Here is a 70,601-nt window from a genome sequence, read left to right on the forward strand (position 1 = left end):
ATTATTGTTTTTAATAGTATAAACCTCATAATCAGAATTTAAACCTAACCTTCTAATGATGGTAGTGTTATAAAAAATAACATTTAGAAAAAAACAACCTGTGTGTTTCTACAGTCCATCTCTTTCTGGTGTATCAGAAATGTCTTGCATCCCTCTGGTGTTAAGGATTAATTTGGGCCACTCTTCCTGTCAGAGTTAGTAAATGCAGCTCTCTCTTCCAGCACCAGGTATCAAGCAAGGTTTAAGAACTTAAATCCTGAGCCTACCAAGAGAGAACAAAAAAGGCAAAACCCTTTTAAGTGCCTTTGGAATCCATCACCTTGAACTTCTCAATGCTCTTCAAATATTCTAACACTGAATGACATCAGTCTTTGTAAGAGGTAATTCCTGATGCACTGAGCAAGCTAGAACGACAGACACAGAACCCAGCAATACCAGCAGCACTCGTGGAAGTTGCACAACACACAGATGAGGTCAGTAACAAGGGCTAGAGGAGGGGAGGACAGCACAGGACTGGGGCTGTGTTTGCATTTCTGGCTTTGCAGTTTGTTCTACACCTGCACTGGAGGTCATGGGATTTTACTGATTTCTGTTTCTCATCAAGTTAATGAGACATGCTGCAGGACAGCTTATCTGAAAAACTCCATACCCTGAGGTGGTGAAGTAAAAGCTGCTCCATTGAGTCTGTCATCCAAATTGGTGGTGTGCTTATTTAATGATGACTGGTTTTGCTTATGGCAAGGAGGCTGGGATAATTAAAAGGATCAATTTTCTGAAGAGGATGTTGTAGTAATTTTATATAATTGAACTGTTATTTTTGTCCAGAAATCTTCTCACTTCTTAATGCATTCAGCATCCAACAGCTTGAACTAACATTGCTTCATTTACATTGTAAATGGGAGGGAACGGATTCCTCCCGTAGTTGGAGGGACATTGCTGACAATATATCCAGGCTGGTTTTCTAGTGCATGCAGTCCAGACACAAGTCAAGTTCAGGACGTGAAAATACCAGTCTTAGTTCAAGATTCCCAGTCAAGACTATACCTGGTACTAAATTTTAAAAAGTTAACCCAAACTATTTTATGGAAATAGATTTTGCAGTCTTACCTTTTAACAATTTATGTGTAACACATAAACGGATATTACACAAAATATGAAAGGTGTGATGAGTTGGATTTAAACAGCAGGTCTCCAATCGCAGAGTAATTGTAACACACGCTCTTCTTGAGAGAGGCTGTATTTGAAAGGTTAATTACGAGAAAGCGCTAATTAGTCGATTAACTAGTTGATTTCTTTGGCCCAAGTTGTGGTCAGACGGTGCTCTGTGATTACCGACAGGTCTGTGGCCCTGCTGTGAAGCTGCTGCTGACTGTAACCCTGCGCACGCACCGAGCAGAGGCGAGACGGGCACCAGCGACCCCTCCCGCAGACCCGCCCGGGTCAGGCGCTCTGCGGGGGATGGGACACGGGGCGGGACACGGGGACGGACACGGGGACGGAGCCGCTCCCGCCGCTCGCCGGGGGCGCCCCCCGCGCTCCAGCCCAATTATGGCCGCGCGCGGGGCTCGCGCGCCGCCGGGCCAATCAGGCGGGGCGCCGCGGGCGCGCGCGCTGTCCCGTGACCGCGCCCCCGCAGGCAGGGCGGGCGGCCCCGCGCCCGGCGGGGCACAGCGGCCGCAGCAGCGCGGGCGGGATGGCGCGGAGCGGCGCGGCGCTCGGCAGGGCGATGGCCACGGCGGCCGCCGCCAGGTACGCGGGGCGAGGCGCGGATACCGCGGGCGTGACTGAGAGGGACCGCGTGCGGTTAGAAACTCGCCTCCTGTTTGCCCGAGACAGCGGCAGAGTTGGGAGCAATCCGTCCAAAACTGAGGGAGCGCCCGGATGTTTTCCGCTTCAGATAATGCAACAAGTTTCTTGTCACCTGAGCATGTGTAAGGCTGGCTGCAACAGCTTGAGAAAAACAATATGCTTTGGTGAAGAGTTAACCTTTCATCTGAAAGAAAAAAAAAGCAAGCAGATGAAAGAGTGCGATTTGAAAATCGTAGTGTAAAAGGTTCACCTGTTAGCACAGTTACGGCAGTGCTGCTGTGAGAGGGATTGGGAGAGGGATGGAGTCTCACCGTGGCAGTGCTGCTGTGTTTCTTTATCCAACTCTGTCATCTTCATAAAAACTGTCAAAAAGTGAAACAGAGATTGGGTCATGATGTCAAATTTCATGCAGCCATTTGACAGAACTGTTAACTGTGCAGTGGTAAAATGTAACACGACCACATTTTTTACTGTATATTCTTTTGGTATAATCGTAGTGTTGTGTCTGCAATATTAAATTCGTTCAGTCCTAGCCAACAAAATTGCTGTTTTAAAGAGTAATTTATTAGAGTCGCCAGGGCAAAATCAATTGCTGGGATGGTGTTTGGTATAAGGAAACCCATTAAGGAACTGCTTGCAAATTCAGTTTAAAAATGTTTCTAGTGGAAGCTGCAGGGATCTTGGCAGCTGGCTTTAAGCAAGCACAAGCTGGATCAAAGCCAGTGCTGTGCTACTGAAGCCCTGGAGCTGGGGACGCCTCAGTGCTGCAGTTGTCCCCGGAATGCACTCTGTACCTGCTGCCAGCTCGGCAGGACCTCACTGTGCTCACTAGCAGGCTTCAAGGGCTCAGGTGGGAAATTAGTCTCATGTGCTTATTCAGACTGAGATGCTAGTGAGGACACTTGCTGGTACACTCATTTTTTGGGATACAAGCAGCTGTTGGCAAAGAATTTGAATGGGATCAACTTGTGCCTCACAGACCATAAAGTCAGATATTGCTAACCTGATCAAAGTATCAGCTGGGGTACTGTAAATACATTTACCCAGGCTTAGAAAACTGTGTAGTTACTAAAAAAATAAAATTTAAAAAAATCACAGAATATGGATCGCTTACATGTGCATGTCATACTCCAGAAATGCTTCCTTTTCAGGCCATGGGAGTTGGGTGGTGCTGTGGTCGCTCCTCAGGTGCTCAGGGAGGAAGCAGCGAGTGGCAGGAGTGAGTGGAGATGCTTCTGTCACTGGCAGGAGACAAATACAGAGGTGGCAGGTGTGTCTGAATTCTAGAATGGGCTTGGCTTTTCTTCACTGGCCCAGGTCAGGTTCACAAAAACACGTGACAGTCCATGGAAATCAAGGGATTTCTTAGAGATCTGCTTCCCTGAGCTGGGAGCCAGCCCAGCACATTCTCACAGCATCTGTTCTTCAGATAAAACTGGGAGAGGGACAGACTCTCACCATACTTGTTAGCATTACAGCCTCTTAACCTTGCCTTCCTCGAGTGGCAAGGACACAGTCTTTCAGCAGCTGAGAGATTATTTGGAGGGATTGTTTTTCAACCCTGTGGCTGAAACAAGTTCAGATAAAACTGGATGAAACAACAGACTGGCACGGCAGTACAGTAAAAAACAAACCAAGAGACAAACCCTGGTGACTGGTTTGGACTGTGTCCTGTACATATCCCAGATAATGGAATTGAAATCAGCTGTGCAGAATGAGGTCTGCTCCACACATTTGAACACCTTTGTGAATCTGGTTGAGGCAGCTACAATATTACTGGCACTCTTCCAGCATTCCTGCCAAAGCTTTTCCTTAACAGTCTTGTATGGTCTGTCTGGAAAAAACAGACTTTGTCCACATCCCTTGAGATACTGTTACCAACATTTGCAGAGTCTAAAGGCTTTTAAAGTGGACCTATCCTCTCTTCATTTTGATGCAATACTTCTGTCCCATTTTAGTTTCTTTTCAACTGCAGTGATTACAGTGTATTTTCAGGCATCATGCTTCATATCCCAGTTGCAGAGTTGGTTTTTAAAAAGTTTGTAGATTGTTTCTAACCAGCTGCTAATAATGATTATTTTCCTCTAAACTCTGCCAGTTTGTTATTTACCTGACTCCTAATACAGTGACCATGTAAGCTGATGTGCTCAGTCAAGGGTAACTACTGTATTTCATTAGAATTCTAAATTAGGCTGATTTTAAAGAACATATTGCTAATTTTAATGAAATGTCATTCAAAATTGGTAACTAATTCGCTGATTAATTTGGCGCTTGGTAAAAAAAAAAAAAAAGAAAAAGGGCATCTACCTGTTCATTGTGTCTAAAAAAACAACAAAGCAACCAACCAAATGCCAAGGAAGCCTAGTTCTGAGTAAAAGAGGTTGGCTCCATTTTTAACCACGTGAATCAGAAGTATGGTCCTGATTATATAGTTAGAGGAAGATCAGTAAAAGACCTGAGTTACTTGTTAGCTTATGTTTGTAGAGTCATTGTGGGCAAATAGTGGCATTTTTACTTTCCTGGTGCCAAAATTCAGAGCTCCTCAGGCAGCATTTTGCATCTTGACTGACCTGATCTGAGGAACATCAGTGATTTAGCAGAACTGTTACACACAGTGAATATTTGTTAGATTTTTAGTGTAGATGTTCACAGAGAACACTGAGGTGCAATCTTGGAGTTACTAGTACTTTTAAAGGTAATTTGTTGAGTTTTACTTATGAAAACACTGCATCCAAGGTTCTAGTGATATTTTCTGAAGGAAGTGTTGAAAGCTGGGTAAACAAAGCACCTTCTGAAAGACTTTCAAATGAAATTGTCCTTTTAAGAGAAGGGTGGCAGAGTTCAGCTTTCTGTTTCCAAGTGAACCCTTCTCTAATTAGTGTATTCCAAAAGGGTAAAGCATTGCAAACTGTGCCTCGTTTTTGCTATTTAGAAATCCTCTTCTGCAGGCTAAGTGCATGTGAGACTTGGGCATGAACTCAAGCTGCCAGTGGTTAATGGGGCCCTTTGTCCTGCACTCTGCCAGTTACTGCTGGCATCACTGGGGGCTATTTTTAGCTCCTCTTAGGGAGAAAAAAAAAGGGTGGCCCTTGTGTGTGTGACAGTTTATATTGTTACAAGCCTTTGTTTTTCCATCTGGCTGACATTTTCTATAATGTTATACAAGAGATGGTTTGTCTTACCTGAATGCATTGTTGTTTATTTTGCTGATATGAAACACATCTAAAAGCATTTTCCCTCTTGCAGGCACTTGGCTTCTTGTGGTATTCTGATGACCAGAACTTCTCCTGTAATGAGCCATACTTTTTCAAGGAACTTCTTCAATGTTGCTGCACCACTAATAAATAAAAGAAAAGAATATTCTGAGAGAAGAATTATAGGGTTGGTATAAGACTGTGGAAAGATGCTTTAAATGCTTATTGATTTTGTGTTTGCTGTAATTAATCCAAAACACTAGTAGTTCAAAAGACTGGGTATACCTGAAGTCACATGTAAGACTCTGGAGCATAGAAAGGAGTTTTGACTTTCAGAATTTGTAGAGATTAGGTTTACCAGCCTGAAAGATAATATTAAAAATGTAGGAACCCAAAGCCCTTGGCCCATAGCAAGAAAGAGCAGAAATAACTGTTCCATTCCATGACAAAACAAAGCCAACCTTGAAATGGAGTAATACACTAAGAATTTAGTGTATTACACTTATTATTCACATCTAGTAAAATGTGAATAACTCAACAGGTGTTAAAACCCTGTTCCATTCTCTCCCAAACACATGCTAATGCTTGTACTTACATTGTATTATACTTCTCAAGATTTTCTTATTTCTTTAAAAGAAGAAAAGTAATTAGTTCTGTGATGAACAAACTTCACACAGACAAAGATTTTGAAACCTTGTTTGCCTTAGAGCTAGTGGGAAAATCCCAGTTTATGCAATGATACTGGGATTTTCCCAGTCTCTGGTCCACAACAGTATGAACTGTTTATTAGCTTTTTTTTTACTATACTTAACAATCCTTTTTTTGATAGTTCTTGAACTGCAACAGATCTTGCCTAGTCACTCAAAGAGGGCCTTTGTCCATAGTGCTCACTGCTAAGTGCTGTTGAACATATGCTTCATTTTAAAGGAAATTAGGCACATGCTTAATCCCCTCTGTTTCAGAGTCAGAATGAAAAACTAAAACCCACAGCTATGTAATACTTTGCCATGTTACAGCAGAATCAGCTAAAATGTTGCCCTAATAGTGTTTCATCTGATTTCAATATCCTGCCTGAGCAGGGGTGTTGGACAAATGAGGTCCAGAGGTCCCTTCCAATGTCAGCCATTCTGTGATGCTGGAAGGTTTTCCCATTGCATCTGTTTTTTTAATTAAGCTGTTTTATTTGGGCTCAATTAAGGAACCTAGCAAGCACTAGGTTCATTATTCACTAAAGCTACTGCTGGATGGTGTGTGATATTTTGCTTCTTTATGCAAAAAACAATTACCAGTGTATTACTGTGCTTTCCTCTTAATTAGCAAAGCTGCATTTTCAATTTCCAAAACCAGTGGTAGTGACTATGTCCCCCTTTCAACTGGCTATGCCACATAAACCATCCTTGATTTTTAATAGTAATTTGAAGTTTAAATACCTTGCAACTGTAATGTTCTTGTGTCCATTTCCAGGTATTCCATGCAGGAGATGTATGAAGTTGTTGCTGTTGTGGAGAATTACAAACTCTTTGTTCCTTGGTGTAAAAAGTCCGACATACTCTCGAGGCGCTCTGGGTACTGCAAAGCAGAGCTAGAAATAGGATTCCCTCCTGTAGTAGAGAGATACACATCCATTGTAACCCTAGTGAAACCACATTTAGTTAAGGTAATTGCATTTTTCTTTTCTCCTAACCATAATTTTCCTTAACTTTTGTGTGTTGGAATTTGAACATTCCAGGAGCATCTTGCTTCAAAACAAAATCGATCCTGGAAGTTCTTTGTGTGGCTCAACACTTGTGTTGCTTTTCTTTAAAGACTTTAGATAAACTGGGGAGAATTTGAATGTGTTTTAAAACAACCTGCCACATGAGGGAGGAGAGCAAATCACTCTTTAATGTGTCTTTATTGGCAAAGCTGGCAGCCATTAAATGAAGATATTAACATTTTTGCTTGGTTTTTTTTTTTTTAAATTTATTTTGTCCAAGCATCTCTGAATGCAAAATAAGTACTCAGTTAAAAGTTGTCAGACAACTCTAGCTTCTGATGCCTTAATGAATAATAATGACTTATCTGTCATTACTTTTCTTCTCACAGTTTTAACTAGTTAATATGAAAAGTCTAAAAAAAAGCTAAGCTTCAGTACAATGTGCTGAAGAGATGGTTATTCAATATAGTGATGAGAAGAAGGAAATGTGGATTTAAAGTCAATTTTTTTAAAATAAATTTTCCCAAGAGAAGCAGTTCTATTTTTCCTTTCAGCTTTTTATGAGCAATAATTAAGAAAAAAGTAGAGAAGTGTCAAGTAAAATATTTTAAATGATGCCTGGATGTTCTATTGGTTTGTCTTATATGTTCAAATCTGTTTTGGTAAAGAATGGCTCAGAACAGATTCCTTCTAGCAAAACTGCCTCTCCCTTGGCAGAGCCTGATTGGTTTGGAATAACTAGTGGAAATTATAGCATTTGATTGCTGTTCAAGATAATTGTTTGAAAATTCTATTTCACTATTCTTTTCTAGGCTTCCTAATAAGAGACACTTAACAGAAAATGAGTTTCTGAAGTACAGGGGATATGTAAATTGGAAAAAGGAATATGCAAAATGCCTTTATTCAGTATCCTTACTGATTCTGGAAAGAAAAGAAAAATTCCCTATTAAAAAAAGTTGAGCAGCTATAATGGAAAATCTGTGACTTACATGCTGAGAGCTTTCCTTTTCTACAGTTTCCTGAGAAGACAGGCTTTTTTCTTTCACACAGCTATCAGATTGGCTTACCAACTCTTTTTCCCTCTTAATTCACTCAAAAGTAGAATTCTTGTCTCAGAAAAAAGACTCACAAAAGTGGTGAGGAAAGCCATTTCTTCAGATTGCCTCCCCTGAGGCTCATTAGCCTTTTCTCTGCTGCAATTACTTTTCCTAGAGGTTTACATGATGTCCACAGAAGTGCAGGAACATTTCGAGGGAAGTGATTGTGTGCTTGGACCATTTCACTGTCCTCTCAAATAACTCCAGGCAAAGGAACCTTGTGTGCTGCTCAGGCACAAGATGGGAATGGGTTTGTTGCTTAAGGTTTTCCCCTTTTTAGGGCTTAAACAATGGAAAAATCAGATTGGTAACAGCAGTTTTGCTGAGGGGGAAAGCATGGAGTGAGTTTGCTACTTTAGGACTGGGAGAAAGGGGAACACAGTGGCACTTTTCCCATTTTTCCTGCTGTTTTGATAGCAGTAGGGAACAGCAGGCCCAGCTCATTGTATCTAATCTTCCCTCTACTCCTTCCCTTTCTGATATAGAAGTAGCAAGGCCATGCATTATCTCATTCCTGGAAAGAGCAATGTCGGTGTTTTTGTGCTGGTGATTATTCTGAGATGAGTCACCTCAGCACAGTCTCCAAGCCAAACAACACCTATTCCCTGGGGGCAGTCTCTTGGAGCAGAGCTCCTTGGGCTAACAATGGGAACTTGTACAAAAATTACCCAAAAAAAAGTTACAGAAATTTTCTCTACAAATTCCAAACTAGTTGAGTTTATGTATTTGGATGTTCTGTGCATCATGCCACAGATCTGTGTTATGACACTCAGACACAGCATTTTCCTCTGCCTTGGAAGGACCTCAGTTACTTTGCCATAACTGCCATCTTTGCATATTGGATTTCATGCTGGCTGTGCTGTAAGAACAGGTTTAACTATGCCACAACCATCACTATTTAACAAAATGTAAACACAAGCTTCAGTAATACCTGTTTGTCACATTTGTAAAAGCCTAATTGTAGCTTGATTTTCAAACCTTTATTTTAGGCATCATGCACAGATGGGAAACTCTTTAATCACTTGGAAACAGTGTGGCGTTTGAGCCCTGGTATCCCTGGCTATCCAAGGACATGTACATTGGATTTTTCAGTAAGTATGGTAATTAAAGTGCCACATGCTAGGAGCAGCACATAGAAACACTTATCTTCAACTCTGGGCACTTTTTAAAATGCCTCTACTACTTCTTTAAACACTTAGACACAGAAAACAAGTTGGCTTTAGTCAGTTCTGTCCAAAAATATTTTGCAAACTTTACTGTTGGAAACCACTTCAGTGTTGTTCAGAAGCAGCAGCCTTCTGTGAGGTGTCCCTGTGTCCTGAAACAGTCTGGGACAGGCACCTCTCACCCTGCAGTTCTAAACACATTGAAGTTTTTACACAGTCCAGTGCAGGAGAAATGCTAGATATACTTTGCTATATTATTTAATCACTCTGCAACCTAAATGGTACCAGAAAGTCATTGTCCTGCCATCTGTCCTGTTTGGGCTGCAGTGTGGTCAGTTTAATTTCCTGTCTTTCAGTTTTACTCTTTCACGTATTTTAAGCCCTACTCCTTCCTTCTCTAACACAGTGTAATAGATTTTTGCTGTCTCTAATCTGTGATGGGATATCACTGCAGCCCAAAAGCATTGCTCTTTAAATCCAGTACCTGATTTAGCCTGATTTCACTCCCAGAAAAGCTGTTTCCATTCCAGTTACTGCTTTTCCATGTTCTCTGGTTTGTCTGCCATCACATTTTTTCTTGCATTTTATAACAAAGTGTGTAACAAAGCATTGAGCTGGCTGGAACAGGCTGCTAAAGTACACAGAGCTGGGCTAATCCTGCTGCCATCTGCTGGAATACCCTGCTTTGAAAATTATCTTCAGTGAATAAGAAAAAGCTTTTGGAATATTTTTAAACTAGCACATTAACCTCCTTGGGTTATTAACTTTCAGCTTATTACTGTATTGCAGTTCATGCAGTTCAACAGTAAAAATTAATCTACAGGTGCTCAAAGAACCACAATTTTTAATGGTTTGCATGTTATGTGCTCATGTTATTTGTATTTCTTTAGGCAAAGAAGTGTCAGTTCTTTCTACTAACACATATAAGCTATCTTTTAACCCAAGCCATAAATCAGTTAAAAAACTTTAATTAAACAGCTATTTAAAGCCTACAATCTACATACAGGCTCTGTGAGAAAACAGTACCACACCTCCACAAACCAAAGCCACATTTTGACATTTCAGGTCAAGAACTTCAGTTAAATGGAAGAAAAACAGAACTGGACATGGACATTTTCATTTTCTTGGGGGAACACTCTCAACACATCTTACTGCTTACCCTGTTTGGAGGCAGCAAAGGAAGGCAGTGCAGTTGGCTGAGCTGAACCTCTGCCAGTGCCTGCCCTGCTGCTCCTTGCCTCTGGGCACGTGCAGGCAGGGATGATAAACATTTCCAAACAAACTCCTCAAAACAGGCCCTGCAATTACAGATATTCCAGAGAAAACTTCAAGAATGCTTATTTGCTTTAGAAAACGTTATTTGAGTTTTGAGCTATGCTGGTTCCCACAAGCTGCTGAATCCTGTTTTGCCAGCCTGATTCCAGGAGACATCCACATACAGCAGGGAACTTTTCCTACTTTGGTTTCAGCTCTGAAATGATTTGGTTCATAGACTGAAGCACACCACCCTTTTTACCACCTGCAAACTTCATTAATGTATCCATTCCTTAAGATTGACATAATTGCTGAACACAATGCCAGACTCCACATCCCCACTGTGCAGAACTCTGCATGCCCTCAATGACAGCTCTCAGACTTGCAAGAGGCACGTTAATTTTATTGATGCTTGAGGTCAAACAAATGTAAATGAAGCTACACTTGGCTTATGGGCCAAGCTGTTTAATTACTTCTGTGCTACTGCTTTGCAGTTATATGCATTGCCCATAAGGAGTTGGGGAGAAGCTGTATTTGCTCCTTGTGGCATTAAATCTGACATTTCAGGAATAACAAAAATTAACTAACTCCCAATCCATTTCACTGACTGCTGGTGTCAGGTCAGGAGTGGGAGCTATGACACACAAACAAATCTGTAATTTTAGTCATTAAACTGCTTGTTTGAACCTACCAGAACTACTGCCACCAAAAGGAAAGACTGATTTAAAATACTGGCATTTAACAGGTAACTATTTCAAGTTGCTTTTAAGTTTCTTGGGCATGCTCCAGCTTACCTGTTAGTCTGTTGTCTTGCCACACAGGACTTTCTTCAGACAGCTTTTGTCCCTCAAGTGAATTCTGTGCACAAAATAAGTTATTGTTTGTCAGTAGTTTTTCATTACCCCAAACCTCTTTTGTAATGAACCATTTATAAAAGAAAAGACATTTTAGGTAAATATAAATGACTACTTCAGAGAACTGGATGAGAGGATTCTTTTAATGGAAAAGCCCAGAAGTACAGTCCTTAGACCAAGGAACAAGGGTTTCCTTCTCAGCCACATTCACCTATTCCCCAGTTTTAACTGTTCTACAACTTACCTGCAGCCTTCACTGGAAATTCTCTATTAGAGTTGTCTATTTGTAACAGCATTTTACAACAGTATATATAAGAAAAATAATTATCTTTATTTTCTTAAACAGATTTCTTTTGAATTTCGTTCACTTCTACACTCAAAACTTGCTACACTATTTTTTGATGAAGTTGTAAAGCAGATGGTTGCTGCCTTTGAAAGAAGAGCATCCAAACTCCACGGCCCAGAAACCAGCATTCCTCAGGAGCTGATGCTGCATGAAGTTCATCAGACGTAAAGGGAAACTGTAACAACCCCAGCTATAAACTTGTCTGTACACTTCACTTGTACAAAGTGCCCTGCTCCTCCTTTGGGGCATTCATTTCTTATCTGAGCTTGGGTGTGATCTTACCCTGTGCCCAGCACACCTGCTCAGACAGACATAGAATGTTCAAAAGCTGCAATCAAGTGCAGCTTAAAGCCTTATCAGTACCAGGCACCTGGCAGCTGCTGTAACCCAGGCTATCTCTGCTGCCGTTAACGCCAAACGGCTCCTGGAATCACAGCCCCAGCTCTGCCCTAGCCAAGGGCTCCTGGAATCACAGCCCCAGCTCTGCCCTAGCCAAGCTCCTGCCGTTTTTCAGTGCTGTAACTTATTAACTCAGCTTGCTGGGAATGTAACTTCAGAGCATCAACTCGGCCAGCTCTGCCCAAGCAGAGACAACTAACACACTGGCTTCCCAGAGAATGGCACAGCTTGGCAGCCACTGAGGAGTGGTGCTTTGAATTCAAATGAGTGGCAGAGGTAAGTCAGGGCTCTCCCATTGGCCCTAGAGTGACCAGCAACTGCTTTCTAACTGCCCTTGTTTTCAGGGATGAAATGCATAAGGAGCACTGTAGTCTGAGTGCAGCAGTCTCAGCTACAGCCAGTGGTGCCCAGTGCACCTGTCTTCTGGAGTTTGTAGTACAGTTGGCAAGGTGAAGTTGCTCCCGCTCCTTCCCTGGTACACGCTGCACTTTGGTTACCTCCATCTCACCTGATGCAAACAGAACACTTCAAAGCAAGGTTTACCTCTGAGAACCAGGTACCTGTGCTGTCCTCCTGGAACCAGGTAACAGGAGGCCCTGTGCTTCCTTGCAGACAAGAACAGCCCAGGCCAGCTGTCATCATACATCATGTAAGAAAGCACTAAACCTTCATTCTTTGAGGTTTTTCAGTACCATACTCCCACTGTGATAACATCATCCTGATTACATACATGTTCAGTACTTCTACTCCTGAATGTTCTCTTCCCAGTCTCTGAAAAAACCAAGGGAATAGGTTTGAACAGATTCTAAATCCTTACTTTATGCTGCCTTGCATTACCAAATTTTCTTACTGATATTAGATGAAGCTTCAGGCCAGGTGCTGAAGCTGGTCCTTTCTCTGCAGCACATGTAATCCATATGGTTAATGAAGAACAGCATATTAAATAACATAGAAAGGTATGTTTCAAAATACAGACACCCCTGAAAGAGTTTCAGATAATTTTACTTAAAATTAGAACGTCACACATCCCATCTGTGGAAGGATAGTTCTTATTAAGGGCAGGAAGCTGAGGAAAGCAACAGGTGGATGAAGGTCATTTGTACAGAACTGAGAAGTTGTAAAGCAGTTTTGATTGAGGTAATCAGGTATAAACATACACAAGTTTGGAAACACCATTGTTCTGCAGGCTGGAAAGCAGAAAAGACTGCACATTGTTAGTGGTGGTGCCAGGGCAAAGAACACAAAGAGGCAAAGCAACATTTCTAGTGCAAAATCACTAAATCCTGCACCCCTTACTAGAAAGGAGGAAGGTAAGAATGGAAGGCTCAAGGTGAGGAGGTAATCACATATTACACCTGAGCAAAGGAAGGATCTAAAAACCCCAGAACCCTTTCTTAGCAAAGACTCACCTGTTTGATACCTCAGGGCACTTCTCTTCCCCTGGGACTGTGAAATGTGCACTGGGCCTGTTCCAGCACGTGAAACAACCAGATAGACAGGGCAAAATAAAGTCAGTGCACGTGCCTTGTTTTCAGAGCATTGTTTAATATTTCAAAGAACTGTAGTGCAGTTCAGCTTAGATATTTCTTACCAAAATTAAAGCACTTGCATTTCTGAGAAACATTCTAGACAAAGGAATGTTTCTCGGAGTGAAATGCCCTGTCATTTTTTCAAGCATAAGTGTCAATTTCTACTACATCTTAGAAGCAACAGCAGGCTGTCCAGGCTCTCCCATAACTATGGCTTGGTGTGCAGATGAAGAAGGTGATACATTTTGTAACTTTTGAGCAGTTTATTACATAAAGGTCACATAACTCTATTTGCCTACTTTGTACACAATTGTCTAGTCTCACGCACAGTGGCTTCCAAGTTCTTTCTAGTACTGGCAAGCACCAAGAAATTCTGAAATAGAATATCAAGTGCCTTAATTAAGTTCAAATCAGGACCTTGGTAGATGGATCTTGCAACCCAGTTATCAGGAATGTACAAATGTCTTTATTCAAAAAATACAAAATAAATTATCTGTAGGCATGGACAATGACTGTAAACAATTACACGTGTGTTAAATGAAATCCGGTAACTGATGGTTACAGTGATTCTTTTCAACACCAGCCTCACTTCAGTCACTATCCATCCTCTCACACTGATAGCTCAAGTTTTTGAAGTCAGAACTGTCAGTCTTCAACAGCACAGCTCATGATGCATCCCTACGTCAGGAATTAGAACATGCCACCTCCCATTCCTCCGCCCATCCCACCCATTCCTCCCATTGCTGGCTCCTTTTCTTCTTTAGGAACTTCAGTCACCACTGCCTCTGCTGTTGATAGGAGAGATGCAACACCCGCGGCATCCATCAGAGCAGTTCTCACAACCTAAAAATAAGCAAGAAACTACTTAAAACCCGCTGACCATCACAGGAGGTGGGAGGAAGCAAAGCTGACAATTAAGAGCTTTAGGTTACCTTAGTTGGGTCTATGATTCCTTTTTCTACCATATTTACAAAGTCCCCAAGCATTGCATCGTAGCCAACTTCTGAGGGGCTCTGCAGGATTTTTTCAACTATCAATGATCCTTCAACACCGGCATTCTTTGCGATAGTCATTGCTGGGATTCTCAGTGTTCTCTTGATTATTTCAATGCCTGCAAGAAACAGATAGCTGGAGCTCCTTGTACAAACACCACTCCCACTGCCAAGGAATGCCCTAGTGCTGGAGATCAATACAAAGAGAAAACTCTCCGAGCAAGAACATAAGCTATGTTTGTCAGTTCCAGGAGGAGAAGTTCCCTGCTACTTGACACTTGCCAACAAATGCAATCTCTGCAGGATATTTGTGCACATTTTAGTTTTAATTCTACAAAAAATAGTAAGAAGTATTATTACTCTCTATGTGCAACATGACACAAAGCCTTTTTCCATTTGATTTGCCTCACAGTCTCAAGCATTAGATTTTGTCTGTCTGCAAAGACTTTAACAGCCAACTCCCAACTCTAAACAACTGCCACTCTGTGCTGGGATACTGCTACTGGGTCTTACACAGTCCAGTCAGCAATGCAGTGAAAAAGCTCCTTCCCATTCAAAAGCAGAGACCAGCACACCAAAGAAACGTGATGTTGCTAAGATCAAGTAACTAAAAACTCACTAAAAGCCACCTGATGAAGCCTCAGGACAGGGGAAAGCGTGCTTGTATCACTTCCACACCCATCTCCAAGTCATGTGCTTACCAATTTTCTGATCCTCGTTGGCTGGAGTTAAGGCATCTAAGGCTGGGATGCAGCGCAGCAGGGCACAGCCACCCCCTGGGACGATGCCCTCCTCCACGGCCGCACGGGTGGCGTTCAGGGCGTCGGTGACCCTGTCCTTCTTCTCGTTCACCTCAACATCGCTGGTTCCGCCCACCTGCGAGCACAGCAGCAGGCCACACATCAAGGGCTGCAGGAGGAGCCCAGCTGGGACAGCACTGCTGCCACCTGATTAAGCTGCCAATGCCTAACAAGTGCCAGAAAGCCAACCCACCCTCTCCTACACCTGCAAGTCTTCTTCTGTACCTCAGCAATCAAGAAGCCTGAGCTTTAGTTCATCATGATTTTACCAAGTTCTTCATACCTTCAATACTGCTACTCCATCAGAGAGCTTGGCGAGTCGCTCGTTCAGTTTCTCTTTTTCATATTCACTGGTGGTAACCTCCAGCTGTTCAATTATTTCTTGAATGCGTTTTTCAATCTGACCCTTTTCACCCTTCCCCTTGAGGAGCATGGTGTCATCTTTTGTCACAATGACCTCTCCAACTTTACCAAAGTCATGAGGCTGAATATCTTCCACATTTAGGTTCAAACCCTCTTCTCCAAACACCTGAAAGAAATTATGTGAAAAGCTGCAATCCACAGGTACCTCACACATCAGATATTTTTATCTACAAGTACACGAACACATACAGCAGGCTAATGGTGCAGAATAACCACACTGCTGCAGTTCCACCCTCTGGGTGAAGAGCCTCTTCCTGATACCCAACCTAAACCTCCCCTGACAGTTTCATGGTGCTTCCTTCAGTCCTGTCACCATCATCTCCTTGTATTTTGAGGAGTTGCAGATTTTGACATGTCACTGACTGAAGAACAGTTTGCTGGTTGGTTACTTTGTGCTGCCATTACCTTAAACATGAAGTTTTATTTCAACAGCCTCCTCTGGGTCCCAATATCATGTTACGATTTTGAAGTGCATATTAAAAAAGGGCAGCATAAAGGGACATTAATCAGTGCATCAACTATATGCAAAATTTAGTAGTAAGAAAAATCATTCAGTCAATTCCAAACATTTAAAATAATTCTATTTGCCACATCTGAGTCCAGGCAATTGTTTATGGAGGCAACAATTGCCTTGGAGTTCCTCCTTTCCCTTGAAAACCTAAATCCTGCAAGGAGATCTCATGTGACCTCAGTCAGTTACAAGGACATATAGTTGGCCAGGACTGCATTACACAGCAATTATCAGTGTCTGCATTTTAAAACACAGCAAGTTTCGAACATCAGTTACTGTTACATTTTTGAAAGAACAGAATACAGCCTGCAACCCAGCAAATACAAGCCAAAGATCTAAAAATGCACAGTATTTTCCTCCTTGAAAAGCATTAACACCCCTTGGAGCAAAAAGCCACTGAAAACATCATTACTTACAGCACCACCAGTAGCAATCGCCATGTCCTTAAGTTGGTTTTTCCTGTTATCGCCAAAACCTGGTGCTTTTACAGCAACAACCTGAAGGCCAACCTTCAGTCTAAAGACAAAAATTCAGAGAATGAGTCTAATTAGTACGCCAAATTATTTCAGTGCAGCTCTAGCAGTCAAGCAAACAAAGAGACCATCACAAACTGAGGTGGTTTTTCTCAAAAAGGTAGTTAGCACACAACTGGAGTTCTGCCTGAGTCGATACAAAGCACGGTGGGGTTAAAAGCTGCTGTTTCTTTGGCACAGGTAAGAGAAGAACGAGCCTTACACCATAGAAAAAAATGGATTTTAAGTCTCACCTGTTCAAGACTAGAGTGCTGAGGGCTTCTCCATCAACATCTTCAGCAATGATGACCAAAGGTTTACGGTTGGCATTGGCAATTTCAAGAGCAGGAACTATGGACTGTACACTAGAGATTTTCTTTTCACTGATTAAAACATAAGCGTCCTGGAATTCACATTTCTGCCCTGCAGAAACAACATGCATTATCTGAACAGTTCCATTACAAAAACATATCAAGCATTCTTTTAACTTAACTTAAGCAGGTGCTTTGGTGCAATGGTTGCACTTTCCAACTGCATTAAGAAAAAGACAACTTGTTTTCTCCAAGACTCCACTCTCAAATCTCCATTGTTCTGCTGTTGCAAGGCCAGCCTGATATTCACAGGAACACTTTGCAGAGAAGGAAAAGGAAACCCTGACACTCCACGCTTTTGGCAAGTTCAAGTTTCTGATGGGCAAGAAGCCCCTGCTCTGTTTGTTGTGGTGCACAGCATAAGGGACTGTAAAGCCTTTAACTGGTGCCATTATTTCTGACTGACACAAACCACTGGAGGTGTTTGACATAACTTACTGTAACTCACCTTTAGTTGTGTTAATAAAATACGGAGAGATGTAGCCTCTGTCGAATTTCATACCCTCAATAATTTCCAGTTCATCATTTAGAGTTTTTCCATCCTGTTAAATGCAAGAAAGTCTGCATTAAAATCTCTGGTTTGCTGCAAAAGCACAAGTACAGCTTTAGCATATCATGCACAATAGATTGAAAGGCTCTGGACCCCACATCAGTTTCATGTGCTTCTCTCCAGAACAGGAAGAATGTAAGAGGGAACAGTGATCAAACTCTGATCTAAAGGAGCTGGGGAGGAATTATGGTGGGAATTATGGAATGGGAGCTGCAGCAGCAGCATCACACATGACAGAAGCCAGCCCTAACAGGAGCAGAGACAGTCACTTGGCCAGTTCTTACCTTGACAGTGATCACACCCTTTCGTCCAACCTTTTTCATTGCATCAGAGATTATATTGCCAATTTCCTGATCTCCATTTGCTGATATTGTGGCAACCTGAAAGAATAAGACATTTAATCTCATTTCCCAGTGCAAGGTGCTTCCTCATTATATGAAAAATCAAAACAACCATGTGCAACACTGACATTTCTGCCAAGGCAGGGCAGCAGAGTGCAGCACCCTCACAGCACGAGGGCTCAGGCCCTTGGGCAGCTGCAGCAGAGCCAGACTCCCTGCCTGGACTCACACCCAGGCCACCTCCAGGCACAGGCACAAATAACCCAGGACCACCAACACACCTGGACCCAGCAGATCCACCACACCCTCAGTACCCCGCCATTACTTCCATTCACAACAGAGCTTTGCTCCCATCAATTCTTCCCAAGTACACACATTTATGTTTTAAGACCATACTTTGGAATGAAACTCGAAGATGAAAAAATCTGCCCACTTGTGAACTCACTTCTAGCAGTGCAATTTAAGACTATTTCTGATGTATAAAGAAAAGTACCCAGTGTCAAGATGCACACAACCTAACTTCATCAAACCTAACTTCACAAAACAACTTCTGAGAAACAGCTGCCTAAATTTGGGTTATATTTTATTGTGTTTTTTCTTACCTGTGCAATTTCTTCTGGAGTTGTAACAGGTTTTGACAGCTTCTTCAGTTCAGCTGTGATGGCATCCACTGCCAGCATCACCCCTGAGGATGAACAGGGCACTTGTGAGTGGATAAAGCAAGGTACAAAGCACAGAAAACACAAAGCAAGCACCCACCCACCACAATGAACACATCTGCTTTCTAGCAAAAATCCACACTGCAAAAATCCATTGTGTGCATATTCAAAACCAAATAGCTCTTGTTCCATACTGTCATTTGTATATACAGTGCTGGGTTTTTTGAAATTGGTGCGAAATATTGTCAAGATTGAAATTGCTAATACATTTGTTTACATGGCTATTGTATTAATTAAATGCAGAAATGGCTTTAACTAGAGTTCACTTACAATAAACTAAAAAAGTTGACTGCATATAAACCAGTACAAGTATCAGACAAATTAACGGCTGTTCAGAGTCTGCAGTGTCCACTGTGTTCTCTAAAGATCACATAACCCTTTATGGTGGCTCTTCAAACAGAAACCAAGTCAAATTTAGGATATGAAAAACAAAAGACAGTGATCAAACATTAAAAACAGGAAGAAGTTACCCCTCCTGATTTCTACGGGGTTGGCTCCTTTGCTGATCTTGTCAAAGCCCTCCTTGGCAATGGCTCGTGCCAGGACTGTTGCAGTAGTGGTTCCATCTCCTGCCTCCTCGTTGGTATTGTTGGCAACGTCTTGGACTAACTTGGCGCCGATGTTTTTGTATTTGTCTTTCAGGTCAATTGCCTTTGCTACTGTCACACCATCTTTTGTCACTTTGGGACTTCCCCAGCTTTGTTCAATAATAACTGTTCTTCCCTAGGGGGACAAAAACCAAACTTTAAATCCAAGCCAATCCAAAGCAGGTTACCATCAAGAGCTCAACTGAGAATTTTGAACAGTCACAGCTGACCACCTTACACAGGGCGTTCAGCTGGGACTTCTCAAACACACACTTTAATATCAAGGTTCTCCAAAACCAGAAAAATGGCTCAAAGGCTTTATAGTTCCACAGAATGACTCCATTCTTCAGCCATACTGCTGAAGTCTGCAATTAAGTAACACTGACCTTAGAGAAAAAACTGAAGAGATTCCCTCCAATGCTAATATTTTAGCCCAAAGTTAAAAATATAGCAATTCGAAGAAATTTTCAAAATTTTCATCAGATCACAATAAACATTCTTTGTGATTGAAAAAGAAATAATACAAAGCTCAATTTGTTGCATGTGCTGAAGGAAAAAAAGCAGACTTGCAAACCTCAATAGTCATTAGCAAAGACAACTGAGACTACTTCAAATTTGTATTCATGTGTTACAGTAATTTCTCAAACACTGCAAGTTACCAAGCTTTCCTCATCTCAGCTCACACTAGGATCCAACTGAAAAGCTGGAGTATTGTAACTAATGGACACAGCTAACATGGGCAACTGTGAACCATACAGGGACCACAAGGCAAATCCTGCACAAGGCCATTGCTTGTTCACAGGTGACTCCAACAGCCAATACCTGCCCCAAACAAACACGCTCCAGTCTGAGCTGGAGACAGCAGAAACTCAAGGAAGGAGCCACCTCTGGTCTCCTGCTGCCCTGAAACTCTTGTAGTGTGCTGAGAGCTGGAGCTGCTGGAGAGGGAAGGCAGAGCGAGTGCCCAGCTCAGCACTGGCCCAGGTCTCTCCCTCGGTGTGTCAGGTCCAGCTCCAGCCCCAGCTCTGCCGGCCCCGGGGGGATCCCGCGCCAGGGGAGCCGGGCAAGGATTCCGTGCAGGGCTGTGGCGCCCTGTGCCCTCCCTGCTCAGAGCCCACCCACAGCTGCCTCCGTGGCTGAACCGGCCCTGGCTGCCTGCCAGGCACGAGGCCTCGCTGCTCCTCAGCCACAGCCACCCCAGCAGCCTCAAGGTTCTGCTTCAGTTCCTCAGGCTGAACCTGGGGAATGGCTTATGGAAATTTCCCTCTGTGCCATGGAACAGTTGTGCCAAAATACATTCCCTACTCCTATCTTATTTGACCTGCACCTCTAAATATAAAGGTAAATCAAGAGTAAGAAAACTCCTCCCTGGAGGAGCATGCTACCAGTACGTTTTTCATATAATGTCTCCTAGTTTGCTTAATTCTCTTTTGTACTTTGATATGGTCTTATTCCTAGTGTTTGGTTTGCAGCTCTGAGAAGAGGGGCACAGCAAAACCCACAGATAACAAATCACATGAAGGGGCTTGTTCTCAGCAAAAACACCCGTGCTCCTGAAGAAGGGAACAAACACCACCAGTAACTGCACAGGCATTTAGAATGGTCTGGCGTATTGGGAAGCTGAGCCCCCACACAAACCAGTTCTGTTCAACTTGCTGAACCAATACCACAAGATTGTGTGAGACTGCAAACTGGGCTCCTAAAAAGGCCCAAAGGAGGTTTCCCCACCATACTGATGTTTCTTAAAAATGCCAGAGGCTGACTCAGGCACTGCAGTAATCCCTCCATTTTTACATGAAGCACAGCACAACCAACAAAAATCCCCTAAGGTTGCATGAAGTTGCATCAGCAACTGCCCTTTAGCCAGTGGATTAGAACTGTGCTTCAGCATTCACAAAGCAGCCTGATCCAAAAAAACAGGAGTTAAATTAACCAACTACACTTAAACTTTGTTCCTTTGTGGAAGTAGCCAGAGTTTCCTGACACAAATGTTCCTTAACCTTTATGGCATTTCTGCCTTTGAATGAAGCTGGTAGAGCACTAAAAATGTGCAGAAAATACATGAAATGATGTTACAGAGACCAAGCAGCCCTCAGAAGAACTATCACACACATGCTGTTACAGGGAGCAGATATTCACATAAGCCCCAAGAAAATCAGTGTCTGTTCCTCAAAAAGAGGAATCTCATTTCAAGCCCTACTGCACATTGCATGACTATGCAGAATACCATAGCTGGTTTTCCAAGAGACCCAGATCTCCCTTACAGGACAGAATACAGGGTAACACAAATGAATGCCTCTACCACGAAATTTCATTTAGGCTGGTAATATTCACCAGCCAACTGAGAACTCAACATTACACTTTGGATATTTTTTAAAGCTTGTTAATATTTAAAAGATAAATTAATACAAAATTGTAATTCGTAAAAAAAATTAACAAACAAAACAAGTATCATAAAAAATCCAACCAAGCCACCCACATGCTAATTAACCAACCCCAAGACACAGACAGTTACATTATTTACTGCACTGTTACAGGTTATCAACTGAGCTGGTAACACATTATGCGCATCTCCTTAACCTTCAAACTGTTTAGACGAATATAACGTACCTTTCACAGGAACCCAAGCAATTTTACTTTGTTACTACAAAAAGCACATGCACTACTGTCCCGCTTTTGGTGGACATGAGACTACAGCTGCTGGCAGGAGCCTGTCCATTCCCCAACCCCTTTGCGTTGCAGTTCTGCAAATACAATCGTGCAGCTCCACCGAGAGAAACCCAACAACTGCTCTGTTACAGTATTTTCAGCCAGGTCTGTGCTAACATAAAGGCCGAGTCTTCCATTACCTTTGGCCCCATGGTGACAGCTACAGCATCTGCTAAAAGATCTACTCCTTGTAGCATCAGAGCTCTCGCGTCTGCTCCGAACTTCACATCTTTTGCATAGGCTCGTGTTAGATGGGGGGCGAGGGCTCTGGACACTGGTCTTATCTGACGGAGTACTGTAGGTAAACGGAGCATGTCTAAAATATTAAAAGAAACGTAGAGAAAAACATAAAAAAAAGGCATTATGATTTTGCACAGCTACTTCTACGGGAAAACAGCGGGAACAGATATAGGAAATAAAGCAGGCAGGACGAATCTTTAATTTTTCGACCGGTTGAAATGGAGACACACAGTCAGTTGAGCAAGTACCGGGCCGGGTGTCCCCGATCCTGCCGCCGAGAGCCGCGCAGAGCAGCTCCTCCCTGCGGCCTGCAGCACGGCCGAGCGCCTCCCGCCCGGAGCGGGGCAGGACACGGCGAGGGCACGGCGGAGCGCCCGCGGCTCCATGTGCTCAGCGCGGGGGCCGCGCCCGCCCGCCCGCGGCTGCAGCAGCGGGGCCGTGCCGAGGGGAGCTCGGGTACGGCTCCCACCCCGCTAGGCCACCAAGGGCACAGAGAAGAGAGACAAGGCCGCGGCCGCCACCGCGGGCCCGCCGGAGCCCCCGCGCCGAGCAGGGCCCCGCGGGCACATGGCGCTGCAGCAGGACACGCGCAGCAAGGTCAGCGCCGCCCGCCCCCCGCCGCCGCCCGCCCGGCCCGCCGCGCCACCAGCGGCCCGCAGGGAGGTGCAGGCCCCGCTCCCGCCACCCGGGCGCACCGCCTGCATCACGGCCGCCCCCCGCTCCCGCCGCTCGGGCCCGGCCGCTCCCAGCGCGCGGTAACCGCGGCCAAAGGGGTGAGGGCCCCCACGCCCTCCCCACGCCCTCCCCAGGCCGGGCAGAGCGGCGCGGGCCCAGCGGCCCGGCCGCGTTCCCGCTCACCTGCGGCAGCACGGGAGCAGCACCGCGGCTCTGCGGACTCGCGGGCACGTCTGGCGCGGCGGCGGCGGGCGGCGCTCGGCACTCACCGCCTCGGCTCCGCCCCCGCGCCGCCGCCGGCCCATGTGCGGCTCCGGCCGCCCGGCCCCGGAACCAGCATGGCCTCCGCGCCCGCCCACAGCCCGCCTGCCGCGCTGCGCCGAGGTCTACAAGTGCGCATGCGCCAAGGGCTTGTAGCATGAACCATTCATGTTCCGGGGCCCGGCGATTCCAGAACCTTCTGGAACGCTTATGCCCGCCGCGGGTCAGAGGTGAGCTGACCTCACTTCCGTGCGGGGCCCAGCCTGGGGCGCCGCGGGAGCTGTGCGGCGGGTCCGCGGTGCCGCCGGGGCGCAGCCGTTCCCGGGACTGGGATAGCGCCGCAGAAGTTGAAAAAAAACGGCGGCGCTGCACGTCCCCGGGGCCGGGGGAGGGGGTCGGGGCTGCTCCGCCCCGGGGTGGGGCGCCGATCGCGCATGCGCACGCCGTGACCTTCCTCACGTGTGTGCTGGCGGCGGCGCGGTCACTCGGTGCGGGCGGCGCGGGAGCATCATGGTGAGTGCCGGGGCCGCCGCCATCTCCCCAGCGCTGCCCCGACCCGCGTGCCCGCCGCCGCGGGGACACACAGCCCGCACGGCATGGCGGCGCCCCTGCTCCTCTCCGCGCTTGGGTCGCTGCCGGGCCCCGAGCGGCCGCGCACGGGTGTGCTCGGTCCCTGCCGTGCCCGCGGGCAGCGCTGGGTCGCGGGGGGACGGGAGAAGATGGAGGCAGGGGGTGGCGGCGCCGCAAGGTCACGTAGTCCGCGGGGCAGAGGCGACTCCCCTGCAGGCGCGGGGGCTGCGGGCCGGGCGTGGCGGGCGGTTTGCCGGGGCTGCTTTTGGCTGCGCGCTCACCGGAGCTCAGGGTTCCTCCCGCCGCAGTAACGGGAGCGGCCCCGTGACAGCAGCGCTGCAGGGCAGGGCCGCGCAGGCCACGGCGGGTCTCTGCGGAGATAGGCAAGAAACCTGTGCTACGCTCCGGAGCTCTCTTTTCTATAAGTTTTGTAAATTTTTTTATAGAGAAGAAAGAGAGTTTCACTGAGTTGCCCTTGTTCTCGCAGTGATACTTGATTCTTAGGATAATAATATCGTGAAGAATTAAAACTTAGTGTAAAATATTGATGGTCATAAGTTTGGCAGCTTTATTTCTGATAAACGTAGAACAGCTCTTAAAAAGGAGGGTCAGCAATATTATCTCCCAGAATGGAATCGTACAGAACTGGCAGCCTTTTCTCTTGGTTATCTTCCATCCCTGTGCTGCTGGCAGCAGTCAAATACAGCATCTTCCAAGTGCTCTGCCCGTGACTTTGGGTTCTGCTGCTGCTCAAGTGTGTGTGGGTGCCGATGAGTGCCCGCAAAGGGCACACGGATGCCAGGCCCTTCCAGCTCTTTCTCTGAGCGTGGGCTCTGTACCTGTCCACTGGAGCTCTATCTCCATGTGACTTGGCAACCTGCCATATCTCTCCTTCTAAATCAAAGCAGGTTCCTTCTTCCTGACCCCCGTGCGTTGGGATAAGTGCATTTGCCTGCATTTATCTGGCCTATGGCAGTTAGACTGCTGGTTCTGAAATGCAGAGATAGCAGAAAGTAGTTGCAAAAAAACTCCAAACCTAAACCAATTGTGAGGGAAAAACCCAACAACTTAATAAAAACCCTTCACCTTGACTGGTTAAGCAGAAGAAAATACTAAAGCAGTTGAGCTAGAAGGGTGCCTATCTGCTCATTTTCAGGGCCTTGACTTAAACTTTCTTGTAATTTTTTCTGACTCTGTAGAAGTTGGTGTAAGTACTAGCACTGTGGCTCAGGTTGCAGGTTCTCACTATTTTTTTTTTGTGAAATGGTAATGCTTGAAAGCACCTAAGAAAGACTGATAGTGGGGCACTTGGCTAGACCTGTGCTTCTTTGATGTAAACCTGTTCACAAGTACAGGTGCAGCTCTCCCAGGGAGTCCTTAATCTTCATTAGATCTGGTTGTGAACTGGAGAAATGCAGTTCATATAATCATCGATAATTGTGTTCACCAAGCCATAGCAACTAAGGGGTGCTGTTAAAAGCCTAGAGGCCTTTCCAGGCAGAGTTTGCTCATCCGTGGGTGCTTTATTCCCCAGCTGGAGTACATCTTCCTGCAGCTGAATTGTCAGGATTGCCCAGCATCTGCCTGTGCCCTCAGGAGTTTCTGATGCAATCAGAGCTCGTATTTGCTGCTATTAAATAAGTGCCTTGCAATTGTCTTACACTATTCATCTCTCTCAAAATAAACCATTATGTGTTGGGGTTTTAAAACTCCTTTTAATTGCAGTTTTTGTTGTAATGGCTCTCTTGTTACAATGTACAATTGCTTCCACAGGCAGGAAAAGCATTTAGGAAATTTCTTCCCCTCTTTGATCGTGTACTGGTTGAGCGATGTGCAGCAGAGACAGTAACCAAAGGAGGAATCATGATACCAGAAAAATCCCAAGGGAAGGTACTACAAGCAACAGTAGTAGCAGTTGGATCTGGAGGCAGAGGAAAGGTAATTCCCCAAAGCATTCCCGTTGGGTAGAACCAGTAATGAATGGGGTGGTGGTAGCTGGAATATTGCCATAAGAGTGGGATGCTTATAGTGCAGAAGTGGTGATGGCTCACAAAAATGGATGACTGTGATGGCTGAAATTGCAAGTAGGGATTCAGAAAGCAGGTGGAAATCTCAAGTTGTCCTGAAATAAATTCCAGCATTCCTTTAATCATTTGTAAAATGGAGTGGGGTTTCTTTTGTTTGCTGTTGGTGGTGTTAGTTTATTTTAAACATGTAGACAGTGTTTTGTGTGATACCCTGTTTCATCACATCTCAGCCAAAACCTTGAGGGACCAGCAGACTTCTTTGTTAAAATTATTACATGCTCACATGTCTGTGACTTGTGAGCAGGGTGGAACCCCAGAATGTGGGGGTTCCTCAAAATATAAGATGCCTATTTATTGGCTGCCTTGTGCTGTGCAAAATATCATTGCCCATAAGGATTAGGCTTATTGGATTAAAGAAAGTCAGCAATCAAATAAGTGATGAATAAGTGCTTGTTAATTTTGCACATTGGATATGTATATGGAAATAAGACAGTTCACACCAAGGCCAGTGCCTGGGGGCTTCCACAGCAGAAGGGCTGGTTCCCCACCAGAGCAGTGTCCAGTCAGTAGCAGCTCTGGGAAGCAGGTTAAATTTCAACCTGGGCACAATGCCTTGGCCTTTCTTTACCATGAGTCCCTCTCTGCATCCCAGGCTGGTTTGTGTCAGGATCTGACTTTTAATGGCTTATGTTGTGAAAGGGTGATAATATTTGACTAATGTGTTAATGTTTTGCTTGTAATACAAAAATTTCATTAAACTCTATCAGGTGTTTCTAAATAAGTGAATTGATGGCAACAGTGACAAGTTGGTTAAAGTTACAGAAATGGGAAGGTACTTTTGAAACTGGCACTTAGAGAAATTATCCTTGGTTATAGAATATGGAGATGGACTTTGTGCCTTGATTTTACAAGGGGGTTTCATTGTCCTTAAGTGAAGTCCTATTCAGTGTGTCAAGCAAAGACCTCACACTTGTCTTTACAGTCAAAACTAAATGCAGAGTTGTGATTTCCTGAATGTTTCTGTGCATGGATGGACTGTTGTAGTTTGGAGGAGTTCTATTAGAGAAAAGTAAGGATTTTTTTCTTTTTTCAGAACGGCGAGATTCAGCCAGTGAGTGTAAAAGTTGGTGAAAAGGTTTTGCTTCCAGAATATGGTGGTACTAAGATCGTACTGGAAGATAAGGTAGGTTTCCCAGCTTTGTGAGTGCAAATCAGAGTGGTTCCTGAAACACCAGTGATAAATAGTGTGGGTACTTTGGGCTGTTGGCACCATTCAAGAAGGGGAGCAGCTGGATCCAGCCTCTGACAGCTGTGCTACTGCTGTTTCTGCCTCTGCATAAAGGGAAGCAACCACAGGAACCTCTGACCTGACCTTTGCTGGGTGGGCAAAATGTTCCACACATCAAGTGCATATTAGAGGGAATCCAAAAAGGCTTAGGAGTTCCTGGGGGCATCCTTGTTTTTGGCAGGGACAGCCTGCAGAATTGTTTTCTAGCAGTTCTTGTGCTTTCCCACTGCTAGAAGTAGTAACTTAATATCTTCCAAGGAGTATCTTAGGAACAAAAAGAACTTTTTTCAAGACTAGCTCTACATGTTGATTTCTTGGTTAGCTTGCTTTTGATTTTGTACTTAATGACTGCAATAATGCTGATTCAGAACAAGACAGTATTTGCAAAACAAGAAAAATATTTACATGACTGAAGCTAATGTTTCTTTTCTTTACAGGACTACTACTTGTTTAGAGATGGTGACATTCTTGGGAAATATGTGGACTAAACCTGTTGCAGTATCAGTCATCCATTCCACTAAAAAGCTGAAATTTTTCTTTCATCATGTAAATAATGTCCTTTATTTTATAATAAACAGGCATTGAGTCTTTGAAATAACTCGTGATCTCACTGTAACGATGGAACACAAATAAAAATATGTACAGTCAGAAATCAGTTGCTCTTGCTTGAGTTCCATTGAACAGTGAAATTTGGATGACCACCAACCAGCCTTAATTATCCCAAACAACATCATTTTATATCCTTATCTCTGTACTGAGATTGTAAAGGTCTTTACAATAAACTGCTAAAACTGTTCTGCTTCTGTCTCAGTTTCTGCTGTTGCTCAGTGAAACTGAGTCTCAATTGTGTAATGAGCTCTCTGCACCATTCAATGGTAGTAATATGTTATTTTCACCAAGTTTATATAAAATGAGCTTAAAATGGTTACTAGACAGATGCAATCTTGCTGAGGACTTTTATTCAGCTCCCTTGCACATTGCACTCCTGAGATAGGATGGGTTCTTCTCACTTCTGGCTGCAGACCCTGAAACACTGAAGGTTAAGGCACACAAACAGCCTGACCCCTGCAGTTGGAAGGAGCTTGGTACCAGTCATGTCTGTGCTGGAACAGACTCATCCAGTTCCCAGATGGAGCAGATAAGAATTAGTGGTTACTCTTGCTTATCACTCACTGAACTTTGCCAACAGAAAATAACCACCCCCCAGCAGTTAGCCAGGCAGAAGTGGGGCTGATGCTGATCTTAAATGACGTTTCTTTACTGATTATCACACCCAGACCTTGAGCTTTCCCTTAACTCAGGAGAGACCTGCTTTGACAAACTACATTTCCTTTACCCTTAACAAACTATTCTTAAATAGCAAGACATTGATTTAGGTGATGCTGAAGCAATTAAATTTGCATATTCCTGGCCATCTTCTCTTGCCTTGACAAGGATTCAGGGTTGTAGGTGCAGGAGCACCCAGATCTGTGTTGTTCCTGAGGAGGCTTTCAAAGCTGGGGTGCACAGAGGGATTAGTGCAGCCCAAGAACAGACAGTGCCTTAAGGTGCTTTTGGGGTAGTCCTAGTGAAATCAGTCAACATGGCTTATTGCTGCTGAAACTTCACTGGCAGGAATTAAATTTCGCTTTTCTCTCTAGTCGAGCTGATTGGAACTCAGCCCTGCTAGATACATTATAACCCTTATGCCAGAGGTACCAGTAAAGAACTGCAACAAAATATTTTTCAGATCTCCACTCAGATGCTGCAGTGAGGGACTCAAGCTCTGACCCAGTTTGAACCACAATGTATTTTCTGCCAGCGCAAAGTCCCTGCCATCAGGGGCACAGCACAGAGGTCAGCTGGAGCCATGCCTTTCCCCAGGTGCCATTGGTCACCCAGCCATTCCAGCAGGAGCTGCACTTGCCAGGCATGGCTGCAATGGCTTTTGCTCCCCTTTGCTGGGGGGTGCCTGCTCTTGGCTGCTTCCCTCTGCTTGCTCTGGAGCTGAAAACAGACCAGGCACTGCTCTGGGGCTTAAATTTGCACTGAACTGTGGACAGACAGGGAAGATGCTAAATTAATCAAAATATACTTTTTAGTATAAAAGACCTGCATCTTGAAATCTGCCCTATTGCAGTTTTACTGCAGTAGTTACAGCACTGCACCTTCAAGCTGAAACTTCAGATAATCACACCCCAAGGACCTTGCAAGACAATTGATTGTGCAAGGAAGCACAAACTCCCTGGGAAGCATTATCTCCCACTGCAGCCAGCAGGCCTTTATCTCCCAGGATAAGGCAGGCACTCTGCTGCAGTCACACAGCAAAGAGGAGAAGGTATCTAAAAGATTTACACACAGCTTAGAGACACTATACCCCATCTCAAGGTGCAGTAGGAGTTAACTGCCAACAGAGAAATGTTTAGGCCTAAAATTTCAGTGTTTCTTTCCCTAAAGTCTCTAAAAGACACGAACTGCATAGGATCACTCTGAGCCCTCACCACACAACCTGGCTGCTCCCAGCTCCACTTTCAGCCCAGCAGGTTTTCAGCAGCTTGATACAATGCCTATTTATTAAAATATGAAATGCCTATTCATTATAGAAATAAAATATAAAATGGCTATTTATTGAATTTAGCATGGCTGTATCTAGTACAGTTTACCTAGGTGATTTAAAAACAGAAGTCACACTTCATGGGAAGAAGTAATTGATGGATGTGGGGGAAAAATAGTGTTCCTAGGGTTAATTAAATGGAGGACACAGTGGAACACTTGCTGGAGTGACAGGAATGTTCTATCCTTGCACCACAAGGCTCTCACTGGGAGCAAGGACAAGGCCACTGCCACCCAGCCAAGGGGATCCGTCTGTGTCACTGTCTGTCAGGCCATGACAGTGTGCCAAACCCCACATCCCTCGGGTTCCTCAGGCAAGGACACACAGTCACAAACCCTCTTTCCTTGCTCTGTTCTTCCTGTAGGAAACCAGGCTTCTTTCCACTGTTTTCTACATGGTTTAAAAACTGCAGTTCTGGTGTAAATGCTGCATATTGCCCCACCTGCTTTTCTGAGGGGATACAGTCTGTCTGAGTCCCAAGGAAACCAGGTGGACTCCATCTTTTGTGACATTCTTTTCCTAACACTTCAGAATAGCTTCCATTCTCAGCAGCTGTAGTGTTTTCAGAGAGCTTTTCTCACCCTGGTTATGTCATCCTGCCGCAGTAAGAAAAGGATGGAACATTTATATGCCAATAGAGAAGAAAGGACAGACAGGTCCCTAACAGCACGTGCATGGCTGATTAATTTTTGGCCAAATAGTCAAATTTTCATTAGTGAAGGCCATAAGATGAAGACCAGCTGAAACCCCAAAAGTGATATTACTCTTATTCACATTTTGTTCAAAACCAGCTTGAAATTGAAAGAAATAAAAATAATAAGCATCTTCCAGGAATACAGGGTTAATTATCAAGGAGCAGCACAAGATAACCCTATAGAATTTAAGATCTCAATAAATGAGGCAGATTTCTTTCCTTTTTTCTGCAGACACATGAACCATCTTCAGACTGAACTAACAGAGACATATTTTTCTCTGACTGGTATTTCTTCATGGTCAGATTTGTTTAATGTTAAAAGCAAGATGGCCATGAAATAAAAGTCAGGGACAAATGGAAATATCAAGTCCCCCACTTTTCTGTGCTTTAAGGTTAAACCTTGAATATGGTGATAGGAAAAAAAACCAAACCACAACAATAAAAGAATAATGCAAACAAGCTGCTGAATTTTGAAGAACTCAGGCAGCTAGAACTGCTTGTGTTTCAAAACCGGCTAATAATAATATCAATCTCATAAAAAAATAATGTTGGAATACAGCTGGCCTAAAGAGGTACTAGGACATTTCTACTCCTCATTCCAATGCACCAATTTCTCACAGCATTTTAAACCTTTTAATGGTTCCTTGCACAAGCTGGGTTTCGCCACGCAACCCGAAGAGCTGACATCCCTGACGTGCCTGGGGCAGGAATGCGGGCCAGGAGTAAAAAAGTAACCAGTGCAAGCCGAGCTCAGGCGCCTGCAGGCAGGAATGCCGAGCTCCGCGTTACAGTGTAACGTGAGAGGAGCTGCCCTGCCCGACAGAACCCGCGGGTCGGTCCCTGCTGACCCCGTCCCCCATTTGTGCTGCCCGCGCATGGTCCCGCTCCCGGGCCGAGGCAGGGCCCTGCTCACGGCCTTGCCCAAGCCCAGTCAGCACTCAAAGGGCGCTTCTCTTTCTGACCGGAAAGCCTAGTTAGAGATTTTTCAGTGTTCTCGATCTAGAAATGTTTCACAATTTGTAGTTCTCACTGGGTAGAAGGAAGGGGTTTTAACGTGTTATTTATAGCAAAATAATTGAGTGAAGGGGGAAACTACAAGCAGCACTCACCCCGAATGCGGTGGGAGCAGGGAGCCAGCAGCCTTCTCCACCTTGCAGCAAACCCCCCACAGCTGCCACCATTTATTCCCCGATTGTGTGAGGGAGGCGTCTCACGGTACCTCGCTGCTTCATCGTTCTTGCACACAGAAAGAAGCAATTCACCCCTCCTTACTCTGTATTCATTTCTACCACGTGTTTATAACGTGGTAGAAATATAACAACTTTCAAATAACTTTCTTCTCACCCTACAGAAATACTATAAGTCACTCCAGTCTTTCAAAATGTTTACTTGCTTGTAAGGGAGCCGTATTTATCAGCCAGTTATGAGGTAACAGTGTCTTTTTTGTTTTCTTCGCAAACAGAGTCAACACCCGCCTCAATAACCCTTGAAACCTGGGCTAACTCTGTTTGCCATTAGCGCAGCAGTTTGTGCCCTCTGCACACCGAGCTCACAGGGTCTCAATCCTGCCTCTGGAGACCTAGAAAGGCTTCCTACCTACTTTAAAATTATTTGGCCCCAAACAACCCTAGCTAGGGTGGGGTTTTACTCATTATTTAAAAAATTAATCTTGAATATTAAACTCTGAATAATTTTAAATCCACACCCTTATAGTTTGTATTGCACAGAGCATCAGGGGCTCGGTTGCACAGACCCAAGCGAGGACTAACCTTGCGTGAGCGCACGCACAGCCGGGGCTGGTGGGGGATGCTGATGAAACGGGATGAAATACGATGGATTTCCCAATAATCACTCAATCTCTGTGCGAGGCTTTGCCTCACAACCCGGGTCACTCGCTGCGACACCGGCCCCGCCGCGCAGCACCGAGCGGCCACCCCAAACCTCCCCACTCCCGGGTCTGTGGGTGTGGGGGTGCGCGGGTGTCAGTGTTGTCTCTCCGGAATACAAAGCTCTGCTCTGACAGAGGGACCTGCAGGGCACCGCGCTCACAGGGAAGCATCCGTGGCCTCCAGCGCCGCGCAGAGGAGAGCGCGATAGCGCTGCCGGCCGGGAAGGGGCAGGGACGGTACCGGGGCGGCGCCATCACCGCCACCTCCCCTCACGGCCGCCCCCGCGCGCCCCTCCCGCTTTCTCTCGCGAGAGCCGTTCCCGTACCCGTACCCGCCCCCGCCGCGCTGCGGCTGTTCTGGCTGTGCTCCCCCTCCCTCCGCAGGCCCGCTCCCGCCCCGCCCCGCGGCTGTTCCGCCCCGCCCCGCCCCGCCCGGCGCGGCCCCGCGGCACATCCGGGCCCCGCGGTCGCTATGGTCATGGCGGAGGGCACGGCCGTGCTCCGGCGGAACCGCCCGGGCACCAAGGCCCAGGTGAGTTGTGAGGTGCCGCCGCCGCTGCCCCGGCCGCCGGGCGAGCGGGCACGGGCAGCGCCGCCGCCGGGGCCCAGAGGCCAGCGGGGCGGCGCCGAGGGCCGCTCCAAGGGCCGCGCCGGGCCTACCGAGGCCGGGGCGGCGGCGGCCCCGCTGCGGGGATCGCTTTGTTCGCGGGGCAGCGGGCGAGACCCGGCGGCGGCTCCTTCCCCGCGGGCTCGGCGGAAGGGCCGCCGGGGCTTCCAGGCTGCGGGCTGGGAGCGGAGGTCGCGTCGGGCCCGGCCGGCCGAGGGAGGCGCCGCGTCCCGCAGGCGGGGGCCCCGGCCGGGCGGAGAACGAACACCTGCGAGAGCCGGGCGGGAGCGCCGCAGGCTGGGGCGGGCAGGGCGGCTCCCCGGTGCTGTCAGGCGCTGCTGCTGTTCCTGCTCTGAAAATACCGGCAGGGAGCTCCCGACCCTGCACTGGGCTCCGCGGGGAGCTCGGCACCGTCAGAGCGACCGTACCTGCCTGCCCTCCCAGAGGGATGTCATCCCTCCCTTACGTAACTGCACACAGGGAAATTCTGCTGTCACATCGCTTCTCTTAATCGAAATTGAATTAATCTGTTTCTGAGGTTTCACGGTCAGCTGGAACAGGCACACTTCAAACACGGAAACTGCATTTTTTAGATTATTGCAGAAAGATGATCTGTCAGACATTTATGTGAGATTTTCCCCTGTGCTTTTGGGAGGAGATCTCATGGTGGGAAAGGAGCTGTGTATGACAAGTGTCTTCTCCTGTTCTTTGTCATAGCAGAGAGGTAAAATTATTACACAATCCTGTAAATCAGGTCATTCTATGCATGTTTAATCTGTAAAGGAGACAGAATGTCTCCTGTGTGAGAAGGAGATCTGTGCCTTTGATAAATTTGGAGTATTCTGAAAAACAGCTGGACATAGACCTAGATTTGGTCAACTATTATGAAATTCATGTAGATTGAAGAGTTTTGTGTACAGTGATGATAATTTCTCTCCATAGACATGATTTTTCTTTGTGTGTGGCTGTATTTAATGTTTTATTTTGGATGACACTGGTATAGCTGTTCAGTTTGCAAATACAATTAGGTGATGATATTTCAACAGTGGATATGCACTTGAGGTATTTTTGCCAGAGCTGACTTGCTCTCTCAGGAACAGATTGCCAAGCTTTGCTGTTGGGACATTTTCATTGAGTCATTGCACCTGCTGGGATGACTACAGCAAGCTGACATGCAGCATCTCTGCATGATACGAGGGAGCAGCACCAGATTTTAGATGTGAAAAATGCACAGTAAGAAAATGCCCGTGGTTGGGATGATCATGGTGCAGCACATGTGGACTGCTGCAGAACACAGGTGCAGCTGGATCTGAGGTGAAACTTCAGCAAGGCTTTATCATTAACAAGGCTGATAAGCATCCAGAAAATTTAATTAAGGCACACTGACCTTACCAAGGGTGAGGTGGGAATGTGGTACCAGGTTAGACCAGCACAGCGTTGCGTGATCTCAGTTCAGAGATGTTTTTCTTGCTGTGTCACCACTGGGAGTTTGAGTTTCATAAGCAGAGTGTGCTGCTGCTCTCTGCAGACCTGTTCTTGCCCGCTGCTGCCTGGTGTGGCACCTGCAGTGGGTGCTGTGTGCTGCATTTCATGGAACAGATGCAGGCTCTGGGTGGTACAGCGGGGCTGCTCACCTGCCGAGCCTTGCAGAGCTTCTCCTCTCAAGGTCTGCTGCTGCTGCTGCTGCTGCAGTGCTGGGAGTGCAAATCCTCTCTCCCTCTTCCTGCCAGGACTGTGTGCTGCTTCTGTTCACATGCAGCTTCCTGGAATTGTATCAACTCCATCTATTTTCCTGCATGCTCAGGCTTATTGTAGGCTGTGTGCCTTTCTTCCTCCCCCTCTGGTTTTGTTACATTGCTTTAAATTTTCTTTTTTCAAAACAGGATTTCTACAACTGGCCTGATGAATCCTTTGAAGAAATGGATAGTACATTAGCTGTCCAGCAGGTATTGCTGCTTACATGAAATGTTGTTAATGAGTGCAGTTTCCCAGGTTTTGTGTTCTGGAATATAAAATTGAACAGGGCTTGCTATTTATCCGCTTAGGGTGTTGCTGCACAGCAGTGAATTTGCTAAGCACCTATGTATATTGACAAGTTAATGGTTAATTTTGTTTCCAGAAATAACTTAAATTCCCATGTCTGGCTTAAACAAATCAGATTTAGGAAAATGGTGAGGGTTTCTCTGTTCTTTTACCTGTTTTAATTGAAAAAAGGCATTTTTCAGATCTAGCATTTTGAATACCAGTTTCCTTACCCTGTCCATCTACTTTTGAACTTTTTAGTCTGTCAATAATTTAAGTAAAAATTAAGCCCCTCCAAGATGTAATGTTCTGGATATACTTTCTTACTGTTATTACAACAAGATCTAGTTTTATTTCTACTCCCTCCCCAGTATATTCAACAAAACATAAGGGCAGACTGTTCCAACATTGATAAAATCCTTGAACCTCCTGAAGGCCAGGATGAAGGTGTATGGAAGTATGAACATTTAAGGTAAAAATCCATCTGTTGTTAATATTCTGTCTTGGTTCTGAATTTTGTTCGTTGATGCTGGTAGTGAATCTATTTGAACATGACACATCAAAACTAACTTAAATGAAATTTGATTCTTCCACTGTTAAATATTGGTATTATTTTCTGAATTCCCTGTTACTTCTAAAGATTTATAATATGCTCTGATCTTAATGTTTTCTTTAAAACAAAATATTTGTACCTCACTTCTTGAATAGGAAGATACGGTCATGAATTTCCATAGCACTTTCTCATAGTATTGTCAGTTCTCCATCTCCACTAATGAGTAATGTGATTTCCAGATGCTCCCAGTGCTTTTCCTGAAACTAGCAGGCAAATAGGCAGGCACAGCAGGAGTGTCTTACAGTTCTTTTTCTGCTTGTAAGGAAACAAACCTTTTTATCCACTTTTGGTTTTTTAAGTTGCAGTACAACACTTCCACTAAATATGTTAAACTCAACCTTTGCTGTCAGTGAAGAATTAAAATATAATTGTTTAGCTGGGTAAGAAAACCATCTGCTGGTATGAAGATCAGAGTGTCTAAGCTGTTTTCTATGAGATACTTGCAGTGAGGAAACAAACAGCTAATTTTGATGCTGCTGTGTTCAATTTCTTTTAGACAATTCTGCCTTGAGCTCAATGGACTAGCTGTCAAGCTTCAGGTAATTATTTTCTTGAGACATTTTGTCAGGGAGGAGACTTTTGTTTTGTGTAGATTGCAGAGCTTTCTTCTAAATATATACATGCAGGGCTAAGCAGTGGTTGGAGGTTTCGTAGTATTTTAAGGGCATATGGCAAATAACCCATTTGGGGGGTGGACAGGGCAAGGAAATGATTTGAAAAGATCAGCTCCTTTTTGCTGCTGGGGTTTTTTCTTAACTGAACAATTGTTTTAACAGAGTGAATGTCACCCTGACACGTGTACTCAGATGACAGCAACTGAACAGTGGATTTTTCTTTGTGCAGCTCATAAAACTCCCAAAGAGGTATGGATGTGTTTTGGAAAACTGACTCCAGTGATGCAGAAATTTTCTTTCACAGTTAATAGGTTCATGAGGAGCCTCTTAAAGGTGGCTTCTCTAGTCAAACTGAGAGCTTATGTGGGTTAAGAATATCATTTGAGCTACTCTTCTTTACTATTCTGTAGTGTTTTACAGAGGAACAGGATGAGGTAAAAGGAACTGCTTTTTTACCTCAGTATTAGCAGCTTTGCACATTCTCTCTAGGTTGGTGTCGACCCTGCCTGAAACTCAAAGGAAAAAAGCTCTTTGTTTAACTGATGGAAGAGTCCATGCTGAGAATGGGCTCTCATCTTCAAACATTGGCCTTGATCCACAGAGTAAACCTGACACTCCAAACCTGACTGCATGTGCTCATTCTTAGGGCAGGTACTCCAAAAAGGTGGTGGAGTCATGAAGATGTTTCTAGTCAAGTGGGTTTATCAGCATGGCATTGGTTTGTCTTCCTCCATGTCCAGTTAGTTTAAATTTTGTTCAATCTTCTGTTAAACCACTTGACACATCTTTTTTTTTTTGCCTTCAGAAAGTCTTTGTTGCTTTTGGTAATGATGGTAGTGCAGTTTGTCATATTTATCTTTGTATTTCACCTTCCAGAATAAGGTATTGATTCTTTTTAACCTCGTCTTTCCTGTCCTGTAAGATCTTTTTTCTTGTTTTGTTCTGATTTTACTTTTCTGAGATGTTTGTATTTAGCCAACTTCCCACTCTCTCCTTTAACCCCTCCCCCTAGTCAGCACCTTGGCATGTCTGGCAGTGTAGTCCTCAGCTGGACTGGAGAACTTCAGGCTTCTTTTTACCTCTGAGCATGCAGCATTCATCTCCTGTTTTCCATGGCAGTAGCCACCAACTATGGTCAGAGAGGGGCTGATGGAACCTTGAACTGCTGAGAGAAATGTAGAACTGACAAATCTTTTTCCTGAAATTGGTGAATGGACAATGGACATACTTTCTCTCAGTCTGGCTCAGTTCATCTTTTCTTCTTTGAGGTGTACTTGATTGCAGAGCCAGGCATGGCTTGTTACACACTTAGTTACATGTATGATCTTAGTTTTCTTTGCCAAATCAAAAAGCACTGATAGATTTAGGTTTGGTTTCAGAGCCTGTAAAAGAACAAGTCTGGCAACTTGACTGTGTGGGAAACAAATGAGCTGTGAGGTAACAATCATCCTTCCTTTCAGTGTACTCCTAGCATGTATTTTTATTATACAGCTTTGCTCAAGGAGAAGCATAGAATTCACTACTCACATGCATTATGGCATTGCCATAGTAACCTTTTCTTGCAATAATTTTCATGGGTTGTGAAGCAGAGAAAAGAAATAACTCACTTAAGGAGGAAATGTAGTTATACATATATATATACACAGATATATATATGCATATATACATATATATATATATACACACACATATATTTATACCTTTAGACAAGCTATGTGAAACTTTTGGGAATAAAAATGACCAATGAAGTTCAAAGCATCAGAAAATACGATGTTTCTTTTTAAACAAGTTCTGACAATGTCATGCATGTGCTCACTCACTGTCTGTTTCTGTAGTGTCCTGCTATAGACTACACCAGGCACACACTTGATGGAGCTGCATGTCTTCTGAATAGCAATAAATATTTCCCCAGCAGGTAAAAACATTTTCTCTTGGGAGGAGGGAGGGGGCTGGAACTTAAGACAGTGACAAAGCCCAGGGAGAAATGTAATGCATGTGTCATGGACTACTGTTGGAACTATCAAAAATCCTGCAGCTCTGAGGAGTTGGGAGGCCTATTGCCACTTCTAAGCCAAGGAAGAATTCTGGCTTATTCAAAGTTTGCCATTTACTGGAGCTAAGGGATGCTTTTTAGGGAAAAACTGTTTTAGTGATACCTGTTAGTGGTATGGGGCTTCCATTGGAGTAGTGCCCATCTAGACAAGAGGATGGCCTTTGGACAGATGCTGCACCTCAAATGCCTTCAACAGGACAGCACCAAAACCCTCCAGAAGCCAACACCAACCTACTGGGGGACATGGCAATTGCAGAAGACAAGAGACAGGCTACTGAATGGGCAGGGCACATCAGAGAAAACTTGGAGAAGTCAAAATTGTGCTTCTCGAGGAATTCAGCATAGACAAGGAGGTGCAACTGGAAGTCTCTTTTTTTTTCTCTTTGCCCATAAAGCCTAGAAACCAGAGATCCAGCCCTTCCCAGAATAACTGATGATGATTAATTACAGGCAGAACTTCTTTGTAGTCAGAGTACAATTTGTAAATGTGGAGCTTGCACCACCAAGTCTAAATTTCATATGCAATTATACAGAATAGTTTTAACAATCAAAATTTTTGTCAACATGTACCTTAGTAGTCATTCCACTAGAGCAGTTGTGTAACCTTTCTCCTGCTGCTTACAGGGTTAGCATAAAGGAATCCTCTGTAGCCAAATTAGGATCAGTGTGCCGAAGGATTTACAGGATATTTTCACACGCTTACTTTCATCACCGGCAGATATTTGATGAATATGAAGTAAGTAGTCTGAAATTACATCTTGAAAACAGGGTATTTACTGAAGTTACAGCTGTGATGGAGTTGTATAAAATATTTTAGTCCTACTAGACTCTCTATATTCAAATGAAGGATTGATTACAGTACAGTCCAGTTTTGTAAGAACTGAAAAGCTGTTATACTTACATATACACACAAAAATTCGTTTATGTAATTAGTGTATTTAGTTAGGGTTTCCCTTCACTTAGATAAAAGGCCAGAATTGGAGGTTTTTCTACAGACAACTCAAATTCATCTTGTATTTAAGAATCCTGAATGTATTCAAGCACTGAGTGCAGTTAGTACTGCTTACAAATATATATAATCTCCTGTTTGTGTATGTTGCACAACAGTTAAGGAATTCTAATTGTGTAGTTGTAAAGAATCAGAGTAATTGAGGGCAACTTGTGCACAACCAGTAACTTTTCTTTTTTAATAGGAAAGTAGAAATTAATAGATAGAAAGGAGATAAGGGGTACAGCTAAATATAAAAGGGAACCTTTGCCAAATCTCACTGAAGGATTCTGGAACAAATGATTGTGCCCTGTTGTGTTGGAGATAGACAAGAATATATTTAAATATTTAAAAGTATGGTTCTGAAATGCCTCCTACATGCACTAAGTGCTGTTAAATTGAGCTGTGACTGAAGCCTCAATTTTAGTAGGTTTCTTAGTATTTGTAGTAGCTATAAGCAACCAGTAAAGATATAAAAGAAGCAATGACTTTACTAATTAATTTTGACTAAGACCTATAAATGTAATGAGACAATTACATAGAGCAGGCTTTTTGTTCAGCATGTTCCTCATAATGGTTTAAAATAATTCTTCTGTACATACTGTTTTCTTCCCTTTTTTCACCTCCAGAATGAAACTTTCTTGTGTCACCGGTTCACTAAGTTTGTGATGAAGTATAATCTGATGTCCAAGGATAACCTGATTGTACCAATTTTGGAAGAAGAAGTGCAAAATTCAGTGTCAGGGGAGAGTGAGGCATAATGGCAAGAGCAGTACAGAATCCTGTACTGAATATAAAGAAAACATTAATTATGTACTGTATATATCACTTTAGACACTTCAATCACGTATCTTCATAGCTTTGTTTAGTATACTTTTTGTATGCTGTGTGCATTGCCTTTTAATATGGGAAATACTTCTAAGTTATTCATGAGCTGTATATTCATCTATGTGGCACTCATGGTTTTTAAATAAAAGTAGTAGTATCTGTTTATAATGCCTGTTAATAAAAGAATTTACAGTTCTCTAAAAATGCTGCTAAACAATCATTGAATTACAATCCTGAAGATGTGTCTGATTGGGTGGGGCAAAAGTGAGATTTCACAGCAAGCCATTTTGTAATGCAGTAGCTATATTAAGTCTTAGTTCAAAGATTATCACCTTAAGTATATAATTCTGCAGGAAGCTTCTTGCAATGTAGCTTATTCCTAATTTACCTTTTATTTTTTTAAAATGGCTTTGAAGATTTACTTCTGGATATGCATATTGCTGTATGTGTACATCCAGATACTAACAGGATCTATAGTGTTAACCAAAAGGACAATTTCACTATGGTATTGAACATATATATTCTTGATAGATATATCTAACACACTTTCTGGACTTTTCTTTTGTCAGCAGTGGAGGTTTGTGTGTAGGGGACAGGTGCTGTCCTGTTAAGGCAGACATCTGCTGTTTCCAGTTCACAACCTCTCTAAAGAATACCTGTGCATATTTATGGCAACTGCTTACAGATTATACCTCAGCTGTTCATGTTACACTACATAACACACTGGCACAGTCTCTGCTTGTCAACACATGCTATGTACCTGAAATATCCAACCTGATTCTTTGCAAGAGTTAATTGTGTTTTCAACATACATTTGTTTCTCTTCATTTACCTTAACCATATTGACAGAAAGATTGGGATACACGCTTCTGGTTCCCTATCAGTTTCCCTGTTTGTTTCAAGTTGTGTTTGCAGATTTGCAATAACTGACAATTTCCATGAGTGCTGCTTAATTGTGTTTTGTCTAGAAAGATAGAATTAAATGTTTTAGAGATGCATATAAGAGAAATACTGCTAAGTGTACATGAATGCAGGGTCTAAAAGCAGTAGCAGTGTTCTTGAATGAATTTTGCTTTGCTGTTTAAGAAGTTAGCTTGTTTCTCTGAGGTTGACAGGAGCCCTCTTTATTTCTTTCAGCAGTTCACAATGGGCTAGCTCAGCTAGTTTCAGTAATTTACACTTTGTTTTCTACATTACATTTACATGGAAAGAAGGGAGTCCACATATTTTTACTAAGTGTTTTTTCATAATACACTAAACATGCCTTAAATTCTATTTTTCTTTATATGAATCAAGCACACCTCAAGCAACTGTTATCACCTGGATGTAAAGGGAATATGAACAATGAGAAAATTGAGAGACTAAGCTTAAGTACTTCAACAGCTGTGTTCTTCAGCAGCTTCTTGTCTCATGTTTATCGTTGTATTTAACTGTCAGCAGGGTAATTGCATGAGATGTTGTCAGAGTGAAGTAGCTTTAGTTACTGTCTATACACTTAGCTGTAACTTGCCTTGTATAGACCAGGTTACTTGATTTTATAGAGACCTTGGAGTTTGTACTGCAGGTAAGAGGATGTTTTCTGGAGGTAGTAAAATGTATTTAGCTCATTGCTGTCTGCTCTAGGACCATCCATGTGTGGCTCCTTTGTACAGTCACTCTGCATGTGTATATTGGCCGTGGTGACTGGGACAGGCAAAAACATGGGACTGGTGTTGCTAATTACATTTCCTCTACAAAATTGAAGAAAATGATGTGGTGCTCAGGACTGCATTAAAATTTTAAACCTCTTCCTCTTATGCTTTAAGAGTTTAACTTCAAAACAAAACTCTGGAAGTTTGAATCCTGTTTATTCTCATTCAGATTTGCACTGTAAAAGTGACTTGCTATACTAAGCTGATTTTATATAAAGCCTAAGTGAGACACTGCTTGTATTTTCCCTTGCTATTGTTTACATGAGTACTGTGTACACACATGTGCCTGGATGGTACCATAAAACTTCAGTTAGCCTAAGCAAACCATTGATTTGTCTAATAAATATTAACAGGTTTAATTTAGACTTTACATCATAGGGAAACTGAGACTGTCTTTGAATTATATTGTAAAAAAAAGGATAAAATTAAACTGTTTCTTTATCCATACCACTATATTTTGACAAGTTATTCTCTTTTTTCATGTTGTCTGAGAACACAGCAACTGTCTCCAACAGACCCTTGGGTGCTCCCCCCTCTCTGCTCCAAGGTGTGCTCAACTCAGGTTGTCTTTCTTTCCAAAGCAGAGAAATGAAATACTTGTTAGGAACTTGCAAGTCAGACCTCAGATTTACACACTCCAAATCAGGACATGGTGGTTCCACAGTGAAAATATGGCATGCCTAGACAAGGCCCTCTAGACACAGAATAATCACGTTTCTGACTGCATGTCACACAGGCTGTAAGCAAACACTCACTGGCACATTACTTCTTCCTTTGTCACTGGGGTTTTTCCTCACCTTTGGCTCAGCACATCTTCCAGCACATCAGCCATGGTGTTAGGCTGTCAAGACAGCAATCTCCTTTTTTTGCCTTCAAAAGATGAATATACTAAGAACAGGGAAAACCTAATGAGCTTTTACTAGATAGCATTAACTCTATCAGGCTTTGCTGTTCAGACAAGACTGCAAAAAGGTGACTTTAACTTGAAGCAAGGTATACATTGATCTAACCGAGTCAATGTCAGTGTGAGACAAACACTATAAACTGGGAACTGATTTGCCAAGTACTTCTAATGGTGAGAACCTTCCTATATGAACTATGGAAGAGATCTGAACAAGATCTTTTTACAAAAAGAAAATATTTTACAGACCAAAAACAAGTGAAGCAGCCATTTATTGCAGTTGACCAGGTATGTAAATAAACTGTTCTGACAGTTATAAGCAAAGTACAAAATATTTAACTGTGGACAGTTTCTTCCTGTTTGTAAACATTAGAAAACTATTTCCTCTCCAAACAATTTAAGCATCAGAAAGTATAAACAGTCTTTTGCAGAGGCTCATGAACATGGCTGCCTTCTTTCTAATAGTTGCAGAGCATTTCTGTTGTCACACCAGGAAAGGGGTTTTCCTACTACGTTTCAAACACAAGGGATCCTGGCTGAAGCCTTGTTATTGACTACAGAAAGTGTACTTACTGTTTTTTTCAGAGAATTCTTCTGATTCACAAAGCTGCTTTACTTAGTGGACAGTGCTGGTCACCACACCAGTAAAGGCAAACCTTAATGCTCTGGTTTGTGCCAGCCAGGTGAGGAGGATCTGAAATTAAATTTCCTATACAGAAAATGCACCCTCCCTTTTTCACTCATCCAAGTAAGGTAAGAGTTGTCTCTCAGAAATTTTACAAGGAACAAACCAGAATATTTTCCATAAATCCTTTTAGTAGCATTTTCAATTTTTTCAGTTTCAGCATCCAAGCCTTAGGAAGATGAGTGGTCAAGTGCATGAAGTCAGATAATTGCACTGCCCTCACACAGGCTGAGCAAACAACTTGCCCTGACTGCCAAAGGCAAACAATGCAGATGAGTAATTCTACAGCACAGGCAACTTTGATACTATGAGACAAATGACATTAAAAAAGCCAGCTGTCCTTAACAATCCAGGAATTGCTCTGTGGGTTCAGAGGAAACAATTTAGCATAGTTATACTGCATTAAAAAGACAGAAAAGGCTCCAGAGGTTTGCAGCATTGTTAACACCCGTGAGATTCATGAGCAAGGACTAAAGCATAGTCAAAACTGAGGGCTATAACTAAAAAAGAATATGGCTTTATTTCATTTTAAAAGAAGCCTTTCTTGCTGAAAGTGATGATGTTCTAGTGTACCTGTGGACATCCAGGGCATACTCAATTTCCACCCTAGTTCCAAAAGTCTCTCCTGTGTACATCCCATTAATTGTAAGGAGAATATTTCTCTTAGAAAGATAGTATTTTATTTGAATTTTCTGCCCTTTCAACAGGTGATATGGAAAGATCTCAGTTAAAAATAAAGTAATTTTTATCCAATTATTGCATTCTAGAAAGAGTAACTGTATTACATGTATTAAATGTACTACTTTATACTTTGTAACTTAAATACTTACAGCTCAGTTTTGGTTTAGGGTTTACTAATGTCAACTATCTTATGCAAGGATCTTGTTTATAAAAGGTTATTTCTTTGATATACTTTAAAAGCTCTAATTTGAACTATTCAGAACTGGAGTTCTGGACCAATTTTTGCCCATTTTACAGATTGGACTTGTATGGAGAATGACCAATGGTTAAAATTACACACAAGTTTTGGATAACTCATCAAAAATACTTCTAGAAGTAGAGCAACATATTCCAGGTTGCATGAGACCAGCTGTTGCTCCATTTTTAACATGCTAGAGTTACCTGGCTTTCTGCCAGAGACAGCTGTAACTTGTATTTCATATTTCTTGCCCATCTGTGTCCCATGGAGGAGATCCCTGCTGCCTGTGAGCGTGACCAGTGCTCCCTGAGAAATGCCACAAGAGAAAGCAGCACCTTGGGCAGGCTCTGCAGGGACACCCAGCCCAGCAGAGGGATCCTCCTCCCTCAGTGCCCCAGACAGGAATGAGCACAAGGCTCATGCCCCACATCCCTGACCTGGAGGTGCTGGTGGGAAAGCTGGGAAAGAGCCTTTGCCAGAGGGGTTCCTTACTGTACCTCCTGTTGGAGGTGCTCCCATCACTCCCCACAGCATGCAATGGGAAAAAGTAGCTGAAGCTTAATCTCCAGAGCTGTAGATTTTTTTGGGAAGAAAACCTCCCAACCTGCTACAGGTAACAGTTGTTCTTTCAAAGAAAAAATAAGCAAGCCTGCCAGTAAGAATTTTGTAAGTAGCTCAGGAAGCAGCTCTAAATCAATATTATTTTAAGCTCCCCCTATGCTAATTATGTCAGTAGAATGGGTTTTCCCCCTACACCCCCTGCCCTATAAAATTATATTTTTTTTTCGCATTAATTAGTTTTGCTTACTGAAATAAACAGCTATGTTCTTGCTGCACAGCTCTGAGACTGCAGCTGAACCTCCACTATCCTGGCCATCTCCTGGGGTGCTTATTTGGAGTTAATTGTTGGTGTTCCAGTCACTGCATTAATCTGCCCACTGCATTTAGTGCCAGCATCTACCACTGTGGATTAGGCAGAGTGCACAGCAGCTGCTGGGATGCCATCCATGGGGAATGGGGTGTTGTAGGTAAATGATTAATGACATCTATGTTTGCAGCACAACACACAAAGACAGGTACCAAAATCCCAAAATCCCTGGGTGATGTGTGTGCTGTACTGCAAACACAGAGTGGAGTTATGAATACATTTGCTCAGTTCTGACTTATTTTGACCAAAATATTTTACACTAGCTTAGAGATGATGAGCATTTATAATTTTTTTTTGCTTCTAGAACTAAATTAAAAACGCACATGGTAGTTATAATCACATTTACCTTCTGGAGATGCATTTTTATTTGGCTTGTCCTCTGTAAAATACACCTTCCAGACAGCAGCATAAAAGCAGTTGCTGTTTGTTCCCCTCCCCACAGCACCTTACCAGCATTAATCTCCCTTAATGCAAGCAGCCCCTCCCTATAAGGATGGAAGCACAGCAACTTGATCTTTTCCTCTGAACATCAAGTCTGGTATTGGATGCAGCTCAATACACTTTATCCAGTGTGAGATACATTTAGCTGAGACATTTTATATATACACCCATCTAATACTGCCTATGAAGTTCAGCCTACCTCTTCCTCCTATGCATCAGCAGCATCACACTGCTCTCAATGCTTCCTAGGGAGCTTCTCAAACTACTTGTTTGTAGACTGCAAGTTAATCTTTCAGGGGATGAGCAGTTCTTAATTTCCACTCAGAAGTACATTATGAACACATCATTATAATACAAGTTATAAACTCCTGGCTTACAAGTACAAGGAACTCTGTGAAAACCGCATAGGTGAAGTTATATTCCAGGAACAAGTTACCTACCTACAGCTTCCTGTCCATACCAAGTCTGAATGTAGCTTAAATTATTAACACTCTACTGTAAGACTTGACATTTCTTTAGGCTTTTGAACTTAGGCAAGGCAAATAAAGTGAAAATTATATTAAAAAAACTAAACAACAGCCAGACAGTTCATTTTTCCCCACCAATATTTACAACATCCTTAAAAACCCCCAACAATAAAACAACCAAACAAACCCAAAAGCATTCCTCCAGCTTGTGGAAAATTCTAAACATCCTCATTCCTTTCTCTCTCACACAATTCAAACTGTCACTGTTCTGCAGCTTTTGCTTCCTTGCTTGTCAAAAGCATTAACAAGTTAGCAGAGCACCCACGTCATGTAGTTATACTATTAAAGACAGACAGAAAAACAAATTATTTTGCAGTAGTATTATTACTACAGTAGGATTAACTCAACATGGAAAATGACAAAAATACAAAAAAGAGTTTGGGAACAGTCATAGGATTATACCAATGTATTTAAAGTAGTGTAGGTTTTTTTAAAAAACCCATTTGTGTGATTTATGTACATGTCCATTTGATGCAGTTACTTACTTATCACATACATGTGACCTGAGTGACTCCATCCTCCTGGTCAAATTGTCCATCATCCAGTTCCCTTAATACTCCATCACTGCTACTGAATCCTGGGAAGCCTCCATAATGGGAAGATCCCTCCTTGATCCAACATTGCTTAGAAGGAGATAGGTGAAACTCATCAGGTGGTTGTCCAGTTTCTACAGGGCAGAAAGTAGGTGTGTCTGATCCAACACTTCTGCTGGACACCCTGCCTTTTTCTTCCCCAGTTATCTGTCTTAAGGATTTCCTCTGAAAAATGAGAGAAAGTTGAAATGTTAGTTTATTTAGGGAAAAACAACTGAGCCAAACACTTTGCAAGGATCATGGATAAATTTGGTGTAGCTGCATTTTAATCACGAGTGCAACTCTCAAGAAACAGGAGATTGCCATTATCTGAGGAGGCAATTCCCATTCCCATGGTAAATCTATGCAGATAGAAGTCAGTGGCTGCTCTATACAGCCCTTTGAAATGGGATCTACAAAGTCCTTGCACAGGAGGAACTCAGGATTAATACAGTCTGACTTTATCATTGGGACTGCCTGACATCTTTGCTGTTGAAGTGATGGTTGCCAATGTCAAAAGGGAAAGTCAGCAGATCATGATTGCTGCAAATGATAGAGCTACCAGACTGTGCTAAGGGTCCTCTGAGGCAATAAATAAAGGGCTTATCTCAGTTCAGCATCAGGAGCTACCTGAGTTCCTGAGATCTGTGATGGTGCAGCCCCTCCAGAGATAAAGTCAGTGCCCTGAGCCACACAGAGGAGCAGGGCCAGCAAGGCAGGAGTGCCCTGAGCCACCTGCCTAGAGCCCTGCTCTCAGCATAGGCACAACTACACCAGGAGATGTCTGCCAGGGGACACTGCCCTGCCCACAGCAGGAGCACATGGAGCTGAGAGGGAATCCAGCCTCAGCACAGAGCTGCATTTTAGCGTAAGAAGGACACAGTGCAGACACTTAAAAAAACCTCCACAAACACTTTACAGACTTTTACTATGCTTCAGCAAGTTTGTGTCCCCCTTCTGTACATTGCTAAGCTTTTTCTCAAACCCTGCTGAAACAGTAAAAACAATGGCCTATGTGGCTAAAGGAAACATGTTTAGGAAAGCTGTTACAGGGAACACTGGGAAATTAAACAAAGGGAAACAGCACTGCCTCAGGAGAAACAGAAGGAAATAAGTTTTGCCTGGACGTCACAGAAAGAGGGTGGAAAAATCTGTTTAAGGGAAATAAAGAAAAAGAGAAAAGAAAAAAACAACCCCCTCAAGCACTGCATGGTTCAATCTTGCATTTCATCCTCTGAACCCTTTCTTAGAAAGACAAATGGTTTGTGACAAACAGAAAGTCCACAGAGACAGTACAGCCCTTGTAACCCAAGAGGCTTTTGTACTATCACATAAACCACAAGCCAGGCCATAACTCACTGCCCCACAGATATATAAGAAGGCAGAGAGATGAGCTGTGAGGACATAACATCCTCCATCCTCAGAAAAGAAACCCTGTGAGAGTAAGAGACCAAGTAATGGAGGATTAAAATTATGGTGAAAACCAACGCAATTGGCAAAACAGAAGGAAAATGTAACTCTGCTAAATGTTTCAGCTTCAGCCCAGTTACCTATTTAGCCCAAGCTAAATGACCTCAGCATAACGAAATTTCTGGTAGAGAAGAAAAACACTCACTGGTACTGAAAAAAAAAAATTTGTTCAGATTTCAAACATAGAAATCCTGATGTAAACAGCTGCAAAACAGCTATTTCTTGTTTACTTTGAGTATGTTTAATGCTTAAGTCAAATGTTTCCCATTCCAACAACAATAAAACAACAACTACAAAACACATTTTATTTGTATACCCAAGGCTGCTCATCATTCTACAAGAGGGTGAAAGAATTTAAACAGTGAGTACAATGCTTCCTATTTTTAATTTAAGCCATGTCTCAAAGATTCATCAGTTCCTGAGACTGAATGTTTTTACAGAACTGGTTTGTATTACATCTCTTGGCAGAATCCAACTTGTGACATACAGTTATACTGCCTTTTAAGACACATAGTTAGAAGTGACATTATGCCTTCCCAAGGGTTAAAGTATCAGGAGTTCATGCCCTTATTATATACAGAGTATTGAAGAATTACGAAACATCAGGAGAAGCATTATTTTATGGCTGGCATGATTTTGCTTTATACATTTACAATTTTGCTATCAAAAATTGTGGTCCAAAAAATACTTTCAGAAATGAATTAGAAAAAGAAGTAAAAACTACTAAGTCAGACATGTGAGAGTAAGTCAGACATGTGAGAGGAAGTCAGAAAGTTTTAGAGATAAAAGCTGGAGGTGCTTTTGACACAGTGGGTGGTTAGGGAAAAAAATCCACTGGCAGAATTTAGGAGAGGGTATGAATGGAGAGAGATAAAGACACTGGCAAAGGAGACTACACAGAACTCTGAAGAGCAAAAAAGCAAAAGCTCCAATTCTAAAAATGAAGAAATAAATTATAGCATACGAGAACTACTGGGAACTGAGACAGTGGCAGAGACAAAAACAAACAGGGCTTGAAGTGTACATGTTGAAGGCAAGTTCTTCCAGGCATGGAAGTACTAATTATCAGGGGACACACTGAGAAGGAAGTTAGGCTGGAGATAAGCAGAAGCCTGGAGAAGAACAAAAAAAGGAAGAGTATATTTTAGAAGCACTAAACAAAGGAAAACACAGATGATGGCAACACATTGAACAGACAGTTAAAAAAAACACAGAGAGAGATCAAATAAAAATGCAAGAAATATGAAGAATTATGGAAATATTCATATAAATAGAGAAAGAAACAGCTTGGTATCACTGCCATATAATTATATGCCACGAATGAGTTTGTGAAGTTACCACTCCACTGCTGGACGTGAGTGAAAACATTCACAGCTTTCCTAACTGCTTAAGGTTATCACAGGAAAGGCATGTTGAATAGAGAAAGGCTGATCAGCCACTGAAATCGAGAAAGAACCAAAAATGGAAACCCATCACAGTATGTCAAAAGACCTGGCAAAGAAAAGTCCACCAGGAGTTCCCCCTTCTCTGGCCACAGCAGGATTTACTGCAGCAGTGTGCTGGTGCAGGAATTGTGACACTTGGAGCAGAATGTGGAGACCGTCAGTCACTTAATCCTCAAAGCACTTGATACAACCTCCACCCAAAAGGGACAAGGTTGTTGAGGTTTAACTGCAATTCCTGCAGTTGTTGAGGTTCAGCTGCAGGAATTTTAAAGCCTCTATCTCTGTCACAAATTTTCATGCAACAACAGCCCTTCACCCTGATAACCTGCAGGTTACTGTATCCCTTAGAGCATAGCTTGACACTCCTTTCTTCTAAAAATGTGAAAGTTGACGTTTTGAAGGTCAAAACAGTTTTCTGTTTCATGTGCAAGAGATGCAGGATTTTGATCAGACACCCTAAAGACTTCCAGGGAAATAATGCATAGCCAAACACATTCACCTGAGACACAGTAATTCCTTAGCACAAAACAGGCTTTTAGCCTGCTCATGCTTTTCTCTATGGCTTAAGAGATAACAGCTGAGGAAAAAAAATAACGTGATCCAGCTGCAAAAAACATCCACAAACCTGAACTCATTTGCAGGGAAAGCATGTTCTGCCAGTTCTTTCCCCTGTTAATTCTCAAATCTAGTTTGTTTCTGTATCTTACCATTATGTGAAGTAGTAATTTTTTTAATATTAATACCACAAAAATGTTACTCACCTCTGGTGTCTGGACAGCAGAACTCCACATAACAGGTCTCTGAAGAAAAATTACTTGCTTTGTGGCCAGATTTCCTTCACTGAAATTTAAAGAAAATAGTTTTCCAGGTTTTAAAGGCAATATTGTCACTAACATATTTGAAGTCAACTTTAGGGTGGGTGTAAGTTCACAAGTGAGAAGAGGACAGACTAGAGTATTATCCAGTTTATTAATTCCTCAATAGTTTTATAATGATATTTTTTTAAAAATAGAAGCATAGGACTTGGTTAAAGTGATGCACATGAAAATAGGGACAGACCAGTAACTTGTATTACCATGACTGGAGTTATTTAACATGTGTGCTCTTGCAAGTTTAAATATCAGAGCTCCTGCTTGTAATCCAAGTCTGCACAGTTACATCTGAATCAAACCTTCACAAGTCTTTTTTGAACTTAACCTTCACTGTTAAATACACAGCAACATATTACTACCTATTAATAGAACCACAACCAGGCCCAATCTTAATAGATCCATAGCTTCAGCAAATCTCTCAATACTTTGCGGTATGAAACTTGGGAATTAACATTCTTTACTGCTAAATAAAAGTTGTAAAATGTCATCAAATTGACACAGCAGGATAAGCTTGCTGCCTCACCACCTATGGATAAAGGGCTTCAGCTCAGTTTTATTAAGCTTTGCATCAAGATTGAGATGAATGACACCAGATGTTTTGTATGAGGGAGGTACCAGCATAGGCAGGACAAGAGAATATTTGGTAAGAAAAATAAAGAAGGGGGGAAAAAAAGAAGAGCAACTTCAGTCCTGGAACTTTTACAGATGTTAATACTGCTATGGTAGACAAAGCAAAGGTGTTTCTTTTTTTCCCAAAAGGGAATTCTGTAGAAAAATAAACACGACAAGTGAAGCTGCTCCCCAGACCAGATATTACTGATATGATATTTCATAAGCACTACACCCCCTTAGTAGTGGTGATAAATACATCCTGTAAGTTTTAATGTATTTCCATCAGCTTTCCACCAGAAATACATGTCACCACGTTGATAGGACATGTAATACAAACTCCAACTCCATGTCACTGAAAGTGAAACAATTTCAGGACAAGAACTCCAGAATAAGAAGATTTTAAAAATTCCTGTTTTCTTCTAAATGTCAGATACTATATTTTTATAAGTTCTTCTCCCCTCAGCTGCTTTTGGCCAGTATTCAGTAAGATCTTTAAGCATATAAAGGTAAAACACTGAAATTGTTTGGCCAAAGGGTGACTACATATTTAATAGTGCACTAAATGAGTAGCAAAACAGAAACATCAAAGACATGGCAGTTCATTTGAAGTATTTATGATTCTACCTATTCTATCAACCATAAAACTGTGTTATTATGCATAACATTTCTAAGAACTACTAAAACAATGTAAGCTTTTACTTCAGTATGGATATCTCACAAGATCAAACACCACCCATATGAAGTCAAGGCAACTGGTGCATGTTTCACAACTGAAAATTATTTTGTATTTAACATCAGGGACCTGCTCCAAGAAAAACCAGGGATTAGACCTGTTCCTATGAGCTCAGAAGAGCTTGTCAACAGCCTGCCCCAGTAAAGCTTCTGGAAGTAAGCTCTGAGAAAGTACACAAACCAGTACTATTCTCAGCATAAACAGCCACTCGGATCAATAGTTAGTCATGATGGATTTGTGATTTTGTTTGGTCCCTCACAATCTTTTTTTCAGTCTGACTCAACTCAGGTCACAGCATATCTTTGCATGTATTCCTTGGATGAGAACAGAAAACTAAAACTCCAGCTTGTGGGAAAAACAAAAATGCAGGAGAACAAATTCATTCGTTTCCTTAAGCCTAACAAGGTTTCCTGTTCCAGGAGTCCCTACCTCACTATTTGCATTCATTAAAAGAAAGTGTTTAGATTTTATGTCAATACAAGGAAACCTGCAATCCTGCAACCTTATTCCACTTGGTTAGGTATTTCTCTGTGCCTCAGTTACGTCTCTTTTGATCAACTGAAAAATGTCTCTTCCAAGCAACAAATCTGAGCACAGTCTCTGGCATGGGGAAGAGCCTAAGGCTTATTTTGTAACAGTGTCTGCATTCCTACAGAGAAAAGAAAAAAACCCAAACACTGAGCTACAGCTTGTACAAATTCTACTAGAACAGAAAAAGGACATGATGGTGAGTAGACAAGAAGTAAATTAACAAATTTCTAAGTCTGACCTTATTAAAATGCCGCACACGACAAAGCAGCTATGAGCTTAATTCACAAAGAACTCAATGACAGTGGGATTTCCACAGAATTTAAATGAGAAAAAGTGCTCAGAGCAAGGGAAGCTCCACAGTTTCTCTCACATTTCTACATCCCCTCTTTGCCGCATAAGTCAGGGCATTTTGAAAATACAGATTAAGTGGTGAGCCAGGATAAATGCATAACCATAAAGTCAGTGTTTCTGCAGTGCATTGCCCATAGCCTGCCCTGGCCATTTCAGGGACTACAGCAATCAGGGAAGGGAAATAAAGGTCACTGCAGAGTAAGGCTGCTGAAGCCTTTTTCCTGTCTCTTCTTTTAAGAGTGGTGAAGAGCAACAGAGACTCTTTTGTTGAAACACCAGCAATTTGTTTGTCTGCTTATGCTGTATGGGCAAAACTGTGTCCTCTTACACGTCTGTATTTAAGATCTCCAAAACACCATGAAGCTACAAGCTCAGTAGTACTGCCAATGGCTCTGGCTTTTACAGATCCATTTTTTAATGCATGAATGTTTGATGTAAAAAACATTTAGAAAAGATGTTAGACAAGATTTTCTGGAAATGACCAAAGGGAATAAGAAAAATTATTTTCATGTATGCAGGTGTCCTTTTTGTGGGTAGTTTCATTTCTCAAAAAAATATAACTTTGCACTCCTTTGGAACTGGGTAGCATCTAGACTTTCAGTTTGGAGACAGACACCAGCCTGGGATACTAAATGTCCTGGCTTAAAGGTACTATTAAATGAAAAATTTAAAAAGCCTTAAAAGTAATTCTAGTTTTCAATGACAAACATGTATGGACTTCTACAAACTCATGGTACTACTAAAAACTGCAGTAATACCAATTTACAAGCAAATACTCACAAAAGATCTGACATGAGGGCAAGTTTTACAATAAATTAGGAGAAAAGGAAGACAGAGGAAAATACTACAGTGAGTAAAAATGGGGATAATAGATAAATTTTCTTTAAATGCTATGCAAAAATTCTATTTTAAAAGTAAACATGAAAACATAATTTTGTCAGATCATTCCGAGTTGTTGCTTATTTAGTTTCTTCACTGTTTCTGAAACCTCTTAATATTCAGGCTGGGTTTTGAGGTCAGAGTTTTGAGTCTGGGGAAAAAACCAGCTGTTGATCAGCATAAAGTGTCCTTCTTTATTAAGACTTTTGCATTCCTAGGATGACCCACCACCACCACAGTAATGGCATCTTTCATAGCAGACACACAGTAACCGTGCAGGAATTTCTTCTCCTCTTTAAATACCAACATCATTGCCTAAAAATAGTAGTTATCAATCACGACTCAGCCTATCAAAACAGGAAGACATTAATTTTCTGATTCTCATGAATTCTCAATCCCTAATTAGGCATTCTTGTTCATAAGCTTTTTTCCTTTTTTAAAAGCAAACTGAATTGCTGTATATGAGATACACTACAGGCACACAAAGCATGACTCATCCTATTTCTTCCAAGAGTAACTCACAAGCTACAATGGGATAACAAGCATTAGACAATTCATACAAAGTCCTACTCAACCATTTAGGCCAGAAAACAAATGGTTTTTATTAGGCTGAGTTACTCTGGCGTGGGTACAAAATGAACCCAGTTTCAGATTTGGCCAGGATAGAATCCCTTTAGCATGGGCACTGCAATTAATGCTCTGCTTGTTTCACATCTGGGATACAGCACTGCTTGAGACCTGAATATCTTCCTGGTACATTCTCACTGATTCAAGGAACAGCCCCAGCCTAATCAATCTGTTAATGCTTCCTACAGCACTGCATCCTATTTTTATTTTCCTTACAGCACTTTGCATCTTTCAGTTGGCCCTGCCTTGGCTCTGTGATCTCTGAGGTACAAACCAGCACCATCTGATGTGCTGCAAGCACAGGCTGACACTCCCAGTGTCACTCAGCAGCTGCTCAGGACATTCCTGACCCTGCTGTCCAAACCCTGTGGGATGGGTTCAGTTACAAGGCTTGTGGGACACAAAAGGTTGGAAGTTCAATATTCTCTCATCCTATGACTCAGAACACACCATGACGACTAAAATCTCCCTGCCATCCTTCAAAGATTATACCCAGATTCTGAAGACTTACTCTCAAGCACCACGATTTGGCTGAAATTTCAGCTGTTTATGAACACCAGGCCTGGTAGTTCATATAGTCTATAAGTCACTATGTTCAAAGCTAATACACTTAGACTACAAAATTATTGAAGAAATTAAAGGATAACCATTTGTTTCATATTCTGGAAACCACTTCTTCCAGAGGAAAGCAAAACAGAGACTCTCAAAAAAAAAGGGTACAAAACATGCCATATTTTACCACAACTTCTTTTGTCTTTGCATTTAACCAGTTGGGAAAAGTCAACTATTAGAAAAAACACTTCCAAAAAACCCCAACACCTATTTCCAAAAGCCTCCTTCTTACATGGGGTGAGTTGATTTAATTATGCCAAATCACTTAAGCAGAACTCTACTTTCTTGCAACAGTTTTCTTAGAATCTTCCATGCACATCTTTTTCATGCTGTCTTGATTTAACACAGTGAGGCCTGGGATCCAAAGATTACTCAAGCCATCCACTCTTTCCACAGCTGTTAATGAGCCCTAAGCCCTGCCTCAGTACATTTGTTTGCTTTTGAAGTTTGGCAATCTTACTCTAATGGGTGGAGAACTTAAAAAAAGATGAGAGAAGGGAGGCATTAAGAATGCTTCATCTAGTGTTGTATCTTGTTTTGGGAGGGGTTATCTAAGGAAAAGAAGAAAAAAAGCAAGCCTGGAACCTTATGGGGAATCCAGGTCTGCAATTTAGCTCTTCTTAGGTAGAAAAGAGTCCCATCAATGCTCTAAATAAGCATTACAGCTAGAGACCTGAAATCCAGTAGTCTGGTATTGTATTTGAGTTGAACCATAGTGTCTATATTAGAGAGGAGAAACAGCCCAATAACTTGCTGGATTAGCACATTCTCTGCCCTAATTTGCAACAAATACTCCATGACTGTCTTGTGACAACATGGCTTTTTCCATGGTCTAAATCAGTCATTCACCAAGGTCCTAAAATAGTGAAATATTTCAACACTTGTTTCTAGTTGAAGCATAAGTAACCCCCATTGCTGTGGACTGGGTATGTGATAAAAAGTTTCCTACATAAAATCTTTCATGTTTAGATTTACACAATGTATTTTAAATTTAGAATTAGAATCACTGAAATCAGTAGTCCTAAGCAGATATGGCAAAGCCCTCATGAAAATGCTACTTACATCTCAAGCTTCACATACATTTAACATCAGCAGCATTTTTCTTCCTTTTACATTCAAGTATGCAAGTAATTATTTGATAATTCTCAGCCATACACACCAAGAATGCTGTAATCAAGAGTCTGGGTACCTGTCATGTCGTACAATGGGTGTAGGCAGGACACAGGTCAGCAGCCATCCAAACTCAGCCAGCGTGTGCAGTAAAGGTCCATAATCTGTTTTAATTTCACACCCCTACATTAATAATCATAAAAAGTAGTAAAGAGACTCTGTACAGGTTTTATTGGCATTTCTACACAATTACAACACCTCCCCTCTCTCACTTTTAATGAGATAATCCTTTAAGATGACATCAAACTGTTGCTTGGTAGAGATTCATTATTTCAAACTGAAAACAACTTGAGAAGTTCAAGACTACAAAATCCATGGAAAACTGAATTTATTAACATTAGGTATGAGCTCTGACTCATCAAGACATAATTCAAAGCATCTCATCCATTAAACTTGTCACTTCGTTAAATTAGTGCCTAAAACTTTTAAAGCATCATAATTAGGTGTCTCAATTGACATCTTTATTTACTCCACATATGAAAAATAAGCATTTCACTTAGCTACATACTTAAGGTTTTGGTGGGTTTTTTGGTGGTGGTCTTTTTTTCTGAAACATACAAGTCTTCAGTTTGATGTTAATTTTTTTCACATTTGTAAATGTGTTTATCATTGGATATTTCACAAGTAAGAAAATCCAACAACATAATCCAACAACAAGTGCTTTCAGATGTCATTCATAGCAATAATCCTAAATGATAAGAATATTTCTACAGAGTAATTTAAGTAATTTTATTGCTGTAACCCACTACAGCAGCAGATGTAAATTTATTAGGAAACCCAAGTCTTCCATATTTAGCAGTAAAAACACATATCTGAACATCGTACTGAATTAATTTACTAGCAATTTTCTCTTCTTGTTTTTCTAGATCTGGCTATTTTCTCCTCCTTTAAAAAAAAAAAGTGACCTGCACCTGCTGAAATTAGACCTAAATTAGTCTGAAAAAATCCCCCAAGATGTTTTCTTTGGTAGTGGTACTTGTTGGTATGAACATTTACAAATGTCAGGCCAGAATTCCTCTGGCATATTTCTTTTACGCACATTTACCAATGCCCACAAATGTGATTTCATTTTTATCATTTGGGGCTTTAGTAAAGCCTATGCAGGTGACTTCAGGAAACCATCCAGAATGCTTATGGAACACTGGTACCAGCATCCTAAAGGAAAAAACAAAGAAAAATACCAGGAGGAAATAGCACTGCTAAATCATCACCTATTTACCTCAATGACTGTCCATTGTTCAACAACTATTGCATCATTTCCTTTCCTGGTAGATCCTGGAACCCCAGCACCTTCTTCTTCATAGATAAATAATCCTTCTAAAGATTTGGGCAAATAATCCCCTGTGAACATAAACATAAGCATTAAGTTTTAGGTTGATAGATTAACAAGATGTACACAAGAGGTTTCTTTCTCACTGAACAGTTCTCTAAAATAAAATTAAATGACTCAGCAAACTCAAATTTGTGGTTATTTATGGAGTGTGCAAGTCAACTTATTATTAAAATCCCTTTTTTTCTACACAAATTGAACTATGAACAACTGTCTCAAAAGCATTAACCCCTTCCATACTCCAGTATCAATTCCAGTTCCCTGTATTCAACATATCCATTACAGAGGATGGGCACAACCCTTTTTTCCTCAACTTCAATATTGTCCTCCTGACAAGACATGTGGCTTTTGGTGTGGTGGGAGACAGCACAAAAATGAGTGAACCATGAAGTGTAAAGCTCAACTACAGCCACTTAAATACACAAATGGCCACAGGAAGAGCCTGAACAAGTAATTGTAGGAGGATTCCTGATGGGAAGGAAGTTCAGAGCACAAGTGCCTGACTCACATGTCAAAGGCCAGCAGCATCCGTTTGGCCCAAACTAAAGCTGTGCATCAAATACAGATTCAGTTTCTGGTTCTCCTCCTCCTAACAGCCTTTGGGAAGCCTTTTGTGGAGATTCACATTGACAGCTGACTAACCAACTAAACTGGTACAGCAAAATCATGTAATCCTCAGAATATCAGCATTAAATCCCCTCCAATACTGGATGAGATATGTTATTACCTGGGTATTAAAGACGAGGAGTTATTCATGCAAAGAAGAGCAGACAGCTCTCTCTGTGGGGAATGGAACACTGTAAAACTGTTGTTGGACAACAGCTGCAAAGATTAATTTCAACAGCTGCAAAACCACCCTTCAGTGAACTGTAACAGATCTCCAGAGAGTTCTTTTCCAGCTCTAAAAAAACTTCATAATGAAAACTAGAGGTCTGAATTCCCACCTCTCTTCCACAGAAGGAAATTTGGTTGTTCCACTGATTTCAATAAAAAGGAGTAACAGTTTCAGAGTAAAAAAGATGACTGCTACAAACTGTGGCATTAGACTATTCATGTGCACAAAATATGCAGTTTGAGAGGGACTAGCCGCCAAATTCTATCAGAAGTAAATCTACATTGATGAGCTTATGTGCCTCTGAGTCACAAAATTTACTGCAGAGCTACAGAAACACTGTGATTCACACTCAGAACCATGGAGAGCAATGAAAACTGAAGAGTTGTCATTAGTGTCAGGCTTTTGTTTTTTAAGAATCATAATTTAAATTGCAAAGATCTTGTGTTTTGCAGGTTTTTTTTACATTAAGGCCTTCAATAATCCAAGAGTTCATATTGTTTTAAATCAAAATTATCAAAAAAAAGGATAAAGCATAGTAAATACAGCAGCTGCTCAAACTGACAGTAGTTTTACCTCCTCGTATAATTAAGACAAAGTGACTTATGAAAGCCACTTTAATACATTATTAATTATCTATTACACTTGTTAATCATCCTGAGCATTACAAAAAACTGTTTAAGGTCCCTGGAGCCTTTTCAACTAAGATTTGACAAGACATTTCTCTACTGCAACCCCGTACTTCACTTGCTTACACTGCAATAATTAAGTCTAAAGGAACATCAACAAATTGCAACTTAGTACAAGCAAGACAGGTACAAATGCAACCAAAGCATCACCTTGGTGAAGTATACAGCGTAGGTTTGCTATCAAACAACATTTGTTAAAATAGTTAATTGTTTTGGAATTTATTAATCATCTCAGTTTGCTTTGGTCTGTACTCCTAACACTAGGGAACTACAATTTTCTTCACTTTTTTCAAGTAATTGTATAACAGTAGTTACTACTGGTTTTTGCACACTTTTAACTTCTGGCTTTCAGACAAATCCAATTCAAATGGAAATGAATTTCTCAATTACATATTTTACCAGCAACAGAGTTCAAGAGTTCTAAACACATTTAATCCTATTGTCTTTTCCTTGAAAAAGCACAAACCCAACCAGAAGAACTAGCACAAAAGGCTGATTTTGTTATAAAGCTGCTCTAGTTTGCTGCTTTGGAAATTGGCAATTTGATAAAACAAAGCAAGAATTTCAATTACTTCGTCCACTATAAATTTGTGGAATCTGATACCTAAAAGGGAGTAATTTATTTTCTGGGCAGTTACAGATCCATCTTGACATAGTCACATATATACCCTCCCATCAAGAAGCAAAATATAATCATAATTTTTTTCAAATTACATAGTTCTATGTGAACAAGCAAAAGCTTCATGATACCCTGGGACAGTACTCACCTTTAGAAGTTTCCCAGTGTACAAAAGAATCAACTAAGGCCAATCCTTGTTTATAATAAAATGTAGTTAATTCTAGCCAGTCTGCTTCCAGTGTACTAACAACTGGCCCCTTTCTTGTTACTTTCATAGACAAAACACCTTCATGGTAGGTCCAGCAGGTAGAATCATCATCAAAAACATTGAAGACTGTATAGAGCTTGTCTAAGGAGAAAGAAAGGAAGAATGAACTTCAAAGACAGTGCTCCAAAATTTGTAATATTACTAATCTCCTATTTTAACATAATTTTCTATTTCTAAGCAACAGTTTTAATAATTGGTTCTTAACATTGCTCTGCTTAAGACCTAAACACACTCAGGACAAGGTGTGAGGGGTGGTACACTTTGGGATATAAGGAAAATGGGAACTTATTACAGCTGGGCTGTCACTGAATTCTTCAGGTAGTTGGGGTTTGCATAAAGAGAACATACAAGGACTAAGAAAAACCAGTGCAAACAGCCTTCATTTCTGCCACTTGTGGAACTTCTGGCTACAATTACTAGCAACTATAAAAACAAAAGACAATTTTCTAAGCTTGCAAAAGTAAGGAATGCCTTGCACTGGCTTTAACCCATTATTCTCTGAAGTATCAGTGTAATTAGTTGCTTAGCTTACTGGGATTTTCCCACAATAAAATGATGATGGATCAGTGGAAGTTAAGGATACAAAAATTTATCTTTCAATTGGTTTTCTGTCTAGGTATTAATGCAGTGCTGTAACAAAATCAGTCCCACACAAGCACTCACTAACAACTGACATAGCCATAGCATATTAAGAAATCACTGATGCAAGTAATGAAACCCCAACTATGTGAGTGTGTTCTACAAATACACTTGTGGTCACTGGTGTAGAGAAGTAACACAAAGCAGCTGCCCAGAAATATTCTTGGATTGCCCAATACTGCTGGTCAGCCAAAATCAATGCAAACCAACCTCTAAATATCAAAGTTTTTGCACTGTCCAAACAAAGGAATTTGCTAAGATGACCCCACTTAAGAAGTCAGTCTCTCTAGGCTCCAGAAACAGAAATTTCCAAAATAGGATTTGCACTGCAAGTAATCTGAACCAATATCTGGAAGAATCCCTCTCTGCTTTGAGAAGTGTTACTACACTCACTGCAGGCGACATCATGTGCCCAGAATAAGGGAAATTCAGAACAAAATGTTGAGCTTTCAGTAAGAGATAACTCTTTATACAGTTTTATCACTTTCACAGGTGCTTACATCACAATAGATGTGTTTATCATGACAAACCTTAATTTCTTTTACCCTCTATTGAAGTGAGATCCCTTACTCTACAGAAAAAGAAAATTGTTTCCCAATACAACTATTCAATTCCTCACATCTACCAGAAATTTACCTCTGCAAGCAATGTATTATAGTCAAAATTCAATACAATAGTTCAAAAAGCAACAGAACAGTAAAAATTCCCCAAATCTATGACTTGGGCATAGTTTTTTGCCTCTTTTGAGCAGAGGTAAATTGAAGTGGCACACTGGCAGAGCAGTACATACTTACATACACGCAAGACTGCCTTGGAAAATTCACAACAGTATTTTTCAAAATGATGGTTACATAAAACATAGACCAAGAAAGGTGGTTAAGTTTCCGGAAGTTTTATCTCATGAACTCCAGTGACTTTCTATTTGACTAGTGTAGAGAAGCCTGGCATATCCTTCCTAAGCTTTCTGACGTTTCCTGAGAACACTGCACGTAGGGGATGCACTGGCTGCTGATCTACCTGGTCACACCAGCCTGTACAAACACTGCTCCCTCCTGAACAGAACCCAGTTTTCCACTTCTTCCTTACAGGACTGCTAATATATAGCAAACCCACTATTTCAAGCTGTAAGAGAAGAGTTAAGCTTTACAACATTATGCTATAAAGGCTCACTTGTAGAAAAACTGCTTTTACTCAAGTGTTAAAAATAAGAGGGACATTGATTATCTCTGTTCTTAGAGTCATCATTCTTAGAGTCTACAAACTGGAGAGCTGCTTTAACAGGAAAGTGAAAAGGTTGCTTTTGAGAGCAATTAAAACATGTCTGGCTCATCAGGGAATGCAGCCTGACATGAAATTTTCATGCTGCCTGCTTTCCACACAATTCTGTCTTGCATTAGTTCTCTTACTCAGATTACTTCTTTCTTTCTACCTTTTCCTCTTAGCAGCCAGGAGGCCTTAAGAGTTTCAGAACCAGAAGTCAATGTTTCAGACAATTTTTTGCACAGACTACACCAAGCACCTCATCCTTCTACAACAAAGTAGTCTATCACAGCACCAGCATTTTTTCAATTATGCTTTTCCTTCCTATACTTCTAATGCTTACTTTTCTCTAAGAAATTCATTTTGTAACAATTATTGTCTTCGATTTCATGGTCAATGCATTAATTTCAGTGATCTCTTTCAGGACACTTCTTGAAGGCACATTAACCAGAAAGAATCCATTATGAACGGATTTATTTGGTGTACATTATGTGAGTTGCCTGGAAGCATGTAAAATTATGGCTCCAGCTGGAAGGGGCTCTCTTTGTTGTCATCTTTGAAACAGGCACAACTGGAATCACAATGTATACTTTGAAATCATTACGTGTTTATAATTTTATATTGAGTAAACCTACGTGTGCATTCCAGAAAATATTTTATAACAACTGCATCCTTCTAAAAGGAAGGATTTTTACTGCCACATGTTTGTTATACACATATTGAGCAAAAAACCTTGAAATGTGCCACATTTCAAGCCACAATTACACTGTGGGTGATTTTGGGGGGTTTGTTTGTGGTTTTCTTTTTTTTCTTTAAATTGCAAACTAGAATTCTGACAGCACATCTACAATGGTCTATATGAAAACTGAAATATGATTTCAATATATTACTACAGTTCACATACATAAAACAGAAGGTGAGTGTTCCTTCTGCTTTTTTTGCTGGCAACTCTTTTAGAAATATGTATGCATTTACATATGCATGTGTAGAGGCATCTTCCAAAACTAGTATTTGATACAACAGAAAACACTGTTTTATTTTTTCCAATGCCTCAATAAAATACCTTACTTCTGCAACAAACAAGCAGCATTTATTACCATCTCCTTTCCGTGGTTTAGAAGGGCTGACTTCTTTTCCAAACTGGAAATCTGAATCCTCTAACAGTCTGCTTTCTCCATGCATTTCCTCCTCTACCCCACTCTCAGATGAGTGACCACTCAATGTCCCTTCATTCCAGTTTTTATAGCTTTCCTCAAAGTTTTCTCTTCTGTGTTCCCTATTTCTTCTGCCCAGCGTTGATTCCAGCTCTGCACCTCCATCTGCACTTGTTCCATTACAGGCTTTAGGATGAGGAAAATGTTGTGTTACAAATCCCACAAACTTCTTTCCTCTTTTAGCAGCTTCATTAACCTGCAATACAACATAAAACTTAGCTGCAAAGTCATTTTACAATTGCATAGACCTTTTTCTTCTTTAAAACTTGTACATACATGAACCACTTCACTAAACTGCTGAGGACATAAAGGCCTAACACTATTCAGAAGGATGACTGGTCTTTGATGCTGCCCCTGCTTCAAAGTAAATGGAAGTTTTCCAGCATGCCTTTGGAGTCAGGCCAAGAAAGGTGGCCAACACTGGTACTGACTTCAGAGTATACAAAATTCCTCATTTAGAACAAACTCAAAGTACTTTATTTACTGTGTTGTATTGAAAAGCAGCATGGCAGAGCAATAAATAATATTTCTCTAAATTTGTGATGCCAGTCATACTAAAAACATTTCTGTAGTATTGGAGGCCAGTATCTCTCTCATGAGGCATGAGTCATTGCCCCCTGGCTCCCTTGGAGGCTGCTCAGCTTTGTTATTACTGAGGACAGTGGAGGAGCAGAGAAAGGAGAGGGATAGAAGCAAATGAAGATCCTCTTATTTCAGCCAGTGGTGTCTTCCTGGCACTGAAGTCTCAATGCACAACTGTAACATCTGTGCCATCTGTGGGATGTGTCTGTTCTTGGGGCTGTTTTTTCCCCTGGGTGAAGGAGTGCTGCCATTTAGGAAGGTGACCCCACTGACACCTTGTATTACATGCTCCCCTCTGGCGTAAAGTCCTCACAGATAAATAGAGGAGCTTCAGCTCAGAAAAAGACATCACATGGGAAGTACTGGATTAAGTGAGGGCAGAGGGGGAAGGATCTTTGTTCAGTTTACTCACATAAACTATTAATCCCCAGGGTGAGTAAAAAAAATCAAGCACCTGATGGTACTGCAATCCCTTTTTAGTGCCATGGCAGTGACACCTCAGTCTATCTACACTCATTATTTATGTACAGCAATGATACAGTATGCCAATCACTGTGGTCATACATACAGAGCTGCTGCTTCAAGGACAGCCAAAATAGCTTTGAAATTAATAAGCAACAGAGAAAAACCAACAAAACGAAAATCTTTTTCCTGAAACACCACAAAGTTGGATTGTTTTAGAGCTTAAAAAAAAAGTACAAAGACTTGACTGGATTAATGGTTCTGTCTTTCTAAAACTGAGGGCATTAAAAAATCAAATTATTCTCACATACTACTTCTGTAACAGATATGCTTCCAAGACTCCATCACTGCTCATTTCAAGTGTGTTTTTCCTTCTAATCTCTGTCTGCTACACTACACCAACAACCTGGAATAGGTATATATATATTATAAATGCATAATGTAATCACATTTTACATTTGAAGAACCCAAAAAAGTCAAAACAAGCCATTTATAAAATACAAACAACTCTTGAAATCTCAAAGAGCATTAAAAAAGATCTTCAACATGCTTTTTCTTCTACTATCCTCCTTGGCAACTAATGTAAAAGATACCACTAACTCTTGTAATAACAATAGCTTCCTATTCCAGCAAGTCTTCAATTCTGCTGAGGAAGTTAAACACAAAAAGAACTAGAACTTGCATTTCAGTAGAAGTTTTATGTAACTATACAATACTTTCAAAAGCTGTGCCAAGTAAATATTTATTTTAGTTCCTATACATGTTGTATTTTTTGTTGAAGAATGAAAAGAACATTTCTTCTTGGGTACTCAACTCAGAAAAACATAACATTCATACATCATACAAGTGTTTTATAATGAGAGACTGAGCTTGATTTTGCTTTCAGTGAAGACTTCCAAAGCTTTACAGAGATATTGACAAAAAGTAACTCTTCTCACTCTGAGAGAAGTTTTGTAGCTTCTATAAAACAAACACAAAACTAAAACCACAACTGCTAAATGTAGCTTACACTTATGACAGAAACAAAAATCTGAAGAGAAGTTGGAAAAAAACCTCCCTTACCTTTTCTAGCAGTTCTTTCACTACTTCATTTGTCAGTGTTTCATATGTTAAAGGACATTCCTCAATCACCAGCCTGGGGTGCCTTTGTGCTCTGGGTGCTGCGTGCTTCTGGCTAGAACACAGAAAGAAAGCAGTCTTTGTCAGGAGTTTGCTGCTAACTTGAGCAAATGCTTGCATATAGAATTCTTTTCTTTTGGAATAGTTATGAATGAAATCCTGACAATGCTTCTTCATACTATTTAGAAGTCAATGGGTTTTGGTGTTTTGTTCTGTTTCTTAAACAAAATGACAGGTACTATGTGTTTCAATGCCAGGATGAGAATATTAATATTTAACAGGAATTTAATCTAAAGACCATGCAGAGAGATAGTTTGGAAATGAAGCTTTACTGATAAACAGCTCTGCCTTTGTAATAAATAAATGCAAAAATCTCTGACAATGCAAAACACACAAATTAAAACTAAATTTAGTAAGCACAAAGCAGATTGTTTTGTAGAAAACACACCATGAATAGAAATGGTCCTTTAACACCGTTAACAAGCTGCTGCTTAGTTTTTGTAACTAAAGGAGAGCTGCAGCTGTTAAATGAAACAGTATAGGCAAATTCTAGGAACACAATGCAAAAACACTTACTGAGGGTTAAATAATGTTTGAATCTCCCATATTGAAGCTGACAAACCCCAACTTCCATTTAAAGTTACAGAATAGCACTCATGTTTCATCTAAAGCCAGTTATTAGTCAGACAATATTTAGTGTATGCCAATAATATAATGGGATTTTATTTGATGCTTTCTTTGTATAATTTCATGTAGAAAATAAATTCAAAATTAAATGATAAAACACATTCAAATATAGAAGATGACCTTCCAAACAGTAGTTGGAGAAGGTGTATTTGCCCACAGCAAAACCAGCCTGGTTTTGGTACATATGGCACCTGGGAAGGAAACTGGAACCTACACCAGTTTCACAGGTATGCTACAGTTTCATCCTTCACCCATTCAGGGCCTGTTGTTGAAACAACAACTTCCAAAGGATGCCACATCTACAGCGATAAGGCAAAGAATGGGAGCCATGTGCTGGGAGTGCCAGCTCTTGGAAGCCTCAGCTCCAGGGCAAGTATTTTGCTTTCTTACTCAACTTTCTGCCCACAGGAACAGCATTCACCTTGTTTGCAGATGAATCTATAAAGGTTAAGTCGCATGAACAGCAAATACTCCCAAAAAGGCTTGTTTAATCAAAGGGTTTGAGAAGTTCTCTCAAATGAACACTTAGAGAAAGCATTACTGCAGTGGCAGCAAGGCAGCTTCCAATTCACAACTTCCCAGTCCTCAAATAAAGACAAGAACCTTTGTGCATCACATAAGGACTCAGGAGAGAAGGGGAAGCTTCACAGTTTTTAATGTTGTAAGAAATCTTCTTTCTAGTTATTCAAAATAAGAACAAGAGGTTATTTTCTTTGCATTCAAAGGAACTAATGAATGGTAACATTGCTTTGCATGTGTTTTTAGGATCACATGGTGATTTTAATGCAGTAAAAACAGGAGTAATAAACAAGACCATGGATCTGGAACATAAACAAGCTCCTGCCTCTCCCTCAGTGTCAAAACAAAGCTTTTGTATGACCTCTGCTCCAGAATGAAGATTTTCTTCTTAATAAGGAAAAACCCAAACTATCCCTGACAAATTAATTCACAATCTATGTCATTTTCCCCTGGGAAAGACAAAAGTTTTGAAAACCAAGAAAAAGCAAGCATGAGATAGTTTAAAGCAGCTTATTACTCTCCTAGTATTTTGGTTAATCTTATTTGCTGCAAGTTCTAAGACAGATGATATTACACTTTGGATTTTGTTAGGCTATTTACTAAGGCAAAGGAAACATTAGCTTAGTGTGTGCTTAGCATTAATTAAAGACTACTAACTGGCCAATCCGAGGTGCTCATTTCAAACTGATAAGCAATGAATGTTGAGCAGCCCACACACAAATGGCTTCAGTAAAGGATCAATGTACTCAAGTAATTTCCCTGTTACCTCAGCTTTAACCGGGAGAGCACCACTCGATACATGTGACTTGCAGGGAAGCTCCTCCTCCGTGCCACTGGCAGCAGAATGGGATGCACAGCTCCCACAACATAGCCTTTGCTGTAATACTCTTCCACCCGAGCTGCTATATCCAACACAGAACTGATCCTGATCACTTCTGGATTTGAAGAAGCTACAAAGCATTGAAAGCAGAAGAGAAGCACATGATACTGTGTATGTCTATAAACACTTTGGGTGAGTTCCTTTCATGCAAATCCACAAAACCTATCCCCAGCCATTTATTAAAACCTACAGTTCTATTTAGACAAGAAAAAGCAGATTCACGGATGATTCAACACTATTCAACTACTTCAAGTACCTATTTTTACAACTTAATACGATCTATTTTTAACATACTTGGCAACATTTTCTGTTTGATCAAGGTCTGCCAAGCTGATTTAAAAGCTGTGTTAACATCTAAACACATAATAGAGTTGAACCTAACAAAGCAACTATTTTGTCTAGTCCAAGCCTTAAACATACTAATGCAGTATCCCTCAACTCCAGTTTTCAGGTAAATTTCCACGTAACAGATTTAAGCCTACAACAATTGATTTGTTTCCATTAATTTTTTTTTCCACTTAGAAATGATCTGGAGGAGTATCAGTTGACACTTTGACAGTCCCAGTTCCTTTTTTCACCAAACTTACACATCACCTAAGTAAGCTGATTTCTAAGGAGGGTCCCTCTCAGCATGTGCAGGGATTTTGCATCAATAGGCAGCAACTAGATAGTACATTATTGTTGGGAAAACTACAGAGATAAAGGGAAAACTTCTTGGAGAACCTTTTTAAAATGGTCCACAGCTTTTGCAAAGAAAAAAGGAAGATTCCACACTGGTAACAGATACATATTCTGCTACAGTCAGTCTGATGGGTCAGTAATTCCTGTTTCTCACAAGTACAGCTGGAACTCTAGATGCCCTCAGAAAGCAGGAAATCAATACTCATACACAAATAGCAGCAGAAGAGCCATTACACCAGCACGGATTTGCCAAAGCTTTCATCTTTTGCACTTAGGAACTCTGACAACAAAACAGCCTGGCTGGAAACGTGCTGGTCTAGTGGTGAGCCCTGCTCCAGGCAGCCTATTTGCCTGGATCCTGATGGATCCCTCTTTGCAGGACTTTCTGTGCATTAATACCAGTGCCCATCTGCACCAAAGGATGCCTCAGTCAAAACTAAGCAACACTTTTTCCAATATACAAGCAAGTGTAATGTGCTGCCCTGAACATTCCCTATCTAACCATACAACTGCAAATACCTAAACACACTAACTCTTCTTTGATTCTGTAATTAAAAAAATGCATGAAATAAAAAATAAAGTAAATGCAATTATATAAATCTCTCATCACTTTGCGGAGTTAATTTCTTGTCCCTACCTTCCCTTGTCTATCTGCATTATAGTGCAGGTTGGCAATAGCAAGGAATTTAAGGACCTAAGACACAGAAGTCACTAAGTTTGTCTATCCTACTGCTTTAAACCATCATAAACCAGAGATATGACTCCTTGGTTTGCACAAATAAAAAAATTTATTCTAATAAATTGAATTAGAACTCTGCTGATTCACAAGGAGTGTTCTGTAAAGCCTCTTTATACTGCTTTCTATAAAATGTAGATAATATTGACATTCATACACTTACTGAGGGCTTTAAAAAAAGACCAGAAAACCCCCACAAACTATCAGAAACTAGTATTTTACAACACTCAAATGCTTTTTAACACCAATTTCTACTAATGGGAAAAGGAATGGTGGCCTACTTTGCTTGTCACTGTAAGAACCTTAACAGAAAAGCCATCAAGAAGAACCAGGATAATTTATACCAGGGAAACACACACTACCAGAAACTATCACCAACATACATATTGATGGTTTATTGCTGATATCCAACAAATACAAGCTATTAACTAAACTGTCATTCTCAGTCATAAGGACAAGGCTGTTGCACTTTTTCTTTAAGCAGACACTATCACAGCTTCCCTTTTGTAAATAGATGATATTTTGTCATTAGCAATACTCCCATCCCATGATTCCACTCTAAATCCAAGAGCCCATGTATTGAGAAATAACTGCTCCATAGCCTACAGACCAAAAAAGTAAGGATGATGCAATTTGATTGCCACATCCCTGATTTTATGAATGTCTTAAACCCTTTTTCATAACAAAAGTTTCCTTCCTGATCTGCTCTCAACAGGTAGCCAAAATACTGTAGCAATAAGAACTCCAGCTAACTTTCCAGATGCATGGTAAATCTCAGATGCAGGATACTGAAGATGATGACAAAACAGCTATTTCACACATATTCACACTGGCATTCAGAGTGACAGGAACTTGACAGCATGTGTCATCTTAGTAGGCTGCATCAATATTTCTTCTTTTCCCTAATAGGAGGATAGTGGATAATGCATAAGCATTCTGCTTTGAAGAAATATAGAAACTATCCCTACTTTTTGGTCAAACTGACTTCAAAATATAACAGCTGTTTGTGTGATTGGGATATGATTCATGACTGAGACTTTGGGATTTACAGTCACTGACCAGCATTTAAAATTACACTTCAGTGTCCACTGCTCCCTCTTCTTTGTACTACTTCAGTCCACCAAAATAAAAGATTGGCTGTGATTTTTTTTTTTTTGTTTGGGATTCCCCTGATGGCCATCATCCTCCATGGAACTCAAAGCTAATTTTTACAGTAGGGATGGGAGCATTTTGGGGACCAGGAAGGGAGAAGCCAAGGTTCGGTGCACAGCTAATAAGTAGTTAAGATGCACAGGGACTCCAGCCAGCAAATTCAGACTACAGCATGGTTGACCTAATCTGCATCATGGCCTGGGAGAAAAGATCAGGGACTGCTGCAAGTTTCCCCAGCAGGCTCATTTTGACTTCACGTTGCATATACCTGATAAAGCACAGAATAAGGCATATTGAATTGAAATAACGCATTTATGCTTGCTATACTTTTATCCTGATGCAGGACATGGTTTACTGTAAGGTCTTAAAATATTATTAAGTGCAGACTTTCTGTTTTTCTTGGTGCAAGGTCCAGTGACAAGAAATCACTCGGGCACACGTAAATCCCCTATGCAGAGGAAGACTTTGCTCTGGAAGTAGGCAAAGCAGAATGAGTGCCATAAATACACAACTTGACAGCAGAGGACAAACTTTGGTCTGAAGTGATAAAGGGCTCTCAGTTTAATTAAGCCAAAGGACATTCAAATAGCAACAAGTACATGAGCAAGCTGACTGAAGGAAAAAAGAAAAAAAGCTCAGTATATTCTCTACCAAACTTGAGCCAATCCACCCATTTTAGAAACACTCAGAATTGAAAAATGCCTCCAAGGCAGTAGAAATATGTACCATATTCTTTTTCTGTATTCATCTTAGCTCTAAAAACAGAGACTTCAAAAAAAAAATTAAGGTTATATATACATATCTAGAACCATTCAATACAAAGATACCTTTGTTTACAAATCCCCTTACTTCCAGTAAGAAACCTAAAAAAGAGCAAGGTAACTGTCTGAAACTGATCTCAGTTATTTAACATAATTCCACTGAAGCAGAGCAATTCTGATTATCAGACAAACAACAGAAAATGAATCTTTACTGCTGTACTGCTAAGTTATTAAAACAGAGCTACACCTTTAATTGCACATGTTCGATGGGCTATTACTTCAAAGGTCACAGCCACCTTTAAAACAAGTAATTTATAAAACACTATTAGAAACTGTAACTTGAAAACACAGCAAAACTATCTGGAACAGAGGCTATTTAAGAACA

General features: G+C 41.6%; 4 protein-coding genes across 6 annotated transcripts in view; 2 read left to right on the forward strand and 2 right to left on the reverse strand.

Moving 5' to 3' along the window:
* Window positions 1-1,693: 1,693 nt before the first annotated feature.
* COQ10B (coenzyme Q10B) lies at window positions 1,694-11,865 on the forward strand. Its single transcript, XM_054278125.1, has 5 exons — window positions 1,694-1,749; window positions 5,056-5,190; window positions 6,468-6,660; window positions 8,786-8,887; window positions 11,417-11,865. Exons 1-5 carry the CDS (start codon window positions 1,694-1,696, stop codon window positions 11,582-11,584), a joined length of 654 nt encoding a protein of 217 aa, XP_054134100.1. The 3' UTR covers window positions 11,585-11,865.
* A 934-nt stretch (window positions 11,866-12,799) lies between these two features.
* HSPD1 (heat shock protein family D (Hsp60) member 1) lies at window positions 12,800-23,051 on the reverse strand. The gene is made up of 12 exons (XM_054278124.1): window positions 22,958-23,051; window positions 22,000-22,175; window positions 19,034-19,286; window positions 18,447-18,529; window positions 17,788-17,883; window positions 17,402-17,495; window positions 16,837-17,005; window positions 16,487-16,586; window positions 15,420-15,665; window positions 15,038-15,212; window positions 14,277-14,455; window positions 12,800-14,187 (listed from the first exon to the last, which is right to left on the reverse strand). The coding sequence occupies exons 2-12, from the start codon at window positions 22,171-22,173 to the stop codon at window positions 14,035-14,037; spliced, it is 1,722 nt and encodes a 573-aa protein (XP_054134099.1). The 5' UTR covers window positions 22,174-22,175; window positions 22,958-23,051; the 3' UTR covers window positions 12,800-14,034.
* A 397-nt stretch (window positions 23,052-23,448) lies between these two features.
* On the forward strand, window positions 23,449-40,024 carry LOC128937843 (MOB-like protein phocein). Of its 2 annotated transcripts, XM_054277695.1 has the most exons (8): window positions 32,525-32,627; window positions 34,586-34,648; window positions 35,096-35,196; window positions 35,834-35,876; window positions 36,114-36,200; window positions 37,787-37,866; window positions 38,629-38,740; window positions 39,622-40,024. In XM_054277695.1, exons 1-8 carry the CDS (start codon window positions 32,568-32,570, stop codon window positions 39,751-39,753), a joined length of 678 nt encoding a protein of 225 aa, XP_054133670.1. In that variant the 5' UTR covers window positions 32,525-32,567; the 3' UTR covers window positions 39,754-40,024. The 2 variants fall into 2 exon arrangements, with proteins under 2 accessions (XP_054133671.1, XP_054133670.1); XM_054277696.1 differs by lacking the exons at window positions 32,525-32,627; window positions 34,586-34,648; window positions 35,096-35,196; ... (3 more) ...; window positions 38,629-38,740; window positions 39,622-40,024 and adding exons at window positions 23,449-23,548; window positions 25,379-25,543; window positions 26,726-26,815; window positions 27,358-27,713.
* A 5,814-nt stretch (window positions 40,025-45,838) lies between these two features.
* Window positions 45,839-70,601, reverse strand: part of RFTN2 (raftlin family member 2) — a 26,731-nt gene continuing 1,968 nt past the window's right edge. For both annotated transcript variants that reach the window (XM_054277742.1, XM_054277741.1), the window contains exons 3-10: window positions 66,773-66,956; window positions 64,744-64,855; window positions 62,521-62,833; window positions 59,405-59,605; window positions 57,006-57,127; window positions 55,806-55,909; window positions 50,161-50,239; window positions 45,839-46,670 (exon numbers count right to left, since the gene is read on the reverse strand). In XM_054277742.1, coding sequence (XP_054133717.1) covers window positions 46,401-46,670; window positions 50,161-50,239; window positions 55,806-55,909; window positions 57,006-57,127; window positions 59,405-59,605; window positions 62,521-62,833; window positions 64,744-64,855; window positions 66,773-66,956 — 1,385 coding nt within the window. In that variant the 3' untranslated portion in view covers window positions 45,839-46,400. The remainder of the gene's footprint in view (window positions 46,671-50,160; window positions 50,240-55,805; window positions 55,910-57,005; window positions 57,128-59,404; window positions 59,606-62,520; window positions 62,834-64,743; window positions 64,856-66,772; window positions 66,957-70,601) is intronic.

The sequence above is a fragment of the Melozone crissalis genome, unplaced genomic scaffold, assembly GCF_028551555.1.
Source record: "Melozone crissalis strain CALT ecotype California unplaced genomic scaffold, PUWL_Pcris_2 ptg000023l_1, whole genome shotgun sequence".
Lineage (NCBI taxonomy): Eukaryota > Metazoa > Chordata > Aves > Passeriformes > Passerellidae > Melozone > Melozone crissalis.

Bases quoted from the DNA above. Each gene is read 5' to 3' on its own strand.
- COQ10B (XM_054278125.1), top strand. From the start codon at position 1,694: ATGGCGCGGAGCGGCGCGGCGCTCGGCAGGGCGATGGCCACGGCGGCC. The intron at 5,191-6,467 runs GTTGGTATAAGA...GTCCATTTCCAG, and splicing joins TCTGAGAGAAGAATTATAGG to GTATTCCATGCAGGAGATGT. The intron at 6,661-8,785 runs GTAATTGCATTT...CCTTTATTTTAG, and splicing joins TGAAACCACATTTAGTTAAG to GCATCATGCACAGATGGGAA.
- HSPD1 (XM_054278124.1), bottom strand. From the start codon at position 22,173: ATGCTCCGTTTACCTACAGTACTCCGTCAGATAAGACCAGTGTCCAGA. The intron at 17,884-18,446 runs GTAAGAAAAAAC...TTATTCTTTCAG, and splicing joins CTCCAGAAGAAATTGCACAG to GTTGCCACAATATCAGCAAA. The intron at 15,666-16,486 runs GTAAGTAATGAT...AATTTCTTTCAG, and splicing joins CGATTGCTACTGGTGGTGCT to GTGTTTGGAGAAGAGGGTTT.
- LOC128937843 (XM_054277695.1), top strand. From the start codon at position 32,568: ATGGTCATGGCGGAGGGCACGGCCGTGCTCCGGCGGAACCGCCCGGGC. The intron at 34,649-35,095 runs GTATTGCTGCTT...CTCCCTCCCCAG, and splicing joins GTACATTAGCTGTCCAGCAG to TATATTCAACAAAACATAAG. The intron at 35,197-35,833 runs GTAAAAATCCAT...AATTTCTTTTAG, and splicing joins TGGAAGTATGAACATTTAAG to ACAATTCTGCCTTGAGCTCA.